Genomic DNA, 69311 nt, shown 5'->3' with positions numbered 1-69311 from the left:
GATGGAGACGTTCCTGGGTGCTTAAAGAGACCTTTAGATCGCCTGAAGGACTCACAACTCGAGGGCTGAGAAGACCATCAACCCACCGTAAGTTCTTAACATAGCGTCAGATCAAACATTAGATACACGAATAAGGGAATTATATAGCCTGTTGGTTCTAAAGATGAATCTTCCCTACAGAGAAGAAGTGAGGAGAATATCTCAATATACACCATTATACCTGTTTTCTGGCAGTAGACGGAAGTCGAAGTCTTACAAGAGGTGTGTGCCAGGGGTAAGGGATTGTAATTAAGGACTTTTCTTGATTCTTTAATGTATTTCAGACTGGAATTCTGGATCCATACCTACCCGCAACACGAGCTACGTGGGTGAATACCTCCCGCAGGAAGCTCCCTGTCACCAGGTGGCTTTGTTGATGCTGGCCGAGTGGTCGTGTATTGTCTCGACTTAAGTGAACAAAACCCAACGAAGAGACGGAGACGCTGGTATTGTTTACAGCTGCAGACAACGCCCACTCAGCACACAGGTAAGTGGACGAGGCTTGCTTCCTCACGCCGAGTGTTTACAATTGTCTATCACGGACGCTCTCCCGGACTTTCTTAATTACCAGGATTGTTTTAATTGTACTCACTTTTACTCTGTAGAGCCAGGGTAAGTAGCCATCTCTAGGATCTCTATGTGTACAGTTGCACCAAGTTGACACTGCAGTTAGGTGGGGGGGGGGGAAGCAGCGAGGAATAGGTGAAGAGAATGATATTAACGTAGTGTTTATACCTACACTGTGGCCCGTGAAGACATGAACACGACACTGACTTAAATAACATGAGAGGTCAATCTTTCTTACTGCCACGCCTAAGTGCTTTTAGAATTGTATTGTGATTGAAAATAAATGAAAAATATTGCTCTATCGTTCAGCTGTACACGAAGATCAGGGAAGGCCTAGAGTAATGGTGTGTTTTATGTTCGTTTAGTTTCAGTTGCGAGTGTTCAATGGTGAATAAATGGTGACTTGATGAATGATTTAAGGTGTTAGTGGTGTCAATATTAATGAGTAATGGTGAGTATTAGTATTTGGTGACTTGAATGAATGATGGTGAGTGTTAATTATGACACACACACACACACACACACACACACACACACACACACACGAGAGAGAAGGAGAGAGAGACAGAGGCTAAAATAAGGAAGACAAAGACACAAAAAGACAGACAAACAAGTGTGTTAAGAATTCCACCCTGGGACGACACAACCACCGCGAAATGAAGGACCACAACACGACAACCCCGGCAGCTACGACAACACGACAACCCCGACAACACGACAGCCACCACAACACGACAACCCCGACAGCCACCACAACACGACAGCCACCACAACACGACAGCCACCACAACACGACAGCCACCACAACACGACAGCCACCACAACACGACAGCCACCACAACACGACAGCCACCACAACACGACAGCCACCACAACACGACAGCCACCACAACACGACAGCCACCACAACACGACAGCCACCACAACACGACAGCCACCACACGACAGCCACCACAACACGACAGCCACCACAACACGACAGCCACCACAACACGACAGCCACCACAACGACAGCCACCACAACACAGACCACAACACGACAGCCACCACAACACGACAGCCACCACAACACGACAGCCACCACAACACGACAGCCACCACAACACGACAGCCACCACAACACGACAGCCACCACAACACGACAGCCACCACAACACGACAGCCGCGACAAGGAACATCCAAACAACAGAGACAATAATAACAACAGCGGAAATTTAAGAACGACAGACAGGTAACAATGGACAGGAGACAGTATCAAGAGCTGACAGTAAATAGATGCCTCAGAGGGAAGGAGAATGACAGCAACAGCTCTTTAACAATAGGGAATTATAAAGTGACGACAGCAATAACAGTAACAGAGGCTGACAGTAACGACAGCAACAGAAACGGCAGCAGTACCGAAATATTACCCAGTAGGAACAGCATAATTAAACGCCTCAACAACAACTACAATAATATCATCAAGAACAAAACAACAAAAACAGTATCGACATTAACATTAACTCAAAGAATATGAAGAACAGCAATACTAACACAGCAACACCAGCGGAACAAGAACACAAGAGAGAGAAGAGAAGGAGAGAACAGCATCACCAGGATCCCAACACACACACACACACACAACCCCTCGGCTCCCAAGCCCAGGAATGCACGAAATTGCGAGTTCGTGCAGGTTCTCGTGTCCTCGGTCTCGACCCCCTGCCATACTGTACGTCATGCACGGCTACCAACCCACCCAATTATACCTTTACGACAATAATTTCGCCCCTTATCTCGCCCAATCATCTCCTACCACATCATCCACCGAGGGGAGGGAGGCGTAGGGGGGGAGAGGAGGGGGTAGAAGCCAATCACAACCCTCCACGCTGGCAAGGTGGATCTCATTGGCCCATTAACTCGGGCCCGGGAGAGGGAGCCGGACAACCATCAGTATTGAAAATTATATAACGCGCGCGGGGTAATTTTCGGGTTGGAGTTTGACCTCTGTGACCGCAACATGTACGTGACCACACAGAAAAAAATGGCGGTTCGGCGAGATACAGCGAGATAGGGAAATACCCGGTACCACAATTACCCGCCAGCCCGTAATGTGCTCTCGCCAATTTTTCATCCACATTATTATTACGGCGTTTAATGGACTCGCGTCTCGGTGGGTTTCGGTCCGCCTCTCAATGTTTCGTGGGGCGCTGGGGGAGGGAGGGAGGGAGGTTAGGGACGGCGAACCATACGTGTGAGACTGATCGGTCAATTAGTGAAAAATGAGGAAGAAAATTGGCCCTGGAAAGTCATTCGTCTATGATAGCCAAAGAGTTAGAAGGGATATATCATGGTGGACGTCCCTGTTGAACTAGTGTCAGGAGGAGGAGTGGGGGGGTGAGAGGAGGAGGAGGTGGTGGTGGGGGATAATGAGAGGAGAGGTGGAGGATGAGAAGAGGAGGTGGGACAATGATAGGAGAGGAGGATGAGATGGGCCCACCACCGTCACACCTTTCCCCACCACCGTCACACCCTTCCCCGCCACCATCATAATACCTCCACTGTAACAACACCCCCACCACCGTCACACCTTTCCCCACCACCGTCACACCTTCCCCGCCACCATCATAACACCTCCACCACTGTCACACCCACCCACAGCACCGTCATACCATCCCCACCACCGTCACACCACCCACACCACACCCCACCGTCACACACCACCCCCCACCACCGTCACACCACAGCTATCAGTGGACTTTCGACTGGATTATTCTTATTGTTTCTCATAAATATGTTTTTATTGCTCATTTGTATTCACATATTCATGGCGATCAATGTGTGTGTGTGTGTGTGTGTGTGTGTGTGTGTGTGTGTGTGTGTGTGTGTGTGTGTGTGTGTGTGTGTGTGTGTGTGTGTGTGTGTGTGTTAAATCACGTGTTGAGAATTGTATAAAAAAGTGATTGCAATTCACCTAAACTTCATAAATTTGCTTAAAACATTATAACCAAATTTGACCTAACCTGGATGTTTTGGTTAGGTTGATTGTGTTAGTTTAATGTGGTAGTTGTAGTACTTGTGGTAGACAGTAGTGGTATGTGTTGTGGATAGTCAGTGATATTGAAGTTTTTTAAGGTTATAATTGGATAAATATTCACCATTAATTTTCTATACGTAACAACGTTATTTCAGCGGTGTAAGGCAGCGTCTTCGGAAAAGTTCCAAGGGTATGATTAATATATCCAGCGGAATCATCGTCATCATCATCATCATCATCATTATCATCATTGTCATCATCATCAGTCTCTTGGTTCTGTTCCACGTTCACGTTGGTTGACACGGCTTACAGGGAAACCATATTCAATGAGATACGTCACTGTATTGAAAATATTCAGTGGAATAAGGCAATGTTTAAGGAAAATATTGAGAGAGAGAGAGAGAGAGATAAGGGAGGGGAGAAAGAGAGAGAGAAGGGAAGGGGAGTGTGATGGTGTGGTCCAGATGGTGTGTACGAGGAGCAGGTCCTCACGCGCGCCTGTCACGTGCGTGTCAGACCTCACGCCACCTCCCGCTCATCACCCTGGAGGAAGACACTCAAAACAGCTCACGTAAACGAGACACAATTCCCAGGTAGAGATTTCCCACAACTATTTATTTTGTTTTTTTAGAATTTACACGGGTGTTCTAAAACTAAATGTTACTTCTGTCATTGGAGAAAAAATCCTTTGGCTAACACGGAACACTGGCCCATATTGGCTAATTACAGCTAATCATGGGAAGAGTTAATGGGCGCAGACAATGGTGGTTGGTGGAGGACAATGCTAGGGTGGCTGACGCTGGGCTGCAGGAGGACATCTGATCCTCCCAGACCATCATGTAAACAAAGGGTGTCGGGGCTCTCCCAGGCGGCGCTACCTCACCATCGACTTTCTGATTCTTTCAAAAAGTCGATTCCTTGCATCCTTATAATTACTGCAACTTGATACGCACGAGATCTCGAGAAAAAATGGGTGAAAACCTTGTATTCTGATGACTCTTTAGATATGCACTTGGGGGGACGAGAGCCTGCTAGTTATCCATCTGTCGTGCTGAGAGGGAAGATAAAGGCTATACGTCGCTTAATATAATGGGAATAATTACACGCTCCTTCTGGCCACTTCCACGCTGAGGTTACAATAAATGGAGCTCCGATTTGTTTTTGATATGATGAGATTATGCACTGACCTGACTGACGCACTGGTGTTGCACTGGTGTGTGTGTGTGTGTGTGTCCTCAGCTGTAGTAACTCCACCCTCTGACACGCCGTAATGACTCCCTGGTTCACACCCACCAGGAATAAAAATACTGGCTGCACAAAAACGCAATAATACTCAACATAAATCCCCTCACTGCCTGGATACCACTACCTTCACACCCCGAGAAATGACGTATATTAGCGTCTTCATCTTCAAGAAACTATAAATTTTACGGAGATCATCGCGTCGCGTACAGCAAACAGGTTATAAGAGGAAATATCCGAGTAATAAGCGACTTTACATTGGAATATTCACCGTTGGGGGATCCAATTCTATTTCCATTATAGCGTGTAGGGGATCAGAAGCCATTTACATTTCTGAATCTGCGAGTTTTGCCTGTGGCTGCTGGAGATTGATCCAATAGCGGCGTGTCTGATATCTCGAGGTTTCAGGGAAACTCTTTGAAACGAAGTGTTGTGAGGCGACACCTTCTTTATCACCGGTACAGTATATAAAGCGAAATTATCTAATGCATCTACGACAATTGAAAGAAGGATTTTACCGTCAAGTAATCTCAGGGTCTCCTACGTATACAAGTTAATTGCGAAAATGGAGTTTGAGCGGATGGGTGGCGAGCGCCCGGGGCGGGTCTCTGTTTGATCATCATTATTGGAACCATCATTTACATTTTTATTGTGTCCCGTGATATTGCATTTGAGATGAATTTGAACACTGCCGCCGAACTGAGCTGGTGTCGGGAGGAGGCGGGAGGCGTTGGGGGGAGAAGTGGGTAAAGGAACACTGTGGCTGTCAGTCTGTATCTTGTGTGTAGTCCCTTCTTCGAGTATGTGGGTACGTGTAGATTCTTCCCTAGTACTCCGCTTATCCCATACATCCCTTCATTCAAATAAGTAGTTAATTTTACTTCCATTTATCGCCGCTGCTTCATGTAAAGATCACCAAAACAAATGTATCGACTTGTAGTTCTATACAAAACTTCAGCATCATATATACCCAGGTAACTTGCAGGTAACTGTAACAAATGTTTCTTTGATTACACAAATAAGAAACATTATTAATATGCTTAAGTTACAGAATTTGTAGCTGCCGGGTGAGTGTGTTCCGTAGACTAAACATACTCAGTGTAGCGAGACGCACGTCAGGTGAGACAGGAACAAGGACACAATTCAGTAACTATTACGAGACTCGTCACAGTACGCGATACATCCATCACTCACACATGTCTGAAATAATATAAAAAATAACCTAATTACGTTTATGATTAAATCCGAAAGCTCTCTAAAAGAAATTCCTCAATTTTTGCTCTCATTTTCAGTAATCGAACTACAGCTTCATATTATCGTAAAAAAAAACACACACAATCTTGCGTCTAATTCACCTATCGAGGTAGTCTGTATGATGGCAATGTGATCTACATACTAACCTGTCGAGTCTGACGCCCATCACCACCAACACCAGTCACGAGGTCTGTGTAAAATAGATAAAGCTCGCGATATTAACCTCGTCCTCGGCACAGTAATTGTCCATCACCACTACCTTCATTCGCGTGTTTTAGCTTCTTAGAATAAAAGATCAATTGTCAAGATCACAGTAAAGTGTCGGTATATCAAGGCTTTCACTGAGGTAGAAAACCAGACATCGCTTCAGATATTATACCTAACACCTGTATAGGGATGAACCACAGCTACACGAGCATTATTTCAAGGCGTCAAGTTATTAAAAGTTAAAGTCACAGCTGGATGTTTAAGTAAAAGAACGACCTCAAAGAATATATCTGACTTACCCCACATCTATACACCTCTCCCTCTGAAGGTTTCGTCACTAGTCAGCATGTAGTCGATGATGAGCGGTGTCTTCCCCTGCAGTAGAGATAAGTAAACGCCACCAGGATCAACCTCCTCATTCTCTGTACAAATACCTTTCATTTCTCTACAATAAACAGCCTTAAGATAGACCACTGAGCACTTACACCACTCCTTGTGCTACCTGGTTTTAAGGTGTAATCTGGTTAGGTTATGTTACGTTACATTATGTTACGTTAGGCAAAGTTAACTTACGTTAGCCATGTAATGTTTAGTGTTTCCGGATGTTATCTCAATAGGATTTATATCATGAGGGAGGCCATGATGATTGTGTAAGCTCTAATTAGAAATACTGCATTGGGCTTTGTAGACAGTGTACATTATGACTGGCAATGATGTCACGGTTGGCATTGCAGTTCATGGTTGGCACTGTAGGTCATGGTTGGCACTGTAGGTCATGGTTGGCACTGCAGGTCATGGTTGGCACTGCAGGTCATGGTTGGCATTATAAGAGCTGCACGACCGGTAATCTCATATACCCTCTCAAGTACGTTAATATATCTTGCGTTGACGTGCAAATTACCTACCAATGAACATATGTTTTATGAATGTAGGGATTGTTTTTTTTTTTTTATTATTATTATTAGCTAACGGTAAGGGCTTAGTTTAGTACTAGTGAATATCCCCAAAGAACATATTGTAAAAGTAATTTAAACATAGACATATATGAAAGGGAGTGTTGGTGTACAGTGTCTCCTTTCTGCTTCGTGTACTGTTGAGATGTGTCTGGTTAACAAAATGGCTGACCAATTTTCATATCTTATATTAAATGCCTGACCCAAAACAGTTTATCACTACGAAATTATTTTGTACATGTTAATATCTAGAAGTTGCTTAAGATACCCTGCCTTCTAAGGTGTTCCTGGGTATAGAAAATTGTCTCGGATTTTCTACAAAAAGAGTAGCGGGATTATTAAAGTCATTTAGTGTGGTCTAATTCTTCCAGTCGATGTCGCCATGGTTGAAGGGACAAGTACAGATACTCGCTCACCGTGTTGGAGTGCCATTCGAGAAGTAACAGGTTGGAGTAGGACCTCTTTGACCTTGGAGGTGGACCTTGTAGTGGGAGAATTATGACCTTGGAGGTGTAGGTGGACCCTGTAGTGGGGTAATTATGATCTTGGAGGTGGAGGAGGATCTTGTAGTGGGATAATTATAATCTTGGAGGTGGAGGAGGATCTTGTAGTGGGATAATGGACGAGTTGACGGTTCTGGGCAAACACAAGAAATATACTCTGCCACGTTCGTAGAGTGATACGGTATATATAATTTGTAATAAAAGTTAAGAGTCCTGTTATAGTAGTCCAGATAACTTTATTTCTCTGGAAACAGGACCGCCATTTGCAATGACGTCACTAGTTTCAAACACCGCTGGGCTGCAGCCGTAGGTAGTAGAAAGGATGGCCTCTTCAGACCCCAAATTCCACGTCCAGGTAAATTTTAAGGGTGCTTATTTTTATGGTAAAGTCATTGACATTTCGTAAGTGAAAAAATGTGCTGTGAAGAGCAGCTTCAAACATAGGTTGGATGGATATATGAGCGATAAGGGTTAGGTGTAAATGGGACTGCCCAGTATCGCCCGCTGCAGTGTCCTCCATTCGTATGGTCTTTTGGACATAAAAAACTCCCATGTTCACACCAGCTCAGCTGTCATGTACTCTTACCTGGTAGACTTTCTCTTTTTCTTTTCAGTGCATTTACAGAGTATATCAGTATTAGATGGAGATACGAGTAAATTTAGAAGTGATGACATTGTCTGGACTTTGTTTTGATAATGCCTGATGACATTTACTTTTATCTTCTTCACCACTGATCAGCTCGTTAGCCGCTTGGGCGATCGGTCACTCTGGGCATGCATCGGCTCCTGAATGTACCTGAACCCGCTCCAGTGTTGGTCAAGTCTTGTCTTGAAAGAGCTCACACTCGGTGCCGTCACAACTTTTTCTGGTAGATCGTTCCAAGAGTTCACAACTCTCACTCCGAAAAAGTTTGCCCTCACAGTTTTCTGGACTTGCAGCTTCTTCAATCTTGAGCTGTGACCCCTTGTGGGGCGAGCGTCCGCCAGCTCCAAGTAAGGACACTCGACTGAGTAGTGCCCCTTGAGATGCTTATACACCTCAATTAGGTCACCCCTTGCCTGTCTGTAGTATAAGCTAGGCAAGTTCAGGCGCTCCAATCTCTCAGGGTAGCTGAGGTGACGAAGTGCAGGCACCAGTCTTGGTGGCCCTCCTTTGAACATTTTCAACCAACTGACAGTCCCTAGCATATCTCGGGGACCAGACGGGGTGACAGTACTCCAGATGGGGAAGCACTTCACTCTTGAAGATCGTTACGAGGGACGGACCGTCTAGATATCTGAACGACCTTCTTATAAGACCCAATAATTTATTTGCCTGATTTACCTTATTCTCGCAATGGCCCGAGACCTTCAGCTCATTGTCAACATACACACCTAGGTCTTTCTCACATTCAGTCTCAAATAGTGCAGTTTCTTCATCCCGTTTGGACATATGATACGCCTCCTTACCGTTGGTACGCCCCAGGGGCATCCTCTTACACTTCGTTACATTAGGTCCCCGGTGATAGGCAGTATATTGATTGCATTTCAGAAGACCTATTTACTTTCCATAAATGCAAGACTGACAACAATTTCAATACTCTCATCGGATTCTCTGAGGTTCACAGATCAAAAAGATGCGACTTCAGTTTTGAATTGCTAACTCGTAAGTTCACGATAAACATGCTGATTACAGCTGGCGATTGTCCTCAAACCACATCGCCTTAACATTATGTAATCTACATATAAAGATATATGATGCTTTCAACATATACTCAATACACCTTGAATGCTCTATCTCACTGTAGGTATATCTGACTTATGGCTACTCATACACGTTATCTCTTAAATTTAAATTTACTTTGTGAGAGACATTTTAGGATGTTTAAGAGAAAGTGGACGGCACCTGTCGCTAGAGAAAACACGTCACTCGCTCGGGGTAACTCATCAGTTTCACACATGTTTTGTGGACGGTGGAGCGTAATATGGATAAAAGTGTTGAACAACTAGCTGTGCTATTGTGACCATGACATTGCCTCCCACATATTTTTCATAATGTCACACGAGGTAACTGCGCCAATCAAAAGGTAACTTTCCAATAAATAAAGGAGCCAATGTCAGGAAGTGTACGATAATTTTGATAAAGAAACAATAATTTTGAGGATCCAGCACGAAAATTCACACCTGAAACTAGCAACACGATGCAGTCTTCTTCCCAATGGAAGACATGTAGCTCAAAAAATCTGTCGGGTTCAGCTCCATCGAAAATTAGTGGTCTTATGAGCTAGAAACACCGCTATTTTACGAACACGGAAGTATCGTACCACATTGTGAAAAATGCCAGCCAATCTATTGGTGAATTTTTGTGAAGAAACGTTTAAGATAATTTGGTAAATTTGGGTGCCTTAAATGCAAATTGTGATAATCCATTTAAATTAGGGCTAGAATTTCACTTGTTGCCACTATACGAAATCGAAGTTGAAACTATGTTTTTCCGGTGATTTTTTATGTGTTATGAACGAATTTGACCTTCATTCCTGGTGCAAATCAATAGTTTCTGAGATTAGCCCCCCTTCCCCCCCCCCCCTCCTATCTCAAAATCTAAAGAGTCCCTGTGAGACTTTGTGAGTCCACATGAGTCCACCGCATCATAACAAACGAGGAGGTATGGTGGCCAAACTGGAACACCTTACCCAAGTTAGCACCAGTCACCATATAGTGTTGTCATTCAGATTTAAATGTTACCTAGTTCAAGATAAGGCCAGGCCAAGGTGCATATATTACAAGGGAAATTATAACTGGATGAGGGAAGAGATGAGGGGTATCCACTGGCCTGACTCATTAAGACACAAGAACGCAGACACTACGCTGAATATCATAACTAGTAAAATGACCCATTTGATCGATAAATATATACCCAAGACCAAACCCAATGCCTCTAGGAATACGAGGGGATCCCTACACATGAACTACGCGGCGGTCGACAAAGTTAAGAAGAAAACTCAGAAATGCAAGACGTGGGTTGGGTCAAACGATGAACAAGACAGGAGGATGTATGCAAAAGCCAGAAACCAAGCAAAGGCAGAGTGTAGAAGGGCTGAAAAGGAGATCCAGAGGCTGGTTGCAAGCGAGGTCAAGTCAAACCCAAAGGCGTTTTACCGCGATGCAAAGTAGGAGTATCAGACATGAGGCTTGAAGATGGTAGTTACGCAGATTCTGACCAGGATAAAGCTGAGGCATTAAACAGCTTCTTTTCCTTGGTGTTTACAAGAGAGGATGCGATTAACCTTCCTGAGTTTGAGGACAGACGGTTCGACACAGCACTTACCCACATTGTGTTCACAGAAGAGAGTATTAGATAAAAACTATCAAAGCTAAAGGTCCATAAGAGTCCCGGCCCTGACATGGTGCATCTCAGAGTACTAAGAGAGTTGTGCAACGAGCTTGCCGAACCCCTGAAGATCCTGTTCTGTAAATGCCTGGATGAACAAAAGGTCCCCAGTGATTGGAAAATGGCTTATGTGAGTACTATCTTTAAGAAGGGCGATTGTCACTCCACGAACAACTATAGACCGGTGAGCCTGACCAGCATAATATGTAAAGTACTTGAGAGTATTATTAGAGATGCCGCGATGGAACATCCACTACGAAACAACCTTGTAAAGGATTGCCAACACGGTTTTATGCCGGGGCGCTCCTGCTTAACACAATTGTTCAAGGTATTGGATATTTGGACCCAGAGACAACGGGTGTAAAAAGACCTGCCTTGTTTCTCGGTAAACGGAAATAAAGTCACAGGAAGAAATGTAACATGACTTATACACATTGACAACACAACACAATATATATATATATATATATATATATATATATATATATATATATATATATATATATATATATGTAAGTAGGTATATAAAATATATATAAATATATATATATATATATAGTTATAGTGAGAGTATGGCGGCGGTATATATATATATATATATATATATATATATATATATACACCAGATATATATGTTAAATAATATAGTTATCCCGCCAAAACGGCATCTATTGTTTTCTATGAATACTGCCTTAGTGGTTTAGTTACGTTGGTCACCGCTAGATGGTGCAGCGAACGGCAGCACTGGAAAATACACGCTAGTTAAAGGGAGTTGAGCCTCCTTACTTTACCTTCCTTGTACACAAGACAACATTGTGGTTGCAGGGTGAAGTCGTGGGATGGCTTGGGTCCAGTGAACTCATCTTAATGAAGGAGTCAAAAGAAGTACAGCCTAGAAAAAATAATCCTGTTAATAAGGTGAGCATGCCAACATATTTAACTTGTAACGATCTTAGAGAGTGAGGCATTTACCTGTCTGGAGTACTGACCACCTCATCTGATCCTCAAGGTGTGCTAGACTCGGTTAATTGAAAATTCCAAAGGAGGGCCACCAGACTGGTGCCTACACTAGGGCACCTCAGTTATCCAGAGAGATTAGAACGCCTGTAACTGCCTAGCTTATGTTATAGACGGGCGAGGGAAGACCTAATTGAAGTTTATGAACATCTCAGGAGGCACTAATTAGTGTGTCCATACCTTGCTGTCCTCAGTGTTTGGTACGAGAATGTTTTTTTTTTTTTGTGTATGTGTTTTACTCGAATCTGGGTTAATTTTTACTTTGGGACATGAGTCCCTAGGGGTTGACCAATATATTTTTCCAGTGTATTTTGGTGTGTTTTAAACGAATCTGACCTTCATTGTTGACGGAAATTGCTGGTTTTTGCCCCCAAAAGAAAATAATAATGGGGAGAGACTGGGAAATCGGGGTTTTTGAGCGGTGGAGAAAACGAAAAGGAGTCATCTAACCTAACCCCTAGCCCGGACCCCTGGTAAGCCTAGCTTAAACTAACCTAAATGTTTCAGTAGTTTAAAACTTTGGGGCGCTCCATGTCCAAAAGTACAATACCTTAGAAGTGGAAGGACCAGGGATACGTAAGAATTGGATAGAATGATCTTCTTTCTCGTAAAACTCTGCAATAAACTTAAAATAATCGTAGGAGCACAAATGACAACCAACCTCCACCGCGGCCATTGTAAGACTGGTCAATTAAATTAAAATTGTACCCAGGCTGCTTCCTTTGAAAAAAATCAAATGTGATTGGTCTAAAAAAATTTGCGTCATGATATCGATACATTATTGGTCACGACTGGATGACGTCGGTCAATATTGTGCATGCACGATGCGCCGATAATATTTCTTCACAGAGACAAAGACTGAAAACTACGTAAAATCAATTACATGGTAAATTCAAATGTGTCTCTAATATCCTTTTCTGCCTGGTATAAATGGGGTTCAAAATGCTCAGAATAGGGAGATCTAAATGTTTCAGTAGCTTATAACTTTCGGGCAAGCTATGTCCTAAAATAAAAAATACCTGAATCTGACCTTCATTACTTGTGCAAATTAGTGGTTTTTGTAAAAAAAAAATTAAATAAATAAATAAATAAATAAATAAATAAATAAAAATTTTGTTATTGCAGTTTCATACAATACTCAGCCGACTGTTTTAACCATCCCCAACCCTTAGATCTCCTTATTTGGAGTATTTCTAGCCCCATATCAACCAGGGGGGGCAAAGAATAATGTCAGAAATGAACTTAAAATTTGTTTATACTTTTATTTTGGGTGTGGGGGGAGGGGTAACTCTAGAACTGGTACTTTCCCCCCAGAAATATAGGATTTTTGGGGGGGGAGGGTGGGGTGGTATGACCATGATGAGAGAAGTGTTTTCCCTCACCCCTCAGCTCTTTTTTTTTCTCTCTCTCTCCAAGACCCACTTACATCCCTGAGTCATCACTTTAAGATTTTGTATTTGGTGTACATTACGTAACTTTACTACATTAAGACTTCTTTTAATAATATTTATCTTCACAACAGATATTTTCACTTAAATATCATTAAAGAAGGTTGAAGAGGAAACGTGATTTTGTTTCAAAAACCATATACCTGTACGGTAATCTAGTTTAAATCCAATTCTGTTTCATTATGAGTATTGTAATGTTTTTAACTTTTTTTCCACAGGACATTCATAGTCATGCAGAGAAGACAGAAAAAACAGATGAATAAGCCAGGATTAATAATGCAAACCAGTGACATCAATGGTAAGAGTCAATAATTTTTTCTATAATTTATGCTTTATATACGTTAATGCTGTAGTTTCAAAATATTATAAAAAAATATATACATTATTAAAATCACAAAGTGTATCAAAACTGTCATGACAGTCAGTGTAAACTAAGATGGTTGAAAACCAAAGTTAGGTTAGGTATGGGTGCCTAGGTTTTAAACACAAATATGAGAGTTAACCTTTATGTTATATATAATCAGAAGTGGGAAATTCCACCTGTTACGACCCTAGGGTAGATCGTTACATAAACACAAATCACTTAAGCCTTTCAAATATACCAGTATTTATTAATGTTATTAATCCCAAGTTCTCCCAACAAAGGTCTAGTTAACAGGTCAAAACTTAAACAAGTCAATAAAAATATGAACATTTATTAACTTATTCCCACCACCACATATGTACATAAAATAAAATAAATAACAATAATAATACAACAAGTGGCTAAGTAAGGTACTGAAGTTCCATCAAGATCACACAAAATCAGTGCCTCATCTGAGGCATTTGTGGTATAATACAGTAGGTTAGGTTGGTGACCGTCATGAGGTTTTCTGAGAAATTTTACTTACAATAATGACATTAGAAATGCTAAGAAACAAATATTTTTAACCCATCTAGCAATGTGTAAAATGTACCATATACAGTATCTAGTAATACTATACAACATAAGAGATATTTGATGAATGTTTTAGCAGTGTACAGTACATGATAATGTTTTGTTACTTCCATTTACCAACAAAATTGGTTGCTCGAAGTGGGCAGGGCTTTGGAGAAGAGGGAGAATATGGGGTAAAATACCATAAAGAACACCAAAGAAACCTTTAAAAACTTTACCTATTTTATAAAAATTCTGAAACTTACTGACTTCCCTTATTCTTGTTTTCGGTGTTTCCTGTGTTGTTGTAATTTTCAGTGTTCAGAGAAGGAGGAATGTCGAGGTGATCACAAGTGCACCCTGCGAGGTCTAATTTTGTTATGACATGATTGGCTTACGTCTCCTACTCAGTTATGTATCAGTCGCAGTGATTGGCCAAGACGAAACATACCACTGCCACCTGTCTGCATTTTAAGAACTAATGCCAGAGCTCGTATGACCACCACAACTAAGTTATGAACCGTTAGCATAGCGTTCTTACGGTAGTTCGTATGGACTTCGGATCTCCCGGCATTTACGATCTTCGTATCTCAGCAGTGTTAGTGAATCTGGGCCCAGTACAGTATTGCACAATACAAATTATACATGAAAACAACAGCTGTAGAGGGAACAACATTGTACAATGGCTGCAGAATATGAACTAAGCCTGCAAGTTACGCAAACAACTATTGGAGACATTTTCTCCTACTTTTTCCAGTAAATGCACAGGTTTTCAGCCTTGGAAATCGTTCCCAAGCCCAGAACAGAGAGGTTTGGAGTCGATTGTTTTTTTCGGATAATTCGCCTGATTTTCACCCTCAAACTCGTTCCCATGCCCGCATTGGAGAGAGTTTTCCCAGATTTTTCCTGCTCAATTTCAATTCTGGTTACTGGAGAGTTACAGGGACAGGGGATCCTTGCTAATGGGAAGAATACTGTACAGTGACCTCTCGGTTAACGAACTCAATCCGTTCCAGAAGGTCGTTCGTTAACCAAAAAGTTCGTTAACCGAAACCATTGTTTCAATGGGTTTTTGGGTAATTGGTTCCAGCTCACCGAAAATTTCCTAAATTCAACAAAAATGGTAGAAAAGTTCACTTACTTTGAGGTGTGTATGTAGAAGGCTCCTGGATGATGATGATGGGATTTAGAATGGGGGTGGAGGAGAAGGAAGAAGAGAAGGCATTGGGGTGGAAGAGAAGTCACCCCCATGGCGCCATTTCACCCATAAAATTTTAGTTCTCTTGGTGTAATTCAAGATTATTTTCTTTAAATCAACACTGCACTGCATTATATATTGTCAATATGTATAATATATTTCAAAATGACCAATAATTTGCTTGGAAACACAGAAAAAAAGCGTTTAGTTGAAGAGAGTCTCACGCAAGATGTTACCTCCAGTGAAAACAGAGAGAGACTAACGCCTGTTTGCTGTTTTAAGAGGCTGGATGCCGCGCATTAAACTAGTCACTTAACCTTCAATTATATCCAATAATTGTTAAAATGACTAAAATATTGAATATTAAACTTTTAAAATAATTGAATAGTATAAACTTCTTGGTATTTACTAAAATAGTAAGGAATTTAAGCCCTAGAACCGATTAATGTATTGGCGGACTGATACTAAAGCTGGTTGCCCGGTCAGTGCAAACGAAAACATGTTGAGGTCGGTTCGTAAGAAATTCGTTAACCGAATTTTTGTTCGTTAACCGAATTGAAGATCCTTATGGAAGGCAGTTCATTAACCGAAATTTCGTTAACCGAGGCGTTCGTTAAACGAGGGGTCACTGTACTGGTGTTTTATTTGACTAATGCCAGATGCTTTTGTTCACCACAGAGACGGCACCCCCCCCACCCATCCTATACACACGCACAAGCACACACAGGTTGCTAATAAACTCCAGTGACCCATTCACTGTGGGGACTCCAATTTTAACATTTGATTTGGCAAATGCCAGGTTGAGTTTTTTATATATATATATATATATATATATATATATATATATATATATATAGTTATTATTATTGTTATATATATATATATATATATGTATATATATATATATATATATATATATATATATATATATGCTATTATGCTATATATATATATATATATGTTATATATATATGTTGAGTTATTAGTTATTATTGTTAATATATTATTACATATATACATATATATATTATTATATATATATATATATATATGTTATTATTATTATTGTTGTTGTTGTTATTATTATTACATTGTTGCTGTTGTTGTTATTATTACAGTTATTTATATATATATATATATATATATATATATATATATATATATATATATGTTGGTATATATATGGCAGTGTTGTTGTTAGTATATATGTATATATATATATATATATGGTATATATATATATATATGTTAAGTTATGTTACATACAAGTGTTACATAAGTTGTTGTTAAGGCAGGCATGTTGTTGTGTTGTTACAAGGCTAAGTTACAAGGTTATTACATAAGCAGCATACAGTTAAGAAGCACATGTTGGCTATTGTTGGCTAGCTGGCTAGCTGTTAGCTAAGGCTGGCATATTACATGTTGGCTATTGTTGGCTGCATCAGTCCACCCCATCACACACCAATTAACCCACATCAGCCTAAAATGCACAATAATAATAATAATAATAATAATAATAATAATAATAATAATAAATAATAGTCATAATAATTCATAATAAATAAATTTTATGATAAAACAAACAAAAATTAAATAATAAAATAGTGATGATAATAATACAGTAACTGTAATAATAATAATATTAATAATAAAGAACTATAAATACAAAAATGCAAAAAAAGATCAAAAGTGAGAAACGATATATGTATGTTGTGTTGTCAATGGTAAGAGAAACAATTGCAACTCTCAATTGCGTGTAAATGAAGCAGAAAGTCAGATCAGCAACCTGGGACTTGGTCACAATTTTCTTGATGCCATATGGCAGCAGGGTCTACCATTAGACAATACATTATGCTTCCAATATCTTCCCAGGCAGTAGTACCTCCCTGTTTGGTAGCTCAGAGAGACCTCCATACACAATAAGTTAAAAATGGCATCTTAGGAGTTATTTTAGTATACTATATAGATGATTATTTTTCTTAGGATTGCTTTTTCAGTTCCTGTACAAGGGGTATATGGAAATCAGTGGGGGAAAAAAATTTGAGTTACAGAAAACTTTTCAGGAACATGACCTTCTGTAACTCAAGGAATGACAGTGCAGTGTAGTACTGTATTTATTTATGCATATCAAGTTTGGAGGCTTATATAAGTTTTATTGGCAACCTTTGACAAGCTCTGTATTTGGATCTGTGTTTAATTTAATTTACCATTTCACCACTTATCAGCTTATTATATATATATATATATATATATATATATATATATATATATATATATATATATATATATATATATATATATATATATGTATATATATATATATATATATATATATATATATATATATATATATATATATATATATATACATATATAGTATTATTGTTGTTATATATATATATATATATATATATATATATATATATATATATATATATATATATATATATATGGGCAGTGGCAACTTAGTACCTCTGGACCCCAGTTAGTAAGCGATATGAACACATTAGAACCAGAGGCTCAGAGCCCAACCATAAACAGAAGCAGTCACCAGTTATACTGGACAGCGGCAACTTGGCCCCCTTATAATCAGCCTTGTAAAAAAGCTTATTTATCACCATGTTCATCAGTGTCTAATAGTTCACATCCATGTATTTATTGAACAATCACTTTCTTTCCCATTTACTCTTACTGTTGCCTTTCTGTTTTCATAGAATGCTTTTACTGCAAATAATAGCCTTCCTCTCACCCCATACATTTGTAATACCTCCCACAGCACTTTTCTGCTCATCCTATCATTGTCATTTTCCAAATCTACTGTAATTTTTTATTTTTTTAGATAATGTCTTAAGCCATTTGGTTTAAACCATTGGTTTAAATTGGTCAAACACGACCTTGAGAAAACTGCAATGTTTGCTTGACTGTTAATTTTTTTGTTTTGACTGACTTCATGAATGTGTAATATTAGTTGTATTTTATTTTTAACAGGTCAGAACGTCAGTGTATTTAGGTTGGCAGTACGTGCCCTCATCTCTGCGATAGGTGAGCATCGCTGGGATGATGCGTTTAAGCTATTACCTTGTGTCGTCTTTCGAATGGCAAGAGATGTGCCTTTTGATTTTTTTTGGAGGGTATGTACCACTGTGTTTCTGTAAATTGATGATTTATATAGAATCTAAGATGTAGCGACATGTTTATATTCACAGGGTCCTTTACATGTCTTGAAATTTATTGACATTTAATGGAAAATATTATTACTTTACCCACAGTAATTAGTTTTTTATCTTAGTTATGGCTATTATAACTCAAGCCTAGAGTAATGTATGAGGAAATACTAATGTCTTCATGAAATTAAAGCAAGTGTGTGTGTGCATGTGCATTCATATTACATATTGACTTACCACGATGTTTGACAGATTACAGATGTAGTAACCCGAAATGCTACTGGGGTTTCTGTGTGTCTAAGAAAGCAGTTACTAAGAGATTTGTGCCTTATGAAAGTGAGAGCACATGAAGTGGTGCTTGATTCTTTATCCCAGGACCTTCAAACAGCAAATGATTCTGACATTGATGATTTAATAGAGGTAAGTGTAGAATTCTGAACTGATATACTGTAGTTAGATTTAACCCATTACTCCAATACTCGTATACTGCATGAAGCTCTGCCATTGCATGGAGGGTTTAGACCGGGTAACTCCAAACTAAAGTACCCAGGTTTAATCTGAAAATGAACTGCCTCGAGGCTGGAAGCCTGTTTAGCTTTGTGCTGTACAGGTCACTATTTACTTTATTTACCGAAGTGCGACGGTTGAGTGGATACAGCGATTGCGTTTTGTTCCATGGCTCTGTAGTTCCATTCCAAGCAGTACTGGCCATGCTACCTCCTTGTGTACCAAAGACTTACTATACTGTACGGTGTTCTATATCCATACTCTTCCTAATGAGCAGTCATTCCTATGGGACCCACTTTCACACTTTACCTAATGGCCACCCACTATTTTTGATTCCACAGCTTGCAGTAGACTATTCCATTGGTCTACCACCCTCTGTGTGAAGCAGAGTTGTAAAAAAGTGCTGAGCTTTGTTACTTAAGTAATTGTATTGTTACAATGGCAAAATGTTACTCAAGTAACATTTTGCAATGTAACTAAGCCTCTCTCAGTCCCTGTTAATTCAGTTGCCTCTGAAGATCTCTTGAATAAAGCCAAAGGCTAAGGTGCTCCAGTGTAGTTAGTTGATCGAGAGGTAGCAATGAACTACACACGTGGTGGCAGCAGGACACAGACCGAGCGGATGTAAACAAACCCGACGCATCAAGCGACGTGTGGCACGTTTGGTGTAGAATTTAATGAAATCACGCTCGAATTAGGGAAATAGTTTGGTAAATTGAGTGAAAATAACGGAAATTTCTATTTCGCGGAAAGGGATGGCTCAAATTAGTTCGTCAAGTGGAGAAAATACTGTAGTTATATCGTCTTAAGTTGGTAGTGCATGATAACTTAAAGAAATGGCCCAGGTTCACATATTCCATCCAGGATTTTGAATTCTTCAGTGTAACCTTTACCTTAATTGTCACAGTCAAAGCAGTCTTGCAATATCACATTTTCATTCCTACAGTCCATCTTGCCAAGGCAACAATGTTTCTGTGTTTCCTCTTCTGTTGAAAGGAGCTAACTGCCAGCTATACAAACTTATTATTTAGGCACTGTGTTGTAGGGCTGGTCCCAGGAAGTACAGTACAGTGTAGTACAGTACAGTTTAGTGCAGTGCAGTGCAGTACAGTACTTAATATTGCATGTTGAGAAGGAGTTTTTGTCCATTTCCATACTGTATTTGTAAGCTAACCTAACTGGGGTAACAATTGGAGCAAGCTATTTTCCTCGGTAGCAGAATACGCTCTGTTTTGCATATTTTATCTCCATTAAACAGTTTTTATGATTTCAGAAGGGTCATTCCATATTTTAAAAGGGTAATCTTTGATGTGGTCTGATAAAAAAAGGTTGAACATTCATCTTTAGTGTCTCAGATGCTTTCTATTCAGCACTCCTATTTCCTAGAAACTACAAATCATCTTTTCAGAATACGTACAGTGATCCCTCGGTTAACGAACGCCTCGGTTAACAAAATTTTGGTTAACAAATTACCTTCCAGAAGAATCTTCAATTCGGTTAACGAACAAAAATTCGATTAACGGAATTCTTACAAAAACATTTCAACATGTTTGGGCTTGCTCTTCGGCTGGTAGATTAGTCCACCAATACAATAATCGGTTCTAGGGCTTACATTCGTATCCGTTGGAGTAAATATCATGAAGGTTGAATTAAATATTTTTCCAAGTTTTATATTAAAATTATTAGTCGTTTTAACACTTATTTAACATAATGCAGTACAGGGAACTAGTTTTTGGTGTGCCCATCAGGCACTTCACTCACCCACCAAGGCATCAGTTTGTGTCCCTGTTCAGTGGAGGAAACATCTTGCTTGTGGGTTTCGAACACAGAGTATTTTTGCTTTTTTACAGTACAATTATTGGTCATTCTGAAATTTATTTAACATATTGACAATATATAGTGCAGTGCAGTGAAGTGTTGATTTAAAGAAAATAATCTTGAATTACACCTACTGGGTAGTGAACTTAAAATTTTATTGGTGAAATGACGGCATCAAGCATGGGGTGATTTCTCCTCCATCCCCACTTCCTTCTCTTCTCCCTTCTCCACCCCCACTTCTAATTCCCATCATCATCATCAACCAGGAGCCTTCTACATACACACCTCAAAGTAAGTGGACATTAATGCATTTTGTTTTTACTTTGTATGTACTATTCGGTGAGCTGGAACCAATTACCCAATATCCCATTGAAACAATGGAATCGGTTAACGAATGACCTTCTGGAACGAATTGTGCTCGTTAACCGAGGGACCACTGTATTATAATCGGCATATGTATTGAAACTGCACATTTACTGTGTCTGACAAAACCTGGTCTTCTGATGGCACTTGTAAAGAGCTCTTATATTGACCTGGTGCTGCCCGTAATGAGCTTCAAATATCTTCTTAATCTCCCATTGTTAATAGTTTCATACCAAAATCACACAACCTGGAGCAATGCAAATGCAACAAATATTCATGTTTTAATTAGAAATAATCTAGTTCATTTAGCTATACCCTGATTAGCTTCCAATTTCCAAGGTAGTGGCTCTTTATTTGTTCTTTTGCAATGATATGGGATATACGGTACCTTCTTATTGCCGATGATATACAGGGTGACCTGTCTTTGGTAGTCATGTCTTTAGTAAACACTATAGGTCACAAATTGTAACTCCTATTTACTTCGTGCATTCAACTCTTGTTCTCACTCACAGTTCATTTAACAATACTGCGATAAAAAATATGTTTACGAAATTACCATGGTGCACAAACTCATAATTTATCAGGTTTTTAATTTTATAAGTATGTACAGTATATCACCCTCTCATATACTGTACACAATTTATATGATTGAGAGTGACGTACTGTATGTGTTGCAGATGCTACAAGACTTCAGGAAACAAGATTACCTAATACATGGAGATAAAAAACGCCTAAAAACTATCTCAGAAGGTTATAATGGCCAGATTCTCTATAATCGTTGGAAGAATGGCCAATGTCAAAATGAACTTCAACTTTCTGAATTACAGGATGGTACAGAGTCCAACTCACACACTTCTGACACAGGTTAGTTGTTCATGCATCAGTATTTTGGGGAGATAACAAAATATATATATATATATATATATGTATATATATATATATATATATATATATATATATAGTATATATATCTTGATGAAATCACACGGGAAAAAGGAAACAACGGAGCACCTTAGCTTTCGTCTTTATTCAAGACATCTTCAGAGGCAACTGGATTACATGGACAGAGAGAGGCTTAAATATACAGGGTGACCTTATAAAACATGAGGTCAGGTCATAATGATGTCATCCACTAATCCCCACACCAACACACACGTAGAGGAGCTTAAGAGAAGGGGGTGACGTGACTAGTCAGGTCAGGTCAAAAATAAGGGACCCACTAAATAACTATCATACATCTAGATCAAAGGTTTTCAAAGCATTTTTAACCTTGGGCCACTGACAAATAAATTTATGTAACATATTATCAGTTTTGAACTGACCATCACTAAGGTTTATTGATTTTAATTCCTTAATCAAACTAGCTTCAACCAGAAGTCTTTCTGTGACACAAGATGATTTAAATACTTCTAAGCTTTTTTCCCAAGCAATGGGATGATTATTATTCCTAACATGAACGAACAGGGCACTGCTTTCAGATGCTGTTTTGATATTGTACTTATGTTGTTTGATTCTGAGCTGCAGTGTTTTTCCTGTCTGTCCTACATAATTACAATTACATTTGCTACATGGAATACAATAAACACTTCCATTTACATTCAAACTTGGGCTATTTCTTATTAACATATTGGTAATGGTTGAGTCATACTTGAAAACAACATTAATATTTAGTAGCTTGAAGGACCGAACTAACGGGACAAATTCATTACGATAGGGCAGAGTCAAAATATTCTTAAGTGTAGGAATTTGCCTGGTTTGAGAGGAATGAAAGGATTTTTTAGCCCTTTTAAAACAACGATCAACAAACACAGAAGGGTACCCGAGTTTTTGTGCAATGGAACGAATGTGTTTCAATTCATCGTCAATAAATTCAGTCACAAATACGCAGACATCTTAAGAACATAGCAGAAAAAACTGACATTTTGGTAGACTCCAGGTGATTCGATAAAAAGTGTATGAAACTGTCTACCTGTGTGGGCTTTCTGTATACCTTAAATTTGTAGTTTTGGCCATTTCTCATGATAAGCATATCAAGGAATGGAAGGAATCCATTTATTTCTCTTTCAATTTTGAATGTGATACTTGGGACAATATCATTAAGCTGTTTGGAATTTTTAGACAAGCTTAATGATATTGTCTCAAGTATCACATTCAAAATTGAAAGAGAAATAAATGGATCCTTCCATTCCTTGATATGCTTATCATAAGAAATGGCCAAAACTACAAATTTAAGGTATACAGAAAGCCCACACAGGTAGACAGTTTCATACACTTTTTATCGAATCACCTGGAGTCTACCAAAATGTCAGTTTTTTCTGCTATGTTCTTAAGATGTCTGTGTATTTGTGACTGAATTTATTGACGATGAATTGAAACACATTCGTTCCATTGCACAAAAACTCGGGTACCCTTCTGTGTTTGTTGATCGTTGTTTTAAAAGGGCTAAAAAATCCTTTCATTCCTCTCAAACCAGGCAAATTCCTACACTTAAGAATATTTTGACTCTGCCCTATCGTAATGAATTTGTCCCGTTAGTTCGGTCCTTCAAGCTACTAAATATTAATGTTGTTTTCAAGTATGACTCAACCATTACCAATATGTTAATAAGAAATAGCCCAAGTTTGAATGTAAATGGAAGTGTTTATTGTATTCCATGTAGTAAATGTAATTGTAATTATGTAGGTCAGACAGGAAAACACTGCAGCTCAGAATCAAACAACATAAGTATAATATCAGAACAGCATCTGAAAGCAGTGCCTTGTTCGTTCATGTTAGGAATAATAATCATCCCATTGCTTGGGAAAAAAGCTTAGAAGTATTTAAATCATCTTGTGTCACAGAAAGACTTCTGGTTGAAGCTAGTTTGATTAAGGAATTAAAATCAATGAACCTAAGTGATGGTCAGTTCAAAACTGATATGTTACATAAATTTATTTGTCAGTGGCCCAAGGTTAAAAGTGCTTTGAAAACCTTTGATCTAGATGTATGATAGTTATTTAGTGGGTCCCTTATTTTTGACCTGACCTGACTAGTCACGTCACCCCCTTCTCTTAAGCTCGTCTACGTGTGTGTTGGTGTGGGGATTAGTGGATGACATCATTATGACCTGACCTCATGTTTAATAAGGTCACCCTGTATATTTAAGCCTCTCTCTGTCCATGTAATCCAGTTGCCTCTGAAGATGTTCCTGGAATAAGTAATGCTATGTGCTCCTCTTTCTCGCAGATTTTATCAAGATTATCTGTCCACGCTTTCATTGTGATCTACAATGAAATATATATATATATATATATATATATATATATATATATATATATATATATATATATATATATATATATATATATATATATATATATATATATATATATATATATATATATATATATATATATATAGTATATATATATATATATATATATATATATATATATATATATATATATATATATATATATATATATATATATATATATATATATATATTATAACATATATATACATATACATAAACATATATATAATATATATATATATATATATATATATATATATATATATATATATATATATATATATATATATATATATATATATATATTAGAACCTCGATAAATTGGACTAATTGGGGCAGACCCCAGTCCAGATAATGCGAAAGTCCGGAAAAAAAGAATCTTTGGGGCTTTTGACGTAACCCAGCTTTCTAGACTGTTTGTGGAAAATCAGACTGAGTCTAGTTGTTGATAACTGTTTTCACGGATATGAATGCTTCGTACTGTAAGGTGTTTACCCATAATATAATTAGTAGAAGTGCTTCTCCATGTGTACTGGGTAGGAGTGTGTCACCAACCAGGGCTGCCCAATCATACTCACCCGTGGTGAGTAAAAAATCATTACATTGAATCAGATTAAGAAAATCATGGGTCTGTCAGGCGAGTGATAATTTTGAGTCCTGTGAAAGTGAAGGAGGCCTCAAGTAGATGCTGCAATTTTGAAAGGTTTTATATTGAACAGTTCTTCAATGTGCATGAGAATGCATGAATATCGATTAATACTCCACAGCTGACTCACCGAGGCACCAGCAACATGGGGAATGATGGTGAATGGACATGTGGTAATTAATATTGTACACTATGAATAAATGTAGATTATTACATAAAAAAAAATGTCAGCCTAGGCTTTTAAATTGAACACACATTCAACCTCAGCAAAATGGTAAGATTTTAGGTAAAATAATTCAAGAGAGAAATAGATTGCAGTCATAAGACTGAGTGATTATAAACATTAATTTAGTATCTGTTTGGTTAGTCCTTAAATCTGACTTGCCGGAAACTAACTATGATCGAGTACAAGTCACAAGGGACTAAATAATCACAAATGAATAAATGATTAACTTCATTCATAAACATACTGCGAAACAAATGTAGAGTTTTTATCAATCCTCAAAGTAATAAGCAACTCAATTCAACCTACTACAGTATTATCAATTTATCGGTGATTATAATTTCATACAAAACGCACTTTTTGGCTCTTGGCTGCGGCAAAGTCTTCAATAATGTCCTGAAAGTCCAACTTTTTAACATAATCTCTTTCTATGTTGAGTAACACCAGTGACTATAGGCGACTGGCCCATCGCAGATCTTAGACAGTTTTTAATTCTTTTAAGCTTGGAAAATGACCTCTCGCCTTCACTGCTGGTACCAAGTATTGACAAATATATTTAGCTCAAAAATGCTAAAATATGCATTTGCTTATGCACATATGCAAATCCATAATTATCCCCAGCCTAATAACAACGAGTATATTTGTAAGATTTAACATGGGAAAACCGCAATAAAACAGAATAACCTAAAATTATGGATAACTTACATCTCAGCGTCTCTGCCTGTGTCAACTAAACCATTAGTTGCCGTTATCCGTAGATGGCAGCAGGCGTGATTTGTGAAGGTCGTGAGGGTAAAATAAGGCACATTATGGTGCATCAGGAAATTTAGGGGCCTATGATAAACAAGTGCCCAGGGCCTACAAAACCCTTAATCCAGCTCTGATAATAATAGGTACAGTATATAACTCCTCATGAATTCACAATATTACATGAATTTGTTAGAGCTCAACCATTTAGAGAATTCACTTTGCACTTTATGCTATGCTTCCATTATAACATAATTAATTACAGTGGGAAAGGTTACATCACTGTTCATGGATGATAGAGGGGGTTTTTAATTGTAATTATCTTTTTTCTTTCTTTTTTCTATATTTTTGCAGACTGGCTAATTGTACATGAAATTTTTGGAAATCAGGAGTCAACTACTGGAAAGAAGAATCAAGTTCTAGCTAAACAAGCACATTTTGCAATGAAAAATTCTATATCAAACCTCAAAGAACCTGTAAGTATCTTTTTATATGTTTATCCACAAATATTCAAACATCTTATTTCTTAATTTTTTTTTAGCCTTTTTATGTTGACATATTTATTGAGTGATGCAATGAATATTGTAGAATATAAACAAGAATGCCCTAGTAAAAATAAAGTTATAAAAACATTCCTTTATGAAGGCTTTATATTTATGTGTATAAATTAAAAAATATTTACTCACCCTTTCCTAAATTGAATTTATGACCTAATGACCACCATTTGGGACTGATGTTATTTCAAGCAGTTGTGTTTGAGGGTTAAAACACAGTATAATAACTCATCAATAGTACAGTAGCTGGGGGCTAATTAAAAGATTTTCCAAGCCTTTCACCTGCAGGCATTTCCCTAAAAGTGGTCTTAACCAGAAGGTTGTTGGGTCATGCCAGAGAAACATGCATGGACTACCATGAAGGTGGTGCAGTTTCCTGCAGTAGCTTGTCCTTGTTACAAAATGTCAACTTCAGCAACATACCTTGATTTACCCCAGCTGTGATCACCCAGTGTAAATTTGTCTTAATCCACCTGTTCCATTAAGTGCTATGCAATATAAGTGCTCCAGTAATTATTTTTGCACTTTCTATATTCACAGTCAGGGCTACACACTCATTGCATTTTCCTTAAAATATAACATTTATTCATAGTGGGAACCCATAATCTTTGACATTCATATTGCAAGAATTAGTTTTTGATGTATTTCATATTGAATCATACTGACAGGTCATTTATTATGAGGCCAACCAACTCATCTGGTGTCACAGGGTAGTCCAAGGTCACCATGTAACTCATCAGGTGTCACAGGGTAACCCAAGGTCACCATGTAACTCATCAGGTGTCACAGGGTAACCCAAGGTCACCATGTAACTCATCAGGTGTCACAGGGTAACCCAAGGTCACCATGTAACTCATCAGGTGTCACAGGGTAACCCAAGGTCACCATGTAACTCATCAGGTGTCACAGGGTAGGGTCACCATGTAACTCATCAGGTGTCACAGGGTAACCCAAGGTCACCATGTAACTCATCAGGTGTCACAGGGTAACCCAAGGTCACCATGTAACTCATCAGGTGTCACAGGGTAACCCAAGGTCACCATGTAACTCATCAGGTGTCACAGGGTAACCCAAGGTCACCATGTAACTTGACCTTCCTTTGCTAATGAGGAAGGATCTTCTATTTATTCATGAACAGCTGGTCTTCAGAATGATGTGCAAGTTTACTGATTTAGTTTGACTGATTTTTCAGTGTTTGGGACTGGGCCTGCACACAGTGTAACCAGTGGGAGTTATGGGGTACAGTACTCTATCTGTTTTGGAATTGAAGAATCTTTCTGGGGTTCTGACAGCAGTGAAATTGTTTTGGGTTATGTGTTTAGAACATGTTAAATTCTGGGACTGTTTGGCCTACAGTAAAATACCCATAATCCATACTCTCCTAATTCGTAATCACTCATAATTTGTATTGTTTTGCTGTTACAAAATATATGTTGCAAATTTTGTTATAGCCCCTGTACAGTATTTGGTAAAATTTTGAAATGTGAGAAACATTTTGAAATGCAGTAAAACCTCGTTTAGGCAGACCCTGCTGAGGTGGATATCTCTTGAGCCTGACAAAACTATTTCCCCAAAAATAATTAAAAAAGAAAAAAGTAGGACAAAATTTGTCCTCAGACGACATACCTGCCATGAGCCAAAATTTCAAGTGATTAAGGCATCAGCACATGGGTCACAGGTGCCCAAGAATTATCAATTGTTGTTTGTAGGAATGTTATTTCATTCACTCTAGTAATGATAAAATGTTTCTTATTATGTTATTGTAGGTAAATGCATAAAATTTGTTTATTAATGTGCCCATCACCGTTTTCAAATTAGACTACACGATATGTATTTCTCCCATGCGTATTTCGATTGTACTCCTGGCAACGGGTGAGAGTCAAGGAGTGAGTGAGTCGAGTTACCGCTAGTTGAGCGTCGTCTGCAGTTGTAACTCTCTTTGCTCCATGCCATATTTCATTGGATTTACTGTTGTTATTAGTGTATACTGATATAATAATGCTTAATAGTCATTAATCATGCCATTGTAGCCAGGTTAGATTCGGTACTGTAACCACCTGGCTACTGGGCAAGCTGTTAGGCGCTATGGTTGTTTTTCAACTCGTATTTTTGGTTAGATTTACATATTGTGAAAAAAAGTAAAAGAAATAATTGTCCTAAGGGTAAACACCTAAAGGGAATACTCATTTCTTTGCAAATGAGTTAGCTGGCTCAGTGAGGGAGTGTATGCAAATAGCGACTATGTTAAACTTTCATTTGGCTTTCATTTACTGATTTGGCAATACAGTGACCCCTCCGTTAACGAACTCAATCCGTTCCAGAAGGTTGTTCGTTAACCGAAACCATTGTTTCAATGGGTTTTTGGGTAATTGGTTCCAGCTCACCAAAAATTTCCTAAATTCAACAAAAATGGTAGAAAAGTTCACTTACTTTGAGGTGTGTATGTAGAAGGCTCCTGGATGATGATGATGATGATGGGATTTAGAATGGGGGTGGAGGAGAAGGAAGAAGAGAAGGCATTGGGGTGGAAGAAGTCACCCCATGGCGCCATTTCACCCATAAAATTTTAGCTCTCTTGGTGTAATTCAAGATTATTTTCTTTAAATCAACACTGCACTGCATTATATATTGTCAATATGTAAAATATATTTCAAAATGACCAATAATTTGCTTGGAAACACAGAAAAAAGCGTTTAGTTGAAGAGAGTCTCAAGCAAGATGTTACCTCCAGTGAAAACAGAGAGAGACTAACTCCTGTTTGCTGTGTTAAGAGGCTGGATGCCGCACATTAAACTAGTCACTTTACCTTCAATTATGTTCAATAATTGTTAAAATGACAAAAAAATTGAATATTAAACTTTTAAAACTATTGAATAGTATAAACTTCTTGATATTTACTAAAATAGTAAGGAATTTAAGCCCTAGAACCGATTAATGTATTGGCGGACTGATACTAAAGCTGGTTGCCCGGTCAGTGCAAGCGAAAACATGTTGAGGTCGGTTCGTAAGAACTTCGTTAACTGAATTTTTTTTCGTGAACCGAATTGAAGATCCTTATGGAAGGCAGTTCGTTAATCGAAATTACGTCAACCGAGGTGTTCGTTAAACGAGGGGTCACTGTACTGTACAGTATATTTTGTTGTAACTTATTTATTGGTATTATTTTTATTTATTCCTCGCATTTCCTGATACTGTATACAGTAAAGCCTCGAATAACGACGGTAATGTGTCTCCCAATATTGCAGTGTAAGGTGAGTTATCGTGTCATGAATTATTAATTCCTATTAAAATAAAGCAATAATAATGAGATGCATTCCAAAGAGTGACATTTTCATATCTTTTGTGTGACTTTTTACCCTCTTTTCCCTCAAAACAATAAAATTAATGAAAAAAGCAACTATATTCTTTAGATAGTGTTTATGAATGCACTTTGTACAATATAAATCAATAATAATTTGGTCACACAAGAGGAGATGGGACGCCATTGTTGTTTTCAGTGTTTACATCTATAATGTCAGTTATCCCTTTGAAACTGAAGAAAATAAGACCCTGGTTGTTGTTGTAGTAAAATACAGCGCCTCCCCGACTTACGACGGGGTTAAGGACCCAATTCCAGGTCATAAGTCGAAAATGCTTAAATAATACAAAGAAAATCTAAAATGGGTGTCTCTTTTTCTTCTCAGCACCACAAAACTCACTTTTAAGCTTGCCAGCCATTTTAAAGTGAATTACAAAGAAAAATTTTGTCAGTACACGGCGCAATCACTGACGTTGGGACTCGAAAATACGTAATTTGACAAAATTTTGGTACAACTGAGGCGGTCGTATGTCCGGGTGGTCGTAAGTCGAGTAGGTCGTAAATCGGGAGGAGCTGTAAATGTAAAAACATATATTAATGTTTTAATTAATGTTATTTAATGTACAGTAGAAGTAACCACTGATGGTAAATAATAAAGTGAGAGACTGATAGCGGAATGCCAATGTATACATGCACACTCAAGGAAACAGCCTCATTTATCGTATTAAGAATATTTACGAAAGATCATTTTTTTACTGAGTATGTATTTGATTGAATTAATGTTTACATATGCAAATTGAACAATACAATTTGTAACCGCTCGTTGGAGCAATTGTGGCTGTGCAGGACAATAAGACCCTCTATATTGACGTGAAGAATATTATTCGGTCGAAACCTGTTGAATACATCTCACATGTAGCACCTGCTCATACATCAGGACACACAGTTTAAATAATATGATCAATGTACAGTACATAACTACAATTATTCAAGTCGTTTCGTGTTCTCAGAGGATGCAACAGTTCACAATCACACTCACGTGTTATAGGTCTAGGGGTAGACCAATGAGGACAAAGACGATGTCCTACAGGAAATATATTGGCTGACGAGAATCAAGATGTTACCTCTACAGGAGAAGGCGATAGTCTGTCCTGAGGCTGTGTCTCATGGGCAGCTGTGGACCTGTCGAGACAATATGTTTTTCATTTCAGCCACTTAGTCAGCTATCTTAGTTGTAAACAGCCTCTTCACTCCACCTCTCTACCTCCTTCTCTTACCCCCTCTCATCTTCACTTCTTCCTCTTTCCCTCTTATTCTTTCTATTCTGCCTGTATCTTAACTTATACATGTTGCTGGTATGCACAATTGTGCATAGCTGTAACACAATTCATTAATAATATGTAGAATATTAAAACATGCAAGAGGAGACGAGACGGCATTGCTTTCTTTAGTGTTTATATCTGCAACGATGGTTCTACGTAATAAACTGAAGAAAATATGGCCTTGTTTGTAGCTGTAGTAAAATGAATGTAAAAAAAATTAATATGTATGTTTTAGGTAATATTATTTAATGTTAATAAATGGAACAATAGAAGTAGCTAACCATTAGTGGTAAAGAAATAAATCAAGACGCATTGGGAACGCCTGTGTATGCAAGTGCGTATATGTGAAAACATATCGTCATTTCTCAACATAAGAATATGAATGCAACACCTATTACTGTTCATATATGTTTTAAATAATACTTACGAAAGTGAAACAAAAATTCTACTCACCAATGGTGGTAAAGTAAAAAACATAAGAACAACCAATGATGACGAAGTCTATCAGGTTCAACTCTGGCCGAAGATGTAGCTTTCCATAACGATGTCATAGCTGTTGCTGAAAATGTCACTGAACCTGAAGGTGTTGCTGAAGCTGCTACTGATGCTGAATTTGATGGTGTAGCTGAAGTTGATGGTTTAGGCCTTCGAATAATAAAGCTGTCGAAAGAACCTTGTACAGTTGCTTTTTTTCTCATTATACATCTTTATGTTGAGGTCATTTGCATTTATTTTAATTTTAATGGTTCATTCTGTTAATAGATCCACTTCAGAAAATATGTTCATTGCTTGCTCCATATAATATCCACAGACCTCTCACCCTTTTCATATCATTTTAACACATCTAGTTTCTCGACTAAGCTTATACACTTTCTTTTAGCTTTTGAACCAGTACTACCATCACTTGCTCTCATGCTCATGTTGAGTAGGGACGCAAAAGTGCCGTAAGAACCCGAGAAAGTTTTTCTCCTTTTCCTGTTCAGATGTGTGAAAACAAAAGGCCCATCAGCTGCGGCTGTTTATACTAGTGATGCTTGAGTCACTACTCACAAGCCCGGCAGCCTCCGTGCGCAAAACGTGTTTTTGTTTTTTGGTTTGTATAATACATATCGAGATTTAGTTATTATTTACATGAAAATGTCATAATATTTTTTTTTACTCTATTTTTTTCGTAAATACAAAGAAAATAATGGTGTAAATTGAATTGGGTCCTAAAATAACCAGAGTCTCCAATATGAATCATCGTTAGTAGAACCTTCGTTATTGGAGGCTTTCCTGTACAGTAGGGTCGGAACATATTGGGAGGTAGGGTCCAAGGATTTTCGCTATATACTAAATCGCGATATATAATTACATGTAATCAATGGGAAAAATAGAGTTGGGTTCTGGAGGCCAAAAAAAATTACTAAACTTGACTTAATGAGTTTATTTTCTTACTAACTAAATCACCAATGAACACTAGACTTGGGAACACTGACTCTTTCAATATCAAGGAACACCAGACTCGGCAGCTATGCACCATCCCAGGTACACCAGACTCACCAGCTGACGCCACACTACCACCCTCGCTTGACAATCCCACACCTACATAAATGAACAAAGCAAAAATATTAGTTACAGTATTAAATTTTTTCCATTAAGCGTTCCATTCTCTTCACTTCACTTTTCACGTCACTGGCAATCCATTTTCACTCACCTTAGAAGTTGGAATCTGCAGCAGAGTCGGCTGCTGACTTGTCACTCACTCAGAAAGACTGTGCCGGCGAGCATGAATGCGTGAATGAGCAGCCACAGTGGTGCCTCAGGTGAGCAAATAACACATTTGTTTGCCATGTCGGTAAATTTGAAATATTTCCTGCCCGATTTCCCCCGCGGAATAAAAAGATTTATCGTTGTATATTGGAAAATGTCAATAATTTTGGGAGTCACGATATAAATTTTTTATATAAAAAATCGCTATATATTCCAACCCTACTGTACTTGTATTAGTAAAACAAAACAAAACAAATACTAGTACAGTACTGTATAAATAAAACTATAAAATAAAAATATAAAATATTCCAAAAGCCTAACATAGCACTAATTTATAGTGTGCTGTTGTGATTAACATCTTGACATTTAGGCAAGTGACTGGAAGAAATTGTACTTCCTTCACAATATACACACCTGTGGTGTAATGGTTGGCATCCTTGCCTCACAAGTGATTGGACCCGGATGCAATCTCTGGCAGGGTGGAACTATGGGCAAGTTTCTTTATGCCATTTTTTTCTTTTTACCAAACAGTAATTGTGGACCAGGATGTTAATTGATTTACAGATTGTATTAAAGGTTAGCCAGTGCAGTGTGTGAGTTTTCCAGTCTTAATGGATTATTCCTTGAGAGTGGGTCATACAGCTTGTTAAAATAGGGTTTGGTTGTTGTGCTGGTGATGGCATCTACAATCTATACCTTAAACAAATTCCTACCTCTATGATCCAAAGGCCAGCTTTCCTCAAACACAAGGGGTAACCATTATTTTTGTTATTGCATTCATGGAATAATCCCCCAAAAATTTGCTTTTAGCAGCTATACTTTCTTCTAGGGACCACTTTTAGTGAGTTGTTTGTACATGTAAGGTTCGGCTAATCTTTAAATTAGTCCCTATTCACTTCTGTTGAAGGTTAGTCTATGTTCTCACACCAAAAAGAGGTGATTGAATAGCACAGGTTCCTCACTTTGGTCTTAGTTATAAAATGGGATTTCAGGATCAATCATTTGTTTCCTAATGCAAGTTTTATTGTACAGTGTGAGTGGTTAATGGAATGCTACCTACATCTGGAGAATGAGCTGTATGGTACCGAGACAGCTGTCAACATGCTTGAAGTATATAAAAAGAAGAACCCGGATCATTTACCTGCTCACCGCTTATCATATTACTATTTTAAGAATTATGTCCCAGATAGTGAGGAAAATCAGCTAAAGGAACTGAAGGTAAATCTATTTATTTATCTTTGTCCTTTGCCACATTTGATGGGGAAATTGTAATATTTTTTGTTTATAAAGCATTAAGCAGAACATTATGTCAAAGGAATAAAGAAATAAACACACACACAAGCAAAAATTTTATGTAGATAGGACTGACTCCTATATGTTCTATTACAACACTGCTACCCTTTCTTTTGCTCTTGCTCTCTTTTCACGATTGAATATTACTTACAGGAAATTGCCAGAATGTGTCCAGATGATCCTCTTGTTCTGGAACTTGTTGATGTCATTCTTAAAAATAGTAAGTAATATTTCAAATTTTCACTCAAAATCATTGAAGACTCTTCTTGCTTAAGGTGTGTTTTTGGAAGCTTCTGAAATCCTATGCAGTTTATCATTTTAACATATTAACTGTTTGCCTATGGCAGTAGACTGTGCATATGCCATATATGAAGAAAAAAGGTTCAGTAAGATCTTGTATTTTGTGAGTAATATAGACTGAAAAAATTTTGCTAAAAATAACAATATACTGTACTGTAGACTGGCCACTCTATATCAACCTCTGATTTTCACATTTATAACCTTCAAATGATGCAAATTCTGCCTTTATTGACTTGCTTGTGCTTTCCGGAAACTAGTTACTTGAGGAATCAAGTATCTTAATCACACGCTGCTTATCCTGCATTGAGTACTTGGCAAACTTAACTCCCTTATGATAGTTCTGCTTCTCCTTTTCCTTATTTGGCTGCTTAGGTGAGTCTGTCCCACCAGCACCAGTAGGACCCCCAGTAGAGGTAGAGGCCAATATCTTGACTCGACAGGTGGTAGCACCACCCAAAAAAGCACACAATAGCAGCACGGGCGGTTGCTAGGATGGCACAGGCTACAACGTGATAGTTGCATTCTTGTAAACCTCTTTTACGTTCACCACCGGCAATTCAATCACCAAAACGCTTCTTGGAAACATTCCTCTTACATTGTCTTTCCATTTTCATCGCTTATACAACAAAATTGGAGAAAACAGTGAAAATCACGGAGCAATCGACAAACACCGCACAATTCAACTGATCACGTGATGTAAATAGAGAGCGCTGGTGTAAACCGTTATTAGTCCGCACTGTAAAACATTCTTTTTAGTTATTCTTTTCATACAGTATTTATGGGTAACAGCTAAATTTGCAAAAATAAAAAATTATTAAAATTTACAGCGTACCTCTCAAAAAACTCTTCACAAACAAAAGACATGAATCAATTGAACATGTGATGTCGAACGTGAACTGTAAACATTGCTTAACCCCGCGCCACGCTTAAGACGTTGAGGATGGAATTGTGTTATAGCCAACATTCGTATGCAAAAGTTCGCGTTTTACAAACAGCGTTCCCCTATTCATCAATCGCGTTACAAGCAATTCGCGTTGACAAAACACGGGTTGTAGCAGAAATGACTGTAACTGGTATGAGGGCTGTGACATCATTCAAGACGGTGACCAGCATTCAGCTTGCTGGATCTCGCTTTCAGCTGGCTGGATCTCGCGTTCGGCTGGCTGGTTCTTGCGAAATTCACGATATTTTATGCCAAATATAGACTTGGTTATATTAGGTAGGTATTGAGGGGACTCAAAATATTTACAGTGCTAATATTTATTTTTGTTTTACTTGGATTTAATTTTGAATGATTAGATTAGGGATTTGTGATGAAGAATATTTATATTATATTCAGGTTTTGTTGTGTAACTTTTAGATTACCTGTACAATATTTAAAAAACAGTAAGATTATGTTAATTCTCCTCTTTTTTTATTTAGATGACCAGATTGAATGTGAGTCACAAATCCAACAAAGAGGCAGAGACAGTTTCTTGGAAAAAGCTGATACAGTTGAAAATCATCATTGTTCACTAAATTCAAGTAAGTATTTTGTTTCACATTATTGGTTTTCTTAACAAAATTATACACTGCAGAAATAAAAAAAAAAAGAATCTCACACATTTCTATAAAATGTGTCACCTATATTAGAGAATAAAATCCATCAACATCAGGGCTACATCACGAGATTTTAAAAAGTTGCCTATACATGAGGCTGTTCAAAGTCATCCTGAATGCTAGGTATCAATATAGACAAAGTTTTACTGGATACAAATTACTTTCTGGAACCATTCCTGACTAGATACAAATGGTAAATCACCGATAACACAATTAATCATAAGAAATATAACAAAGAAAATAATTAACATAGTTATCCTGAAATTACATTTTATGGCTGAACATAGAACTAGATGGCTCAAATATAAAGCACACTGAGCTATTAGTGTAGAACCAAGAGACCTGACAATAGTACAAGGATTAATAAAAGAGATTTGATTATCATTCTGGTGTAACTGTCACCATGAAAACAACGAGTAGGACCAAAGGTTTTCCCTTATGTGGGTCGATGGAGTTTCAATTCTTTGTGATTACCAGTTGGTATTCAAATTGCCATCTCTATTCCCCTATCACATGCTTAAATGAATTCATTAATATCCATTCAACACTCATACATTTCATTCTTTTTGACAACAAATACATCCCAGTTCACAACCAGGATGTTGATTATAGGACCCTGCTGGTGGTGGAGAAAAATGAACCCAACCTAACTTCCCCCGTTTCTTTGACTTTCTTGGTGTTGTTTTAAGACATAGGTGGTCATTTGGCTAACTTTTTTAATTCTCTTAATTTATTTTAAAGTTTAATTACATTCATAAATGCTAAGAATACCGTAAGTTCCAGCCAGCAACTTTCACCACATATTTTTCGATATATACTCTTCGTTATCCAAGACTATTAGGGACCAGGGTCACGTGTATACTGTAGTACGAGTAAAGGTGAGGAATAAATAAAAATTATACTTATAAGATAAGAGAAAAAATAGCACATTGCCAGTTGGTAATACAGCTGTACTGTAGTTTCACTAATCAAGGGAGAGTGGGGCGGCTGAGATCTCCACCACCGCTCCCTCTTAGAACAGCAGCAGTGAGAGAATGATGCAGTCAACAGCGATCTTGACTTTGGAGATGACACCGACGCCATAGAGGGATTTCAAATACTCTAATCCAAGAGGCAGAAGAAGCTACAATGTGCAGAGAGGCAACTGACCAACAATTGTCCTCTTTTTCCTAAAAGAGCATGCCTAGACTTCCCTGATGCCATGGAAACCATTGACAAACATAAATAATAATAATAATAATAAACGGTTTATTAATAGTTGCAGCCGGTGGCTGAAAATATACAGACTTACATTTGATTTAGACATAATGATATAATATGCATTGAATACATTTACAGGGCTGTACAGTACATAAATCAGGAGTTGTTTATTATTTTAACAATAGATGGGATGGTGCTGTTCTTATATCTATCGGTGAGGGCTCTTATGGGCTGAATTTTGTTGTAGTGGCGGACTGCGCGAGTTGGGTGGGGGGGGGCTGCAGGTGGCAGGAGGTGGCGATGGCGAGGGTGGTGCAGTAGTCCACTGCCAAACCTTTCCAGTGCTTGGTGGTGGAGGTCACTGAGGGATGGCTACATGAGGCAGCAGCCAGACACTGGGAAGCTCAGTTTTCACTCAGAGTTTACACACAGGGATATTTTATGCTGAAGAATGATCCAGACATCCTAAGTGATTTTGTCAACAATGAACTAGTGGGAATAACTATTCAACGCCCACCATTGATATCAAACAGGACTACCATAATAATGAAAGGAATCGACCAGTTCCAAGACCCTGTAATGCTCGAACAAGTTGAGAACATTACAAGACGGCTCAGAGGCAAGTATGCAGTCATTGCTGATTGGATAGGATCTTAGGACCCACCCAGGACTCTCACTGTCACTGTCCTTGGTGCTTACCGTTATCTAAAAGTAGACATCTATCAGCCTCCATCCCGGAGATGTTACAAATGTCAGTGTTGGAGCCATGTGGCTCGTGTCTGCTCTTTTTAGAGACCGTGGTGTGGTTTCTGTGCATGACCACACACAACAAAGAACTGCAGTGAGAAGATTACTGCAGGTGAAACTGTACAAAAATGCTGCATCAATTGTAAGACTGATGGACTCCCTACATGGCACGACAACTACCCTCAAGCTCCTCCCACCCCCCTAGCAACCAAATTGCCACCTAGGCAAGTGTCAGGCAGTTCTACTGCTATAGAAGAGCCACCTAGGAACAACCCCTGGTTTACTGGCACCACCGCACATAACCGACCGGTACCAGCTGTTAGCAGCATACCCATATGGAGTGACACAGATGCAGAGCCACATCAGGAAGTTACCAACAGTCCCACTGAAGACACAAGCAATGTAGTGAACACCTGCCATGGAAAATGACAAACAACAGCTTAAAGATCAACTGGCCAAACAAAATAAAGTGATCAAAGACCTTTGCAACACAGTAAAGGGAGTGAGAACTGTGATTTTTCAGCAATGCAATAATTGTAGTAGAAAGGATTATCCGGAAATGACAGTGCCAAATGTGGAAACTCAAGATCCACCAGGAACTCGTGTCTAAGCAGAGGAAAACAGTGATACTGGTAACAGTTTTACTGATGCCTCTGTGGACATAGTCAGTGAAGATGAACAAAAACAAACAAAATGATGGTGATGTGGACTGTGACCAAAGTGTGAAAATGTCTCCCACTCAAATACAACAACTGGTGAGCAGTACATGCTCCAGAAGTGTTTAAAAAAGTTTTTTTTTTTATGGGGATTAGCCCACCCAGGCACAGGTCACTGATCCACATCGGGACCTAGTGGGCGAAAATGTAATAATAATAATAATAATAATAATAATAATAATAATAATAATAATAATAATAATAATAAAGAACCATAAAGAAATACAAATTGAAAAAAATCAAGTAAGAAACAATATATGTATGTTGTGTTGTCAATAGTAAGAGAAACAATTGAGACCCTGCAATTGTGTGTAAATTAGGCAGAAAGTCAGATTAGCAACCTGGGACTTGGTCACAATTTTTGTGATGCCATGTGGCAGCAGGGTCTACCATAGACAACACATTACGCTTCCAATATCTTCCTAGGCAGTAGTACCTTCCTGTTTGATAGCTGCCTAATACCTACTACTACCCACAAATAAAAGGCCTACTGCCTGCAGAAGGGACAAGCAGCATGGACAAGGAAAAAACAGTATCATATTGTGCCTTCAGCCTCTTTCCAAATAGCTGGATAGTACATAATGGCCAGTGTTAATACCAGACAAAGTTGTGACTGAGGACATGGATATTGTGTGTGTGTGCAGGAGTGTCTCACACCTAATGGTAAGCCCCCATCCAGTCTACCCAATTATGTGTACAGTGGTCCCTCGGTTAACGAGCACAATCCGTTCCAGCAGGTTGCTCGTTAACCGAAACCATTGTTTCAATGGGTTTTTGGGTAATTGGTTCCAGCTCACCGAAAATTGCCTAAATTCAGCAAAAAAGGTAGAAAAGTACACTTACTTTGAGGTGTGTATGTAGAAGGCTTCTGGATGATGATCATGATGGGAATTAGAATGGGGGTGGAGGAGAAGGGAGAAGAGAAGGCATTGGGGTGGAAGAGAAGTCACCCCATGGCACCATTTCACCCATAAAATTTTAGTTCTCTTGGTGTAATTCAAGATTATTTTCTTTAAATCAACACTGCACTGCATTATATATTGTCAATATGTAAAATAAATTTCAAAATGACCAATAATTTGCTTAGAAACACAGACAAAAAGCATTTAGTTGAAGAGAGTCTCAAGCAAGATGTTACCTCCACTGTTAACGAACGGTTCGATTAATGAAATTTCAGTTAACGAATTACCTCCCATAAGGATCTTCAACTCGGTTAACGAACAAAACTTCGATTAACAAAATCCTCACGACAAACACGTTTTGTTGTAAGCATCAGCTGATCAGCTGGTGGGCTAGTCTGCCAATTCAGTAATATGTTCTATGTTTACATTCGTTTCCAGTGGAGTAAATATCAAGAAATTTGTGCTCTTTAATATTTTTGCATTTTTTATATTAAAATTATTAGTCATTTTAAAATTTAGTTGACATATTGATAATATATACAGTATAGGGAACTAGTTTTTTGTGCTCCCATCAGCCACTTGACGCACCCACCAGGCATCAGTGTGGCTTTGTTTACAGTGGAGTGAACATCGATTTTGTTGGTGTCTTGAATATTTTTGCATTTTTACATTGAAATTATTGGTCATTCTGAAATTTAGTTAACATATTGATAATATATAGCGCAGTGCAGTGTTGATTTAAATAACATAATCTTGAATTACACCTAGTGAACTTAAAATTTTATTGGTGAAATTACTGCAGCAAGCATGGGTTCCCTGAAAGGTGATTTCTCCTCCATCCCCACTTCCTTCTCTTCTCCCTTCTCCTCCACCCCCACTTCTAATTCCCATCATCATCATCAACCAGGAACCTTCTACATACGCACCTCAAAGTAAGTGTACTTTACTGCATTTTTTTTTACTTTGTATGTACTTTTTTGTGAGCTGGAACCAATTACCCAATATCCCATTGAAATAATGGATTCGGTTAACGAACGACTCTGTGGAACGAATTATGTTCGTTAACCGAGGGACCACTGTACTATAATACAGGAACTGTAGTAATATGTCGGAGAAAAAGTGATAGTACTGTGCTGTAATATAATGTCATTGATATTAGCCAATACCTAACTATTGTATATGTAATATTCATCTGTGTTTCAGACTGTATTCTCTTGTGCAGGGTGTTTCTTTTCATTGCTTTGTGAAGTTTATTTTTTTATCACTAATAGTTAATTGATGGATCAGTTGTGTTTTTCTTTAACCCTTAAGCCCCGGGTTAGGGTGCCACTGGCGTGGGGGGTAAATCGAGAAAAATAAATACGTTTCCAAAAATAATTTTGGACCATTTTAAATGATAAAACGATAACAAATAAGTAAGAAAATCTATATATAGACCCTCTAGGAACTTCCCTGGCAGTGTTGAGGGAGGGATATAAGGGGACAGTGTTGTTTTGACAGCTGAGCTTGTGGTCACCTACACACTTACCAGCTATTTTTAACTTGCCTTTGTGTCTGAGATGGCCAATAATGCATATATTAACTGATCATAATACTTATTTGCAATAAATAATTCATTAGAATATTTTATTTGCATTATTGTTCATAAAAAAGTGCTCGGCAACACACGCAGTCGGCCGCCAGGCTGTCTTTGTGTTTGGTAGAGCAAGTAATGAATAAAATAATAATAATTCCACAAATAAATACATTTATAACATAATCGTAGCAGTTTTCAGTAATACTACACTACAATACAACTACACTACTTTTAGCAATAATACTTTGATACAACAGGATAAAACGAACAAACAATGGAAACGAACCAAACAAAAGTAGGTAATTACGTTCAGGCAGCTTCCCTGTGGCTGAGCGTGTGGTGTGACAGGCAAATAGTCACACTGGAACCTGATAACCCGCACTGGGCATTTAAACACTGGCAGGAAATGGCGCACGTCTTAGTACGTCACCCGGGGCGTAAGGGTTAAGTCAAGTTTAAGAAAGATAAAGTCATAGTGTACTGTACCCTATAAACATGAATCAAATTTCTTGCAGGTAAAACTGTAAGTGCCTTGGGGACGTGCCTCAACCTTGTGACTACCATGTTGGAATACAAAGAGTTTGCGTGGAAATTGCAGCCATGGCAAAGACTCTCATACATAATCCAAAGATTTTATATGGCATGGATAAGGTTTGTATTGTATTCAATATTTTTTATAGCCAAGGAAGATATTATCCATCATCTTACCTCTGACTTTTATCATTCTGTCAGTACTTCATGCAGTAGCACTTTAATCAGTCTCTTCTCTTTTTAGTGTTAAGCATGTATTGTTCTCATTGTTGTAACTGGTAGACCAAATGCCTTGCTGATGTCCACAGCTTATTTTCGTTTGTTACACTGCTTCAGCACATCCATTATTACTGCATGTCAAAATTAATAGTGTTCCTGGCTGTTTTTGATGCAGAGCCTACAAAATCACTCTTTGCACCTATCACAATAAATGCACAAGACAAAAAACTGGGTCTTAACACTTTTGGGTTTAGGGAAGTGCTCTCCAGCTACACACTTGGTCTGGACGGTCACCTCACCGCACTTGACTGCACCACATGAGAGATAATTGTACATAATGAGTCATAGCAAGCTTGCTATTTGAGATAAAAAGGTGGGGTTTGTTGCATTAGCATTATAAATAAATTATCTACAAACAGTTTTATATAAGAATTCGTGATAAAATAATTGTTTCTATACATAAACGCGAGTAGAATTTTTTTTTTTACGCTTAATGAAAATGTTTGTGCATCACTTTATACTTTTGTTATTTAATGTGATTGCAATATGAACCTTATTCCATTATAAAACATATACAGTACATGCCTAGCAAAAAATAGTTACAGAAGAAAAGGTGCAAAAAAAAAAAATTATTTCCTTAGGTAATAGAGGTTGTAATTTGTGCATTCTCATGAGTGCACCCAGGCTGATGAGTGGTGATGCCAGCATCGCTAACACAAATGGTCGTAACTTAGCGGGCATTTTGTTTTGATGTATCTCAACAGGAGAAAAACTTTCGTAGGTATCTTACGGCATTCTTGCGCCCCTATTCAACATGTGCAAGAGAGCAAGTGATGGTAGTGCTGGTTCAAAAGCTAAAAGAAAGTGTATAAGCTTAGTCGTGGAAACTAGATGTGTCAAAACAATATGAAAAGGGTGAGAGGTCTGTGGATATTTCACACTCTTCGGGGATGGCGGAATCGACAGTGAAAACCATCCGTAAGAATGGAGAAAAAATTAAAGAGCGTGCTCATTAAAGGTGCAAACTCTGAACTTTGTGATTCAGTCAGTGTCCTTTGAACCTAGACTATAAACTTTAAAGTATTCTATAAAATATAGTTTTAATGAAAAGTCACTGAATGAATGAGAACTATTAATTCACAGACACATTATAGTAGATGCCTTTGGTTTGAGTTATTTGCCCAGATGATGATTCTGGTGGATTGTATTTTTCCTTTAGTCACCAGAAGTAAGGGAACAGTTACAAAAACATTTAAATTTACAGATCTGGCTTTTTTGAGATTTTACTTTATTGGGAGGCTTTCAACCTATTCATTGGGGCTGGCCTGATTTGCAAGTGTAACCTTAGTGTGGCACTTTTGAATACATAGAAGTGAGACCAATTGGGTCAAGAGTTGCATGAGCCTAAATGTGGGGGGAAAGAATCAGCGGTAGGTCAAGAATGACATAAGGAGAGGTTATAAGAATTGACATAAGAGCTAGAAACCTTACAAGAGAGACTGCAGCACGAAGAGCTACCAATAGGAAACAGTGGCTAACCCACGCTATCTTGGAAAATAGCTGTAAAACAATAATGATGAGGTTCTGTATATGTCACATCCATAATCAACTACCAGAGGGCATAGGCAGACTTTGCCATACATAATACATCTGTAATAGAGGCTTAACACTCTTTCTTTAAGCTGAATATTTAAGGAAACTAATAATACAGGCAAATCCAAATTAGTACCACCCCATTTAGTGATGTTTCATTATAGTGCTCATTGTCCTGGAGAACAATCCTAGCTGTCCTTACAGTTGCTCAGTCAATAGGAGCGACGTTTGCATGTTTGTGGTAACACACACCGAGCCAATCAGCATTTGCTTTCTCCCATTTTGAATGCTACCCACTGATGTGTGTCTACTCCACCATGGTCTCTTAGTCGTCTTTTCATGTGTTCTATGAGTATTTTGTTTCCACAATATCTGGAAAAGGTGTCAGTGGCTTATGTGAAAAACTTGTTAAGGAAAGCATCAATTTTGGTATGAAAGGAAATGCTCTAAGACATTGAGGCTGGTGAGTGTCAGGAAAACTCATTCAAGGAAGGAAGAATTTGTTGAAGATGAGGAGCTGTTTAAGCTTGTGAGTGGAAGATCAGAATTAACACCATATTCCTCTGAGCCATTTTATTAGCTTGGAGAAGGTATGAGATTCACTGTACATATTGTGTTATTTGAACCCATTTTCTGTTGATACATTTATTGCTGGATTTGTTGGGATCACATCCTGAGCACTAAGTAGGGTATGCTCATACAGGTTGTACCTCTCTAGTCCGGCAACCTCGGGACCTGACCGGTGCCGGACCATGGAAATTCACCCTTTTCCTGGATAGATAGTGACTTGTGTTTATGCTTGGAAGCACTAGCACCACTTTCTCTGCATCATGGTCTCTTTGAAGACATATTGAAGGGTTAAATGTCATATAGTAGCTTCTCAAATTTTGCGAGTTTTTAATTCAACATATTTTATTGGAACACACACACAAAAAAAATAAATACAAATTTTGACTGTGGAAACTTGAATTTCGACGGGTTTGAACGGCTCGCCAACGTGCAGACGACGTACATAATCGTGTAAACAGCGTCATTTCTCTTATGTACAAAAGATTCATTATTGTTTATTACTGAATGTCTTTTTTATTGAATTAATGTTTATGTGTGCAAAATGAGCAATACAATTCATAAATAATACGTAGAATATTAAAACACACGAGGAAATGACACAGCATTGTTTTCGTTGATTACAAAACCAGTGACTGACTGGTTCTACATATAAAACTGAAGAAAATAAGACCTTGGTTGTAGCTGTAGTAAAATTAATATGGTTGTTTTAAGTAATGTTATTTAATGTTAATAAATGGAACAATAGAAGTAGCTAACGATAATGGTAAAGAAAAAAGAGAGATTGCGTATGTAAGTGCGCACACGTGAAAACATATCGTCATTACTTTACATAAGAATATGAAAGCAACACTTATTTACTGTTCATATATATTTTAATTAATGTTTCTGAATTTGTTTTTATTGAATTAATGTTTGTGTGTGCAAAATTAACAATACAATTTATTAATAATACGTGGAATATTAATACACACGATGAGACGAGACGGCTGCCGGCATTGTTTATGTTAAAGCTTACAAAACCAGTGACTGATTGGTTCTACATATAAAACTGAAGAAAATAAAACCCTGATTGTAGCTGTAGTAAAATTAATGTAAAAAAATTAATATGGTTGTTTGAAGTACCTGTAATGTTATTTAATGTTAATAAATGGAACAATATAAGTAGCTAACCATTAATGGTAAAAAAAAAGTGAGACTGCGTATGTAAGTGCGCACATGTGAAAACATATCGTCATTACTCTACATAAGAATATGAAAGCAACATTTATTTACTGCTCATATATATTGAAGGGTTAAATGTTGTACTCTGTATAGACAAGCAGAGAGAGAGAGAGCAGCCGAACTGCCGGATGTAAACAAACCTTAATTTCCCGGCTTTGGTTTTTTTGTTTTTTTTTATGGGGATTAGCCCACCCGGGCATAGGTCACTGACCCACATTGGGGCCTGAGGGGCAAAAATTTAATACTCCTGTAATAATAATTCAGATAAAAAAAAAAAAAAGCTGCCTATCTACCCATTGGACAAACTAAAATTGTTCCGGACCACAGAATGCTGGACTAGAGAGGTACAACCTGTACATAATATTCAGAGTTGTAAAAAGTACTGGACTTTGTTACTTAAGTAAAAGTATTGTTACATTGGCAAAATGTTACTCAAGTAGAAGTAAAAGTATCCAAATGTCAATGTACTCAAGTAGAAGTAAAAACGTATCTCATTCTTAAAATACTCAAGTACTGAAAATAAAAAGTAACAACAAAATTATTATTTGTCTCAAATATTAAAATAAATTCACAGTAAATTATAGAAACATAATTAACTAAAGATAGACATAAAAGACATATAGCATTTCACATGTTTCTTTGCTATTATTTCTATTAAGATTAATTAATAACTGATTCTCAAAATTATGGCCCAGCATGACCTATGAAAGAAAATACTTATACGTTCAGCCGCTCTTCTCCCTACATTCCATCGCAGGGATGGTGAATGGGCTGAAAATATATCCATCCAACATTATGATCTCTTTCTTCCTTATCCACACAAGTATCGTCGAAGTGGACTTATGGTCCGTAGACATAATGTTGTCTCTGCTCGCATTAGGTTAGGATAAAGACCCAATCTGGCAAGTATCTGAGGTGGGGGATGACCCTCACTTCTCTTTCTGTAAACTCTGTAACTGTCCCAATGCTAACACCCTTCAACACTACTGTATATTGCCTTGACTGTCCCGCTGTCAGGGACCTCCTACCACAGGGAGTAATTAACCACTATAGGTCACCAACTACTTATTCCTAATAATTTAGATTTAATTCTTGTATGCTACCCGCGCTTTGGTGGGTGCTAACTCCCATTGTCCTTAAATCATATCAATATTGTCTCCATATCACAAGTCATAGTGTGTCCTGTGAGACACGAGTACCAAAGTATTAGTGTCTAACCGCATGGTCTTGTGACTAGGGTTGTCACCCCCTGGGGTGTAATAAATTAATGAAATAATAAATAATAAGCCCAGCATGACTAAACAGATGCTCACAAGCAGCAGATGCAGGTAGTGGGATGTTAAGCTTCAGAGATAAGTCCCATAATGTCAGGAAACACCTCAGTAGCTCCATATCTTCCCTGGGCATTTCTAGTAGCTATAAAGCTCTTTCATTTGAGGAGTTTGTGGACGATTGTTGCCTCCATAGTGATTGAGTCTGACTAAGGCTCGCCGTGAACTGTCCCTCTAATTGGGGGTGTGGCTGTGGTGACGTCACTCTTTGATTCTTAATGAGTGGCTGAATTTTTTGCACCATATAACATCTGGCAGGTGCTGGGGGGTGGCAGTGGTACTTAGTTATTTAAGCAGAATTTTAGATACACTCAATTTCACACATATGTATACATACAGGCTTTATATCTAAGATGGAATTATGTAGAACATTTTAGAATCACAGCCTCTTTGAAATTCATTTTAGGTGCAGGTATATGCAAAGAGCAACTGACGTGTAACGGAAAGGTGGGGGAGAAGAAGGGGAATTCGATGGGTGAGGGAGGGATAAGAGGGTAGGCTAGGTGAGGTGGGTGGTCAAGGTGCTAATGGACACAAGATCAAAGGTGAAAGTCATGTTATGGCCACTGCCACCTGACCTGACCTCACCAGACCTCTAGGTATGTGACCGCATGGTGTCTCCCCACACCGTACCCTTCATGGTTCCACCCACACAACTCTTTTACTATGGTTAATAATTAATTAATTAATTAATTAAAATATATTATTAGTTTGCCATAGACATTAAAACTCTTTGTTGGTTTGTTTGGGTCATGTCACAAGTAATGATTTTTATTTTTCACTAGTATTGGAGTTAAGGTATTAGAAAATCATGCTTAAGTAAAAGTACAAAAAAATTTTTGTACTTTCTAAAAAGTAGATACCCAAAAATTTTACTTGAGTACAGTTCTCAAGTAAATTTATTTTGTTACTTTAAAGCTGATAATATTTAAGAAACCTAAAATAGAATACAGTACAGTATTTATGCACTTAACCCATTTGAAGTGTAACCAAGGTAACGTTCTCAAATATCACTCAATTCCTCCTATCCTTCTAACAGGTGCTGGAAATGCTCCATGTGCAAAAAGAGCCGTAAATTGGCATATAAGGTGGCAGAAAGAGTGACATCTCTATGGAGATACTGTGTGTGGATTCCAGTTTCTGGACTCCTTTCCTATGAGAAGGCTCAAGTAATTTTCCATCATGCTTATGCTGCTCATGTGTTTTGTTACAGTATGTATTTTTTCCAATTACAGTAAGTTTGGTATATGTATATAACTCTTGTGCTGTTTTTATCGCAGTGTTGTTTCATAACCATAAATTTGAGGTAGTACAGTACAGTTAATTCATAGTGAGTTACCTGTTTGAAATGTTTATGAATATTTTTGTTTCTGCATGGTTACTAGCAGTATCTCTTTGAACATCTCACATTGTTGTATTTCTTCAGTGATGCACTACCTGATCTTTAAAGTCATGATTTTTTCAGCTCACTTTATTAATATACTGTATACAGTACTGGTACACCACTGATTTTCCGGAACTGATGGTCCGGCACCTCATTTAGTCCGGACAAAATTATGAGGGGGCACTTGAAATTTTTTGCGACTGCCAGACTGTATCTCATATACTGGTGTATTTCATAAAAATCATTACATTCACATTTAATTTACAATTAATATTTGTTTAATTAATATTCCTGTTTCATTGATGCTAATAAACTTGTATCACTTACACTAATGAATTTCATTTAATCATTTAATTCACATTTAATTTACATTTAATATTTGTTTAATTTCAATTTCTAGCAGTTCTTGGTGCTTTAGAGACACAGGAGGTGTAAAATTAGTGGATCAGAGGTGTAGTGTTGAATTATTATTACCTGACCTCGGTTGGTCCAGCAAAATGGATAATCCTGCAAGGCTTTGGAACCAAGAGTGCCGGAAAATTGGCAGTGTAACTGTACTATTCTTGAAGTGACTGCTGTACTTTTCTCCAAATGGATAAATTTGTTTTAGTTTTATATGTTGTTTAATGCATTGCTTTATGATAGATTAGCTTTAATGAATTGAAGACTTTTATTCTCATCACTTTAATGTATTGATTTCTTTCCAGGTATAGGGTATATTCTGGAAACCATTAAAACCTTGCATAGAAGTGGTTACCATAGTTTAGCAGTTGAGTTGAAACATTCTTTATCTTACCCTGGACCTTTCTTAAAGAAGTTCAACGCATATTCTGGGATTAAGAGACAAAGGTAAGAACTAGGGTACTAGAGGATATTGACAAGTAAATAATATACTTTCCTTTTTTGGCTTTTACACTAAATGCATAATTTTTGTGGGGTGTTGCACAAAAATATCTTGTCAGACACAATGTGGGAACTAAAAATCTATTGGCTCTTCCCTGTTATTAGAAGCAACTTCTTGAACAATATATACACATATGAATGCATAGCTGCATACACTTCAATATGGACACAAGTAGTTTATCAAAATGTTCCTTTCAATAAATAAATCGACTGAATAATTAAACCTTGTGGTGGCTTAGCAATCTGCCTAGGAAGGTACAGTAATCCACTAGCTTCTGAATGGTAAATTCTTGGAAACAGTAGCTGCATAGGCAGTCCTGGGTAGAAAAGATCTGTATGTGTGTGTGACAGAAAAGAAGCTGTACAGACTCATATCTTAGTCCTACATGGTCTGGAGCTGAGATGATTCTGGGATCCTGTGTAATATCTGTTACCCATAGGATTATCTCTGCATGTGCTACTAATATGTAAACAACTCATCCAGGCTTGAGCACACAAACTAGGTCGCATGTACTTTCCAAGATGTTACTTGCAGAATTGCAGCTTTTAATTCTTTTTTGCAAACTTTGTCACTTGCAAGATGAAAGCCTGCATGTGTACAAGATTGAAAAAAAAATTCCCATTGCTCCTGCATCTCCTCATTTTTTAAGCTGCTCCTGTTTGATATCAGCAGCTCCTCCACATCACCAACATTCACTTCATCAATCCAGCTTGATTGGCTAGCCGGACAATGTCCCTGGTGATGTTTTCCTCCACATCAAAGCTTCTAAAATCATGACAGACACCTGACCCCAGATTCTGCCACACACTATTCATACAGTTTTTGGTCATTTCTTCCCATGCTCTGCTAATGTAATCAATACCGGGTAGCTATTTTGACATTGCAATTTTTCCAAACTTCGGCGATTGACTGTTTGTTGGGACCATCTCTTGCCCTAAGTGTATGCTGGTAGAAATATTTTTGTTACTCTGACTTATTTCCTATTGTATTCTTTATTGAATGTAAGACGTGTACGTGTGGAAACAGTTATAATAAGTTTTATATATGCTTTTTAATTTTTTTTTCTATTAACACTATTCTTTGAGCATAATGTATTCAAGTAGTGTATATACAGTATACCTATTTTTTAGACTTTTCCTTAATGTTTTCCAATATTTTTTTGTTTCCAGGCTTGCAGAACTGGGTATAGAAAAGAAAGGAACCATTCAACATTCAATAGAAAATTATATTGGGCTGCTTAGGAACCTCTCTTTTGAAGATGAAGACTGTGATTCAACTGAGGGTAAAGTAAAGTGTAACAATAATATAGGTAAAAACAATTTACAACCACAATATTCGGTGCCTTTAGTAACTGATTTGAAGGTTAATGGAAATGTATCTTTTGATGAGCAAGATATTCTGCTCACCAGTACCCAAGTTAGGAGGGAAATCCCAATGCCTTTAGAACCTTCTCGTGTAGCTTTAAACCCTGCCCTTAATTGTAGTTTTGCAGAATTTATGCAAAATCGTGTAGGACAAGCTCACTTCACTAATTCAGGGCAAATGGAGAGTGCTGTCAAGAATAACGACCCACCCATTGAACAAAGGGAAAAACCACAGGAGAAAGGAACTCAAATCAAAGTTAGGAGAGAAGAAATAGACTCCCAAAATATTAATGAAATGGGAGGTATTTATGTATTACAACACGAGGAAGGTAATGTGTATAAAAAGGAAAAAGTTTCAATTTCAAAAAGTAAAAAGAATGTTGAAGAAGAATTTTCCAAACAGCAGAGGTTGCCTCTGCATTATGCAGGTATTACTCAAAGACTCCATTTTGAACCACAGGACTGTGATGATATTAGTGTTGATGAAGATAGGTCAGAATTAATCAACAAAATTGAACCTATAGATGAAAATTACAGGGATGATAAAATATTTTCTAATTCAAAAAGAGAAAAATTGGGGCAAGATAAGACAAAAAGTGAACCAGAAAGTCTGATATCCCAATGTTTAACTTCTCCAGATCATGAACACCAGAACAGAGACCTAGATATGAATTTTGATGAAGATAGCACTTATGATCCTCTGACTCATTACACATGCAGCTATTCAGCCCAGTCTGAGACCCCCTGGAAAGAAAGTGTGTCATCAGATGATTATGAAACTGCCAACCAAGCTAGTAGAGATCTAGAAAGGGAATGTTCAGACATATCTGGCATTACTAGGTCGCCTCACACTCAGACTCGGGAAACACACACTGATATTACATCAAATAAGGCCACTAACTGTAATGATTGTGAAATGAATTTAATCCATGAGTGTCATCAAGCTAATAGTTGTGGTCAAAAGTATGATATAAGTGGGCATAAAGCAGAATGTTCTCAAGGGCAGGAAGGCAGCCTCTCTCCAGGTTGTGTTACAAGTGGTAGGGAAGACAATGTGTGTTCCCAGGACAGGAATATACCTCTATCAACAAATATGGATCCTGATGTTTGTTCACCTTCCATGAGTGAAACATTTTTAAGCTGTAACACATTTGTTGCTCAGTCAATTTCTCAACTGCATAATAAGTTTACATTTAATGGAACTTACATTGTTCCAGAAACCCAAAGTCAATCTATTAAAGAAGAGGCAAGCCAACAGCTGGACAAGACTCTACAATCACAAATGTCAATGATTTCTAGTCACTTTAAAAATCAGGTTAAAGATGAAGCCTATAGTGAAGACAATAGTGATGATAAAGATGAAAATAATTGCTCCTCAGATGTAACTGAAACAAGTGATCAGATGGAAAGTGGTTTTGCTACAACCCAATTTTCCTTAACTTCAGCTCAACAAGTGCCTCTGAATGACATGCAAAATACTCATAACTTTTGCTCTTCAGTGTATATTATAAATGATACAGATAATGATAAGATTTGTAAGATTGAGGGAGAAATATGTCCTCATGATGAGCCAATAGAGCCACAAATTCATAAACATCATAATATTGGGAATTTGGTTGACAGATCTCGTACAGAATCGGCTTCTAAATCTGTTGTTTTAGAACATAAGCCTAATAGTAATCAAAGCCATTTGTTAGTCACTACCAATAGAATGAAAAGGTTTGTTAATGATGATGATACATCTGAATTCAATTCAAAAGAATGTGCATTGGAAAATCTTTGTATACCTCCAGTAAGTAAAGGTGCTCAGAATGAATTTAGTGATGATGAAGAATTCATAGGAGTTACCCAAGAAGAGGTTGTCACTGCCACTCCCCAATCACATCTATTTTATCATAAAAAATCATGCAAAACTTTCTTATCTGAAAGTTTTGTGTCGGATAGTACGAGTGAGAATGAGACAGACAATGCACTTGATGATTTATATACCTCGCTCCCAGCAATGCAAGAATCCAAACTCAAGCACTCTGTATATTCACCTCGGACGTCTATGCCAGAAGGAATTCAGACGGTAACTCTTTCGTCTGTTCTGCCATATATGAAGGAGGACCTGGAGCTTTTGTCTCAACCATTTAATGGTGATTGTATTGACTGTAAAGAACATTCTCCTGAGGAGTTTGGAGTGGTAGACACATTTCTTCATCATCCAGAAGCTAAAAATGATTGTACAGCAATGGTCAAATTGGAGTTGGAACATATATCAAGCATAAAAAGTAACCGTAAGAAAAACGGTAATTGCGAGTCTCAGGGAATAAGAGCTAATAGTAAGACAGGAGTCAGTATTTTTCAGAATGAGGAAGAAACCAAAGAAGACAATAACATTATATATAAAACTACCTGTACACTTCTAGAAACCAAAGAAAGGAAGACACTTCTAGAAACCAAAGAAAGGAAGAAAAGGAAAAGAAAAGCCGAGTATAACCATTCAGTGCTTGAAAAGAAAAGAAAGATAGAGTCTAACCACGCAGTGCTTGAAAAGAAAAGAAAAGCAGATTCTAATAAATCAGTGCTTGAAAAGAAAAGAAAAGCAGATTCTAATAAATCAGTGCTTGAAAAGAAAAGAAAAGCAGATTCTAATAAATCAGTGCTTGAAAAGAAAAGAAAAGCAGATTCTAATAAATCAGTGCTTGAAAAGAAAAGAAAAGCAGATTCTAATAAATCAGTGCTTGAAAAGAAAAGCAAAGCAGATTCTAATATATCAGGGTTTGAAAAGAAGAGAAAACCCAAGCCTAACCACTCAGTGCTTGAAAAGAAAAGAAAGATCAAGTCAATCCACTCCGTGCTTGAAAAGAAAAGACAAGTAGATTCTAATAAATCAGTGCTTGAAAAGAAAAGAAAAGCAGATTCTAATCACCTCGTGCTTGAAAACAAAAGACAAGCAGATTCTAATAAATCAGTGCTTGAAAAGAAAAGAAAAGCAGATTCTAATCACCTAGTGCTTGAAAACAAAAGACAAGCAGATTCTAATCACCTAGTGCTTGAAAACAAAAGGCAAGCAGATTCTAATAAATCAGTGCTTGAAAAGAAAAGAAAAGCAGATTCTAATCACCTAGTGCTTGAAAACAAAAGACAAGCAGATTCTAATAAATCAGTGCTTGAAAAGAACAGAAAAGCAGATTCTAATCACCTAGTGCTTGAAAACAAAAGACAAGCAGATTCTAATCACCTAGTGCTTGAAAACAAAAGGCAAGCAGATTCTAATAAATCAGTGCTTGAAAAGAAAAGAAAAGCAGATTCTAATCACCTAGTGCTTGAAAACAAAAGACAAGCAGATTCTAATCACCTAGTGCTTGAAAACAAAAGACAAGCAGATTCTAATAAATCAGTGCTTGAAAAGAAAAGAAAAGCAGATTCTAATCACCTCGTGCTTGAAAACAAAAGACAAGCAGATTCTAATAAATCAGTGCTTGAAAAGAAAAGAAAAGCAGATTCTAATAAATCAGTGCTTGAAAAGAAAAGAAAAGCAGATTCTAATCACCTCGTGCTTGAAAACAAAAGACAAGCAGATTCTAATAAATCAGTGCTTGAAAAGAAAAGAAAAGCAGATTCTAATAAATCAGTGCTTGAAAAGAAAAGAAAAGCAGATTCTAATAAATCAGTGCTTGAAAAGAAAAGAAAAGCAGATTCTAATATATCAGGGTTTGAAAAGAAGAGAAAACCCAAGCCTAACCACTCAGTGCTTGAAAAGAAAAGACAAGCAGATTCTAATCACCTAGTGCTTGAAAAGAAAAGACAAGCAGATTCTAATCACCTAGTGCTTGAAAAGAAAAGACAAGCAGATTCTAATCACCTAGTGCTTGAAAACAAAAGACAAGCAGATTCTAATCACCTAGTGCTTGAAAACAAAAGGCTAGCAGATTCTAATAAATCAGTGCTTGAAAAGAAAAGAAAAGCAGATTCTAATCACCTAGTGCTTGAAAACAAAAGACAAGTGGATTCTAATCACCTAGTGCTTGAAAAGAAAAGACAAGCAGATTCTAATCAATCAGTGCTTGAAAAGAAAAGAAAAGCAGATTCTAATAAATCAGTGCTTGAAAAGAAGAGCAAAGCAGATTCTAATAAATCAGGGTTTGAAAAGAAGAGAAAACCCAAGCCTAACCACTCGGTGCTTGAAAAGAAAAGACAAGCAGATTCTAATCACCTAGTGCTTGAAAACAAAAGACAAGCAGATTCTAATCACCTAGTGCTTGAAAACAAAAGGCAAGCAGATTCTAATCACCTAGTGCTTGAAACGAAAAGAAAAGCAGATTCTAATAAATCAGTGCTTGAAAAGAAAACAACAACCAGGTCTAGTCATTTAATGCTTGAAGAATGGGATAATTTTATGGATGATCTCCCCATTCCAATATTTGATGGCACAGAAGAGAAAACTGGGAGAAATGATTTACCTGTTCATCCAGATGTAACTGAAAATTTTAAGGGAAAGAGTTATGATAACAGTAATATATATACAGTACCAAAAAATGCAACAAAAAAAGACCATCAGGTCTTACAAAAAGAGGAAGATATACTCTCTTTGTGTAAAGAATTACCTTTTCCTGACTTTCTTGATGATATTAATCCAAGTGAGAGTGATCCATGCAAGACAAAACAGAAAAGGAGAAAAGGTAAATTAGGTCAGTTGCCCAATGAGAATAACACACTACATCTAGGGAGTTTTGAAGTTGATGATGGCAGTTTTATATCACAGAAGAAACCTAAGAAACAAAAGCCTATAGAAGGTAAAGTACAAAAGAGACATGAAAGTGGACTATGCCTGTTAACAGAGGTTTCCTATGTGTTTGAAAGCAAACCCAAGAAGAGGAAAATATCTCGATCTGGTAGTAAAAATAATTTTGTTGGCCTGAATAATGAAGACTAATGCAGGAGACAATTGTAATATTCAGGAATTTGAGATTAAAGAGATACTCAAAACTGACCAAAGGTGTTTATCAGTCTTCAACTACAACAAAGAAAGCAAAAATAAAATAATTTCATTCATATATTGAAAGTGAATTATTATGGCCTGATGATCAAGAAAACATGGAAGAGCGTCTATTGTCTGGGAAACTGAAAAGTAAGGGCACTCTTAGAAAGAGGAAGCAGGTTAGCAAAGTGAATAATAAATAGTCTACTTTAGAACTTCCAGAAAAATCCTTTGCATCATCTAAAAAATTTTGTGAATCTGGAAACAAACTTTAGAGAAGTTAAACAAAATGTTGTCTTGTTGGATATAAATATTACCTAGGAAAAACTTGTACTCGGGAAGGTGATTTATTACCTGACAACAGAAAAAAATGTTTTGTGGACTCGACTATCACAAAAGAAAAGAAAGGAAATGTGTATACTGATATACAGTACGTATAATGAAAATAATGAGGAACAGAAGAAAAACAGTAAAATAATTGAAAGACTCAGCATATCAGCTGAAGTTGTTAGTGAAACAATTGAGAGGTCATACAAGAAAGAATTATGGACTGGCAATGATAACAAAGATGTTATATCAAATCGTAAAAGTAATCTGGACATGCCAAGTCACTAAATGATTTCTTGCATTCATAAGAACAAAAGAAGTGAAGAGTTGCAAAACAAAATTTAAGAGGAAATCAAATGAGTAATGGCAACCAACTTTTAAAGAAGAAATACCCAAAGAGTCACAAAATAAAGCAAAGAACAGGAGGAATACTGTTGTTGTAAACATAGAGTGAAAGGAGAAAGGCAATAGTATAACTGAGAGACTATGTACATTTGTTGGAGTGTTTCATACATCAGCTTTAAGAGGAGCGTCTGGCTGAAACACCAAATTCATTAATACAGTAGTTGATCAATCAACATAAATTTCCTGTCGGCAATTAAGGACACCAGATACATTGTTGCTATACCCCTGAATCAGTTTTGCTTAATCCCCGATACCTGATTTTCTCTTACGCTCTTTTCAATTTTCAAAATCCTACTTATTCATAACTTCTCACTAGATTATGTTCAAATTTATGTGGAGTATAGGTAATTTACTCTTCTTGAACATAACACATAGATATTTCTGGTTATCGCTTTCGTTGTGGATGCATGAATTTTTTTTCCTAAATTACCATTTTTTTCATCCAAATATTTATAAAGATAAATCAGTCAATAATAAACCAAGTTCAGTATAAAGAAAATCTATATGTTCCGCCATGCACAATATATTTTTCTACGACTTAGTTTTTGTTTTACATGGTGTATTAGAATCAGCCCATAAATGGCCAAGCCTTAGGAATTTGAAGGTTCGAAAAACTAGCTTTGAGATATGGGCCAATAAAGTATTTTTTCCTTTTGCCCCTACAGTGATATTTATTTTTTTGTAAGGCTTCCTAATCTCCCTTACCTAAGGTAGGGTACCACTTCAGATGTGCTGAGAGGGTATCAGAGATGCCCACACTCCTCATTGTTGCTAGGTTTTATCAGAAGGCTCCTGGCAGTAGGTATACAGTATTATCTTGTGACATATTTCACAATTTAGCTTGATGGTGGTATCAAACCCATCTGCTTCATACTGAATTGAACAGCTCTTGTCACTGCATTATATGTTGGGCCCGAAGACATAATATATACAATACTTGTCTGTGATACTGATGCATTCATTCTCATTGTCAATGTCTTAGACTGGAGGTAGTGGCAACAAAGATGTTCTTATACAGTATATTAAAATGAGTGGTTTTAGTTCTTGTATAAACAGATAGATTCTTTCAACTTATTTTGTGCTATAATGTCCGATACAATATACGGTAATGTGAAACTGTGTATTGTACACTCATACTTATTGGAGAATTTGTTTTTTTTTTATCTCTGTTTACTGTTTTTTGTACTTATTGGAGATGTGTACATTTATTATTTCAAGCAAAATACAGGACATACTATGCTGTTTGAACGATATAATTTTACATATACAATACTGTACTCTGCCGTGATATATATTTTTTTTAGTCATGCCAGTGTAATCCCTTTTTAATTTTGTTATAATTAAAATATTGTTTCAAGTTGTACTATGATAATGTTTGGACGAAATAAAATGTGTTATTTAAAGCCAAACAAGTTATTGGAAAATAACCATGATAAGAAAATCTATTATTGTATCTAAAACAATTTTATTACCAAACCAATAATGCTTCCATTTACCCTTTCACTTTCCCTACTTTCAAACAAACTACAGCTCCTCCCCGACTTACGACAGGGTTAGGGACCCAAATCCTGGTCGTCTGACTCACTTTCTTCTCAACTTATTTTTTAATTACTTTATGCTATCAAAAGTAGATTTTTAATCACGTTTAGTAAGGCAATTCATCCTCTGAATATGCAGAGCCCAACTCGACCAGCACATCATCCACATCACTGTCTAGTGGTGTGGCTGTTGACACATCTGATACGCGGGATGCACTGGATGACAGCCGTGTCTGCCCAGACGTAGATGGGCCAGCTACCTCAGGAGCTGAAGGAATGGAAAACATTCATTAAATTATTGAATTTCTACCACATAGGTAATAATTACATATTGTATACCCAAAATTTAATGTCTATTTTTCCAAGCAATAAACACTCAGTTTCATAACACACAGTCTCATAACAAACTCACCTGATGAGGATAATGGACGGAAGAATGAGATGATTTTCTTCTGTTGCTGGGCCATAATCAGTTGATCTAACAGCTGAGAGTACGTGGATGCAGCCTGATTCAACGCCTCCACCACTTGCATACTGCGTTCCATATCAGGGTCATGTTGCAGTGCAGACTGGGTGGCAGAAGTGACGTGCTGCATAAACTCCCCCAGCTTAGGAATTGTCAGTTCCTTCCCCACTGTTTGGGGCTTATCTGTCGCTTCCTCTTCTTCCTCGTGTTTCTTCGCCATCTCCAAGACTTCTTCAGAAGTGAGAGGATCCTCCATGCTAACAAGCAGTTCAGTCACATCCACTTCTTGGATTTCTTGAAATCCTGGATCACCTCTCACTTCCTTAACGAGCTTCATAATGTCTTTCACGTCCTTGCCTTCATCAAAGCCCTTGAAATCATGGACTACCTCAGGCCACAGATTATGCCACACTCCATTTAGTGCAGTTTCTGGCACACTTTTCCATGCAAGTGTGATGTTAGTTATCACATCTTTGATGGTGTAGCTCTTCCAAACCGTTGCTGCAGTCACATTGTTGTCCTTGTTCATAGCTTCAGCCATTTGCCTCTTGGTATTCTTGAGATAATATCTCTTGAACAAGGCAATAACGCCTTGATCTAGTGGCTGAATAAGTGAAGTCACGTTCGGAGGGAAGAAGGTCAAGTTTATGTCAATACTTGTGTTCACAATGCACAGGTGTTTGGAGTGGCTAGATGCGTTGTCCATGAGAACGAAGGCTTTGTTGCCAAGATTCAATTTTTTTAACATTTTTGATGAATGGGATAACATGGCTGATGTACACTCGCAACAAAAAGTATCGGTGCATACTGTAGTGACGATAGGTATTGGGAAAGGCGAGTTGTTCCAGCCGTATGTTGACAGCCCTGGTCAAGTGAAACAAACCGTTATAAATAAGGTCGGGAAGTGATAAATAAACAGTATGAAATATGAGGAGCTCCCTGTTAACAAAATAATTTGTGATACAGTCAGTTCTGCTATAACGCGATAGTTGTGTTCTTGTAAAACATCGTGTTATAGAAATTCGCGTAATAGAAATAACAGGGCTTATGGAGAAAAGAGGGTTAGGTGCAGATTACTACTCGAAATCGAAAACAATTTAGTAGTTAGCCTAACACAAAGGATAGCACAGTCTAAATAAATGTTACATTCATATCTAATAATGAAATCATACAGTAAATGTAACACTTTACCTTGAGAAAATATGAATATAACTTGATGGGGGAGAAGGGTAATTTTGAGGTTGATAACATCGAGCTTCTCTTCAAGGGTTATAGCCTTTCTTTTATGATCATCACCGGGAATGCTATCACAGAACGCTTCTTGGAGATATTCTTCTTTACCATATTCACAGTTAATACCACAAAATTGGAGAAATAGTAAGCAAAAATCGCGTTACAGCAAACAAGCATTTGCTTTATACAAATGTCGTTCCTCTATTAATAAATCGCGTTAGAGCCAATTCGCGTTGTCAAAACATGCGTTATAATAGAACTCACTGTACTTGAGAATATTGCCACATTAAGTTATGCTACCAAATAAACTACTCAACCTGGTCGTCCTGAGGGGTGGTGCAGCGTGGACGGACGCTCCGAGACCTGTCGTCTGTAGCACCAGTTTCGAGGTATCACTGAATCCATCGTGCAGCGGTGTTCCTGTGGACACCAACCTGCCGGCTAATATCTGTGACGCCGAACCCTTCGTTATGAGGGGCAATAATAGCTCCTCGTGTTCCCTCTGAGGTTTCCATGTCATCTGGCATGTGTAAATCTCTACTGCTTCATATTGCCTCTGATTTATACCCACGTTCACCGAGACCGAACCCTCGCTCATCATTCAGTCGACACAAAGCAACAATCCGAAAAGAGGAAACAAACACACTGATTGTCAGCCGTATGGCCTTCCTGACAAATCACAGTGTATACGTATCATTTCGGAAGTCGTCGATTTCACCCTGCACCGATACTTTTTGGTGCGAGTACCACTCATCAAAAATGTCAGAAGTCATCCACGCCATATGTACATCATACATAGCACTCTTCAGGTGGAGTTTACCCTTGGCAACAACTGGTGAAACATAGGCTGCTCTAATTTTCTTGTTGTTGAGCTTTATAGTGCGGACAGAACTCTCTGACAGTCCAAATTGACGTCCCACACTTGAAGCACCATTTCCACGCTGCAGTGCTTCCAGCACCTTGATTTTCTGCTCGAGTGTAATTGCTTGCCTTGATTTCTTGGCCTTTGGGGTAGTTAATGATGTAGTAGCTGGCCTCTTGGACATAATGGTGATGGTTGATACACGCAGTAGAAGAGATAGTGTCACACAGTAAGTCCGTTCACTAGAGCGTCAGCGCGAGAACTAAGGGTGTGGGAGGGTGGCGGGCAGCCGTGTAGCGTACCCAGAGACGTGTCTGGTGGGAAACCTCAGGCGCGAAATTTAAAATATGATGCGCCTTGATTGACTTGAGCAAAATAGGAAAGATTCACTTTAAATTAAAACATTGTCCTTAATTGTGGGTGTCGCTTTAAATCAATAATCTTAAGTTGACATTCTACTGTACATTGTAATTACGGAGTATTATTGTACATGGGAGGTAGTTTTAGGGGTTTTAATGGGAGCTGAGTTCTGTACAATGGTGATGTCTCCCTTAATTTCTTTTGCACCATTGAATAACATTCAATAAATACCCAATACAGTACAGTACGTCACTAAACAAAGAGCAAAATCCAAGGTTTAGAATTTTGGTTTACAAGGATATCTAGTCTAACCTAACCTAACCTGACCTAACCTAACCTTACCTGACCTACTCTAACCTAAGTTAACTTAACCCAATTATCTTGTAGACCGCACCCTATAGTAGCACCAGAATTTCTTACCTTGTCCATCTTGAACTCTTGGCATATGTGACTCAGCTCGTTCAAGAAGTTCATGAATGCATTCCTTGGACAACCTATACCTCCTTATGAGCTCCTCCTCAGAGATATCAGCAAAAGGATTTTGACGCTCAAAAATAACAATCCTTGGTAGCCTCACAGCATCAGCTAGCTCTGCATACCAGGATGCTATAATGCCATCCTGAAAAAACTTGAATATCTATTATATTTATAACTAGCAGAATCGCCGCCCTCCGGGCGGTTCATCCGCTAGGCCACGGTAGGACGCCACCCTCCGGGAGGCTCCACATTGTCTCACTGTTCAGTCCCCAAAACTCCTTCTTCCATCAATAGTTCATTAATGGTGTACCTATGTAAGTTCCACCATGTTTTTCACTACAACGGTACAGCAAAGTATATTTTTTTAGCATTAAACTGTTATTATTTTATTGTCTAATCATCACTACATATAACACCACCCATAATCACTACATATAACACCACCCATCATCACTAAATATAACATCATCCATCATCACTACATATAACACCATCCATCATCACTACATATAACACCACCCATCATCACTACATATAACACCACCCATCATCACTACATATAACAGCATCCATCATCACTACATATAACAACATCCATCATCACTACATATAACAACATCCATCATCACTACATATAACACCATCCATCATCACTACATATAACACCACCCATCATCACTACATATAACACCACCCATCATCACTACATATAACAGCATCCATCATCACTACATATAACACCATCCATCATCACTACATATAACACCATCCATCATCACTACATATAACACCACCCATCATCACTACATATAACACCACCCATCATCACTACATATAACACCACCCATCATCACTACATATAACACCATCCATCATCACTATAACATATCATCACTACATATCCATCACACCACCATCCATCATCACTACATATAACACCACATCATCACTACATATAACACCACCCATCATCACTACATATAACAGCATCCATCATCACTACATATAACAACATCCATCATCACTACATATAACAACATCCATCATCACTACATATAACACCATCCATCATCACTACATATAACAGCATCCATCATCACTACATATAACAACATCCATCATCACTACATATAACACCATCCATCATCACTACATATAATGCCATCCATCATCACTACATATAATGCCATCCATCATCACTACATATAACACTACCCATCATCACTACATATAACAACATCCATCATCACTACATATAACACCATCCATCATCACTACATATAATGCCATCCATCATCACTACATATAATGCCAATCATCATCACTACATATAAGGCCATCCATCATCACTACATATAACAACATCCATCATCACTACATATAACACTCCCCATCATCACTACATATAACACCATCCATCATCACTACATATAATGCCATCCATCATCACTACATATAATGCCATCCATCATCACTACATATAATGCCATCCATCATCACTACATATAATGCCATCCATCATCACTACATATAACACCATCCATCATCACTACATATAACACCATCCATCATCACTACATATAACACCATCCATCATCACTACATATAATGCCATCCATCATCACTACATATAACAACATCCATCATCACTACATATAGCACCACCATCACTACCATCACTACTACCACCATCATCACTACCACCACTACTACCACCATCATCATTACCACCACCATCATTACCACTACTATCAACCAGTCTCTACCACCATCATCATTACCACCACCATCATTACCACTACTATCAACCAGTCTCTACCACCACCACTACTACCACCATCATCATTACCACTACCATCATTACCACTACTATCAACCAGTCTCTACCACCACCACTATCACCACAAACATGCCGCTATCACCATCACCACCACTACCACTGTCACTACCACTGTCACCACCACCACTACCACTGTCACTACCACTGTCACCACCACCACTACATATAATACCATCCATCATCACTAATATAACACCATCCATCATCACTACATATAACACCACCCATCATCACTACATATAACACCACCCATCATCACTACATATAACACCACCCATCATCACTACATATAACAACATCCATCATCACTACATATAACATCATCTATCATCACTACATATAACACCATCCATCATCATCACTACATATAACACCATCCATCATCATCACTACATATAACACCATCCATCATCATCACTACATATAACACCATCCATCATCACTATAGATCGGTAGTTTCCGAGATTCTCGTGCGGACTCACAAACATACAAACAGACATACTTCTTTGTTTTATATAGATAGAAGTGGTAACCAATGTATATTAGGTAAATTCCTTTTGATAATAGTTTACAAGCTTGTTGCATAGCTATTATAGAGAATTTCCTTAAGAAATTTGTTCATAGTATATTTAGCTTTTGTTTATTGTTGTTCCAGTGAGATAAGATAGGACTGACACGATTTAAATCAAGTGATTGAAAACATCATTACAGTAATCAATTATGACACTTTTCTCCAACCCAGAGTTTGAACATTTCCTCTAAAAAATATTTTATGTAACCTAAACTAAACTTACAAACATTGGCAGTACCTAAACACAACCGGAACAACAACCCAAATACATGGGGTAGTGAAATATAGCAGGAGAATTTTTTCACAAGGTAATTATCAGCTTGGGTCACAGGTGACACATGTTAACTCTTACCTCAGAAATCTACCAAGTACATTTGTTTCATTGTAGATCTTTCCTATATAATATGTTGGCGAATTGGAAATTGCATTACATCTATCTATCACAAACAAAAGTGCGTTACTTACCAAATTTGAAGCTATAAGAGGATGATTGTAGGAATGCAATGCTTGATAAAATTGGAGAAGGGTGTTGGGGGGTTGAAAAATCTTCGGGGTTGAAGGCAAAACATCACGGGGCTACACGGCGGTCTCTTAAATATAAATATATATATATATACATTTCCAACATCTTCCCTTAAGATTGTTGGTAGGGAAGGGGGGGGGTGTATCTAAAAATCAAGTGATTTCCGACGGAAATGAATGTCAAATTCGTTCAAAGCTCATTAAAAACCATAGAAAAAAAACATTTCTAACACCCAAAGAAAGAACGGTGCACTACTATAAATTGCCCCGTGACTGATCGCGTAAGCTGCTAACGAGCCAATTAGATGCGAAGAGGATATGCGTCTGCTCCTGGACCAGTGTATCAACAATTATGGTAATTTGTGCAATATACGGGTGCACCAGCAATGCTCAAATCCCAAGAAGGTAACACATCAAGTATTATAGATTTCTCAGAGAAAAAAACTTGTGATAAATGGATAAATGCCTGCAAGCGCTCTGATAAAATAAACACCACCTTAGGCTAGCCGAGAACTTGTTTGAGGAGTTCATATTTCTTTTGAATCTCCTTAATTCTGGGATGTCTGTGAGGAGTCAATTGTTTGGCGCTGATTTCAATTCTACCGGGACTACCTCAACAACCCTCGTCGACTATATAGACTGTCAGTCAGGCAGTGACTCAGTTAACTCACTCAGTACGCTCTGGGATGTTGGTGAGGGAGGTTGTGGAACGAGCCGTTCGTAAAAGTTTCGTAAGGATCTTTACCGCAATATGAAACATTTGTGTGATATTATATGTAAAACTGTAATGGAAACTTTTAAGTGAACAAACTAAATACAATAGATGGTGTTGTGAGAAATTAACGCAATACATTAGATAATGTTAATGGATAGGAACGGTAACATCAGTCGTACGAAGTGGATGTAAACCAAACATCCCTGAGAAACGTTAGAAGTAAAAACTGGAAAATTGGGCTATGAATCGTTTTCAGATTTCAAGGTAAGTGTTAACTGTGTAGCTTTTATAAATTGTGAACGAAAATGTGTGATAATTCTATCATGGAATTAAGTCATATGAATTATTAACGTAAGAATGGAGGAAACTGCAGTGGGCCTAAGGGCCCATCCCTAGTCAGCCCGTTTACACCCAACCCCTATCGCTCATATATCCGTCCAACCTATATTTGAAGCTACCCAGTGTGTACGAGTTAACGATAATATTCGGTAACATGTTCCACTACTCTCTACCCAAACCAGTGCTGCGAGTTCGCTCCTGGTTGGATATTTTAAGCACCTTTATTATACCACCTTTGTTTAACCCTGACTTACATTTATACACCTTGATCATATCAACCCTTGCTCTACGTCTCGGGGGAGTGAAACTTTGGTTATGTCATTCCATCCTCACAGGAATCTGGTTATACCACTGTTGGCGGTAAGAACTTATAATCATTTTTTTATGACCTGTTCACTTAGTAGGGAGCAAGGAAGACAATACTTTAAACCCACGAAAATCAGACGCCAAACCTTGGTATCATGGCCTCATGGGCAAGGCAGTTAGTGGGGTCTCTCGCTACAACGGCATTTACCAACCCAGTCTCAGATGTATTACATGCATTAAAACAAATAGCGAAGATGACAATGTAAAATATAAAATAAATCAGCTCAGGGCTCCGTCCACGGACCGGCAATCACTCATTAGATTTTCACTAAATCTTAGTAGTGGAATTATTGAAGCTTAGCCTATGATAATGGTACCTCGAGTATATACCGGCATCTTTGGTAATTATTCAGTTTTAAACATGAGTTCAGGGCCGGATTCAGGAGTGGGCAAAGTGGGCAGCTGCCCAGGGGCCTCCACAATCTGGGGGCCTCCACATATTACAATATTTTATTTATTTGTTTATTCATTTGGATTATTTTTATTTTCATTCTTTAAAATTCATGTTTATCTATTCCATTACATAAAACTATGTTCAGCAAGAAGCGTGATAGAAATTAGGCTAGCTACTCCTTGAATTTCATGAATACTTGGTTTTCCTATGAACCGACTTGAAACCACATGAATGACTCCAGTCACGTCTCACTTTTGCGTGTGTGTGTGTGTGTGTGTGTGTGTGTGTGTGTTGGGAATTTGTACACTATCAATAAATATACAGTTAATTAAAAATTTCTCAATGTTCTAATTTCCTCAATATAACTGCATATGGCTTCTAAATTCTCCAAAGAAGTGTTCAAATTTAAAAATTTTCCCGGGGGGTTTACAGCGCCCCCCGGAACTCCCAGATGTTTAGGCTCGCTTCACTCGCCACCCCACCCTCTTGGGTAGTTATAATGAGGGGGGGCCTCCACAAAGAGGCTGCCCATAGACCTCCACAGGTCTAAATCCGGTACGGCATGGGTGGATATCCCAAGGTTTTGTAAACGAATTTTTAAGAAAAATAATGGGTGGAGGCGCCCCCCTCCACACAGGTTAGGAGGTTAGGTTAAGTTACGTAGGTTCGGTCAGGTTCTAATAAGTTCTGTGCATTGTCTTTTCGATTTTCTTTGTCCAAACAACACCTGGAAATTTGGTACAATTCCACAAAGTCCTTCTGGTGCTAACCGTCTCGTCCATCATTACTGCGATTACTTTTTTGTACATACTGTATATCAAAATTAACTTTGCGACTTAGAATTTAATGCAAATTTTGGACTTGGTCGGAAAATCCCAAGTCCGCCCAAACTTTTAATCATTATTGAGAAAAACTGCCTGGGATTCTTATTGCAGCTTAACGTGAGCTCTTTCAAGACCAGACTTAACCAACATTCTCCCTACAAGGGGTCACAGGCTCACAACTCAAGGCTGAAGAAGCCGCAAGTTGAGAAAACTGTGAGGGGGTAACTTTTTCGGAGTGAGAGTTGTGAACTCTTGGAACAATCTGCCATAGTGTTGTGACGGCACCGAGTGGGAGCTCTTTCAAGACTAGACTGGATAAGCACCGGAGCAGGTTCAGGTACATTCAGGAGCCAGTGCATGCCCAGTACTTGCCAACAGTGCCGCCAGTGCCGAACGCTTTTTTTTTACGGGATTAGCCCACCAGGGCACATGTCAATGACTCACATCAGGGCCTGGGGGCAAAAATATAATAATAATAATGATAATAATAGTAATTAATAAAAATGAATAAATTTTTTTTTATTTTTTAAATATTAAATAAAAATATAATAATAATAATGATAAAGGACCATAAATAAATACAAAATTAAATAAAAATCAATAGTGAGAAATGTTACCGCAAGCAGTAATGAGTAGGATGACACATAAACAAACACTATGTTAGGCTGTAAGTCATGTCATGTTTATTGGGTGTGCCTGCCCGTATACAGTATGTTGAGATGGTTGAAGATGAGAGACCTAGAGGAGGTAAGGTGTTGGGTGGTAGTAAGGGAGCTTGTTTGTGTATAATCACCTGACTCAGCAGCCCTCACCCATGGAGAGAGGGTTGGGGAGGCGACAGCATGGTATATCGGCACTGTAGCTATTCAGACCACAGAGGCAACACCTAACCGGGTTTCTCTTGAGACTTTCAACACGTAAGTTTAACTTGTACTTATTGTGTACACAGATAGACTGTGTCCATTGCATCGTTTATCATTGTGACAGCATAAAATATGGCAAATTAAGTACTCATTGTAAGTGTTAGGATCAAACTAATTACATAGCTATGATTGTCATGTATGATTTAGTTTAAATACTAAAATGAATTGTATTCAGCAGATTTGACCGAATTATAATGTTCGAGTTCAACGTCACAAGTTTCATTAAATCCTTTAACTGCCCGGATGGCGGTTACAAGAAACGATATATGTAAGTTGTGTTGTGAAAGTAAGAGAAACAATTGAAACCCTGCAATTAAGAACATAAGAAAATAAGGAGTCTGCAATAGGCCGGTTGGCCTGTGCATGGCAGCTCCTGTCGAAAGTTACTACCACTCTCATCCATGAATCTATCCAGTCTCCTTTTGAAACTTTCCAGCGTTCCAGCACTTACTACATAGTTGCTAAGCTTGTTCCACTCGTCCACCACCCTATTTGTGAACCAGTTCCTTCCTATCTCCCTCCTAAACCTAAATTTATCCAACTTAAATCCGTTGCTTCGAGTCCTATCCTGCTCGGATATTATAAGAACTTTATCTATATCCCCTTTATTGATTCCTTTCACCCACTTGAATACTTCTATCATATCTCCCCGCACTCTTCGTCTTTCTAGGGAATGCAAGTTTAGTTTCTTTAACCTATCCTGATATGGAAGGTTTCTAAGTCCCGTAATCATTTTCGTCATTCTACGTTGCACCGTTTCTAGTGAATTGATATCCATTCTATAATAAGGGCACCAGAACTAAACCGCATAATCGAGGTGCTGCCTGACTAGCACAAGATATAGTTGCAGTAAGACCTCTGCACTCTTATTACTTACACTTCTAGATATAAAAGCCAATACTCTGTTTGCCTTATTTCGAACATTAACGCACTGTTTACTAGGCCGTAGGTCCGGGCTTACAAATACCCCAGGTCTCTTTCACAAGTCGACATCTCTAGGTTGATGTTGTGTGTAAATGAGGCAGAAAGTCATGTCGGCAACCAGGGACTTGGTCACAATTTTTGTGATGCCTTATGGCAGCAGGGTCTACCATTAAACAACACATAATGCTTCCAATATCTTCTCAAGCTCGTTAGCCGCTTAGGCGGTCGGCGAAGAGGATAAAAGTAAAAGTAAAATATTAATATAGCAGCAATAGCAATGGCAGAGAACTCTCTTCCTGACTTGTGGACAACAAAGTTCTCCTTATAGAACTCCCTCGCTACCTCTGGATGTTGTTGCTCAAAGCACATGATGTCTCGAAGGTGAATTGGAAG

General features: G+C 37.9%; 1 protein-coding gene across 3 annotated transcripts; it reads left to right on the top strand.

Moving 5' to 3' along the window:
• Window positions 1–11956: 11956 nt before the first annotated feature.
• LOC121857813 lies at window positions 11957–56494 on the top strand. 3 transcript variants are annotated; one of them, XM_042354056.1, is made up of 14 exons: window positions 11957–12066; window positions 13832–13911; window positions 18716–18858; window positions 19144–19311; window positions 22257–22443; window positions 26845–26966; window positions 34449–34634; window positions 34863–34929; window positions 36432–36533; window positions 42265–42400; window positions 48254–48426; window positions 49306–49447; window positions 50672–53730; window positions 54238–56494. In XM_042354056.1, the coding sequence occupies exons 2-14, from the start codon at window positions 13845–13847 to the stop codon at window positions 55785–55787; spliced, it is 6102 nt and encodes a 2033-aa protein (XP_042209990.1). In that variant the 5' UTR covers window positions 11957–12066; window positions 13832–13844; the 3' UTR covers window positions 55788–56494. The 3 variants fall into 3 exon arrangements, with proteins under 3 accessions (XP_042209990.1, XP_042209989.1, XP_042209991.1); XM_042354055.1 differs by having other exon boundaries at window positions 50672–56494; XM_042354057.1 differs by lacking the exons at window positions 11957–12066; window positions 13832–13911; window positions 18716–18858; ... (1 more) ...; window positions 22257–22443; window positions 26845–26966 and adding an exon at window positions 33250–33469 and having other exon boundaries at window positions 50672–56494.
• Window positions 56495–69311: the final 12817 nt, after the last annotated feature.

This window comes from Homarus americanus, unplaced genomic scaffold (genome assembly GCF_018991925.1).
Source record: "Homarus americanus isolate GMGI-L3 unplaced genomic scaffold, GMGI_Hamer_2.0 scaffold13846, whole genome shotgun sequence".
Lineage (NCBI taxonomy): Eukaryota > Metazoa > Arthropoda > Malacostraca > Decapoda > Nephropidae > Homarus > Homarus americanus.
Note: the sequence above shows the minus strand (reverse complement) of the source record. Positions and strands in the feature narration are given on the sequence as shown.

What these genes read in the sequence shown, in the direction of transcription:
- LOC121857813 (XM_042354055.1), top strand. Translation starts at nt 13,845, where the DNA reads ATGCAGAGAAGACAGAAAAAACAGATGAATAAGCCAGGATTAATAATG. An exon ending in CTTTTGATTTTTTTTGGAGG is followed by an intron (nt 18,859 to 19,143) that starts GTATGTACCACT and finishes GATGTTTGACAG; the next exon opens with ATTACAGATGTAGTAACCCG. An exon ending in TTTTATATGGCATGGATAAG is followed by an intron (nt 42,401 to 48,253) that starts GTTTGTATTGTA and finishes TCCTTCTAACAG; the next exon opens with GTGCTGGAAATGCTCCATGT.